The 72,089-nt window shown below is 39.5% G+C and overlaps 1 protein-coding gene across 2 annotated transcripts; it reads left to right on the forward strand.

The window, feature by feature from the left end:
• The first annotated feature begins 4,636 nt into the window (after positions 1-4,636).
• Positions 4,637-30,318, forward strand: FOSL2 (FOS like 2, AP-1 transcription factor subunit). Of its 2 annotated transcripts, none has more exons than XM_032216748.1 (4): positions 4,637-5,575; positions 23,942-24,196; positions 27,210-27,317; positions 28,659-30,318. In XM_032216748.1, the coding sequence occupies exons 1-4, from the start codon at positions 5,477-5,479 to the stop codon at positions 29,166-29,168; spliced, it is 972 nt and encodes a 323-aa protein (XP_032072639.1). In that variant the 5' UTR covers positions 4,637-5,476; the 3' UTR covers positions 29,169-30,318. The 2 variants fall into 2 exon arrangements, with proteins under 2 accessions (XP_032072639.1, XP_032072640.1); XM_032216749.1 differs by lacking the exon at positions 4,637-5,575 and adding an exon at positions 6,010-6,276.
• The last annotated feature ends 41,771 nt before the right edge of the window (positions 30,319-72,089 follow it).

Below are 72,089 nucleotides of genomic sequence, written 5' to 3' on the forward strand. Positions count from 1 at the left end.
GCACCAAAGCTATGGTGACTGAGTGTAGTTCCTGTCTCTCAGCTTGTGCTTCTTGATCCTAGAGCTATTATTTTTGGAAGACCAAGTGACCTGTATGTGCAAGAGCACTGTAGGTGAGTGCAGGTGAGAATATTCTCCTCTTGGAGGTTAGCTAACCCTAACTGTATTTTAAACAAATCATTGTAAGGCTAGGCTAACCACAATGAACACATTGAGATGCGAGAGATGAGAAAACCTCCAAATGATTGTAAGGGCCAAGAGATTTATGGGAACCTGCCTTATTCTGAGTCTGGCACTAAGCTAATGATTAGAATGGTAGGTCTTTTGAGCAACTTGAGGTATGGCTTTCATACTCCCAATTGTTTTAAGAATAAAGTATCACACCTGACCCCTATCAGGCTACTGAAATAAAGAAAGACAAGGTTACAAAATGAGGTTGTCTGGATCAGATCAAATTCTGTCTAGTTCTGCATTCTGATTGCACATGGGCCAAATATTTGCCAGCCCCCACAATTTCTCTCCAGGGGCATTTTGTCCTAGAAATTGAAATCAATCCAGGGCAATCTTGATTAGCAGCCACTGAACAAGAAAGGCTTTGTTTTTTGTGAATGTTTCCGGTAATCAGGAATGGACTTTGTGTTCAGTTATGGCAATTGAGACAAATCCCCAGGTTCAAAAGTCCAAAGGATACTGGATGATTTAAGGGTTTGTGTTTTTAATAATGAAAACACAATAAATAGAAGTCACCAGCCCCAGCTCTGCCTGACCTTCCTATTCAGTGTCTGGCAACAGTTCTCTTGGGGTTTAACCAGGACCCTTTTCTAGATCTACCTGGAGATGATAGGAATAAATCTTGGGAACTTCAGTATGTAAACAATGAATCATAGCTGTATCAGGAACTACAGTAATTGATATGGCTATGCATTGCTTCATTGAGTGCTGTTGCCTTAATTGTTTTATCTCAGCTTTCTATACTGAGATGATTGATAAAGCCTATCAGCCAAAGCTCTATGAAACGACTTGTAATTATTACAGGCATGTTAGTCATGTAGACTTCACACTGACTATAGTTCCCATAGTTTCGTTTTTAAGCCCCAGTTGCATTTATATCACAGACCTATAAATACATAACAAGCTGTGCTTTATGATGGTGCTATCATTATAACCTCTCACCTACATTGGCCATACAGCAGTATCCAGGAAATAGCTACTGGTGGAATTCGAAACTTGAGGGACTTATGACTGAAGTCTTCAACTTGAACAACTATTGAGTACAGGTAGTCCTCAACTTATGACCACAATTGAGCCCAGGATTTATGTTGCTAAGTGAGAAATTTGTTAAGTGAGCTTTGCCTCATTTTACTACTTTTCTTGCCACAGTTGTTAAGTGAATCTGCCTTCCCCGTGGACTTTGATTGTCAGATTGCAAAAGGTGATCACATGACCCCGGGACATTGCATCCATCATAAATATGAACCAGTTGTCAAACATCTGAATGTAAATCACATGACCATGGGGATGCTGCAGAGGTCATGTGAAAAATGGTCATGTCACTTTTTTCAGTCCGTTATAACTTTGAATAGTCACTAAATGAATTATTGTAAGTCAAGGACTACCTGCAGGTACTTCTGTAGTACAGCAAATTTGGAGGACGTTGCCCAGGTATTCTGGGAATTGTAGTCCCAACACCTCAATAAGACGCAACTTTGCATATTATTATTTTACATTGCAGAAATGATAACCTCTCCAACCTCCGTGACCCGACAAAAGCGCAAACGTCATAAGTGCGCCGACAAAACCGCGGCGCTAAAACCGTGATGTCAACAGCGCGCCGACAACAGCGCGCCGACAGAAGCGCGATTTAAGTTAAGGTAAGGTTTAGGGTTAGGTTTAGGTTTTGGGTTAGGTTACAGCGCGCTTCTGTCGGCGCGCTTCAGGGCTCCTTCGTCGTGCGGTTTTGTCCGCGCAGTTTAGTGAGGCGCGCTTTTGTCGTTCACGCATTTGTGGTGGAACCTCCAACCTCATGTATTGCTGTCATATTCCTGACTCAAGAAGTGTATTGACAATTCCCCATCTCTCCAACACAGAGAATTCTTTACACAAAGTATTTGTTCTGGATATTTCTTGCTCTTTATGCCTTTTCCAAGATGTCCAGTTGAACTATGCAGTGACCTAGCAGGGGTTGGGAGGAGGGTCTCTAAATGCAGTTTAAGTGACTTATCAGCAGGACCCACGTCGTTTCCTCACATATAATTTATGCCATCTAAAAGCCTAATCGGGCAAATCAGCCTTCAAAACGGAAGAATATATAAGTGTATATTTTTTAAGGCGACACGCGAGTTGCTTTTGGCTAGGATTTCAATTGCCGGTTACTTTGCCACGACGGCAGTCTTTTTAGACAAAAGCAGGCGGCCCATTGCTTTTGCGGGCACTACGGGACCCACCTTGTCCGAGGACTCCCTCTTCCTCTCCTTTTTAATTATTTTGAATGGCTGATTTGGCGGCGTTGTTGTTTCTTTCTTATGCAAAACCCAAGTTTCCCTACAGGCGGGGAAGGGGGGGGGGAGCCGTGCGCACCTAATTTCCTGGAGAGCTGCTTTTTTCGAAAAAGGGGGGGAAAAAAGCAACGTCCGGGCAGACGTAATTCTCAGCGGGAAATTCCATCTTCCCGCCGCCCCCTCCCTCCTTTTCCCGCAACTCCGGTCTGGGTTGGGCAGAATCTTTGCCCCCGTTACGTTTCCGGCCCGCTGCCTCCCGTCCTGGCGGCGTCACCGCTTCGCTTTCTCCTCCGCGGCGCTGCAAGGTTGCATCAAAGGCCGCCCAAATTCCCCAGAAACTCCTTGATCTCTGGGGACCAGCCAGCAGCCACGTCACTTTACTGGAAGACAACCGACCCAAGTAACTCCGTCGGTGCGTGCAAAGCAGCAGCAGAGCCGCTCCGCCTACAGGCTAGCCGGCCCTTTACTGGAAGAGGCGTGGCTGTTGCAGCGAAGAACGGGGAGGCTTTCTGGTCCGGCTCCAGACGAGGTTGGCCCAGGCCAAGCGCCCGATCGGAGCCGAAGGGAACATAAAGTCCCGTTCCCCCCCCCCCCTTCCACTCTCCTCCTTGCATCTTGTTTATAGTTTATACGGTAGGCCGTCGGCCAGGATCATAGGAATATGGGTAGTAGTCTCGAAGCTCCGGCCCGGCTTTCCTCCTCCTTAAATGGCGGTGGTGGCTACGAAGAAATGCTGTAGCTCCGCGCCGAAAGGGCTGCAAAAGAGGGCGCCGGTCATTTCCCCAGATGCTCTTCTTGCTGGTGCGATTTTGTTTTTTCGTGCAAATTCCAAGTCGATGCTGCGCCTCTTGCTTTACTTCCAAAGAAGAGCCAATTCGGAGCTGCGTGGAGTCCACGTGCCGCAGCCTTAACAGGGCGCCATTCCCAACGCCTTTACTGGGAAATCGGGCTCCCTGGGTTCAACAGGCGGGGGGGGGGGCTGCTTTGCATAACAATGACGCGGGCGTAACTCTTCAGTTGGAGCTTTTTGCTCTTTCGGACGAACGCAAAGGGCGAGTAAACGCCAGCGGCCGTCAGTCAGCCGGTTTTCCCATAACTTCTGAAGAGCTGACAGTAGCCATAACGTATAGTATAGAAACGAATCAGGTCTGGACAAGGAACTGCTCCGGATTGTAGAGTTCAGATTCTAGGATTCCGGGTTGTAAATATAGAGCAGACGAGCTCAGGAAAGCAACTATGAGATCCGATGATCAGGAAACCAACTCTGAGATCTGATGAGATCGGAAGCCTCGGATATTAGGTCATAGGGCAAGATCAATAACAATGCATCGATTTTAATGGGATTCTACGCGGTATGAAGCTCCAGCAGAACCTCCTGGGATCTGGCCCGTGTTTCTTTTCTCGAATTCGCCACCCTTGTCGGATTTTTTCGTTGTTACTATATTGACTGGAAACCCACCCCACCTCACCTTTTAACATCCCATCTAAATCCAATATTTGAGTAAAGCTTCGCAGCCTCCGAAATGCAACTCCCCCATCTCCCAACTCTTCCCCGCCTGTCCTGCTTCCGAGTAGCCCTCGAGTTTTATGCCTTTATATTTCTCACTCAGGACGATCTGCCCCCCGAGAAAGAACCGGGGGGCAATCAGAGAGGCCTTCTTTGAAAGCCGCTCCCTCCGCATTTTCCATTAAGATTAGTCCCTTCGTTTGAGGTTTGATCTGTGGCGGGGCGAGCAGGGAATCCCTCTCTGAGCGCATCACTCTAACCAAGGAAACCCGCGCTCACGTAGTACAACGCAAATGACCATCTTTGGCAACCGCGACCTGCGACAATGGAACAGACTAAACCGAGACGTGGGGCGGGGGGGGCGATAGGGGGAGGGAAACACCATTCCGGACCAGGCAACGGACTGTCCGGTCGGGCGGCATGGCGAGTGGGCGTGAGAACGTCTGCCTTGAATTGCCTGCCTATCCCCCTTCCAATCGTCTGCATTCAGTAAACTGGGTCGGGTTGAATGGGCCGACCGATTTAACCCTCCTCCTGTTTCCTCCTCCTCCCCCCCCCACCAGTGGGAGGCTCCGCGTTGCGAGTGGGGGCGTGGCCAAGTTGCAAGTTTGACGCTGGAAGTCCACATGGTACAGATCTTAAGAAGAGGAGATGCAATGAGGCTCGGGATTTGAACTAATGCCATCGCCCTGACTCATCCAGGGAGAGTAAAGGAGCTCAGAAAACAAGGATACTAAACTAGAGAGGCGCTTACTCCAAGGGAAAGAGAAAGGGAGGGGGGGTACGTGTAAGCAGGGGGGGACGACAGAAGAGTTCGCTTTCATGGCCGAGAAGAGCCAAATCCAGAGCTAGATCGATAATTCAGCCGAATCTTTTCAACAATAAGTAAATAAAGCGCCTCAAATCCCGGGCTGAGTCATCGAGTCCAGTTCGAGCAGAAAGACGGCACTTTTCTGAAGGGCTTAATTATACAGGAGGCAACGATCCTCCTTAAAACTACGGAGAGATCAAGACTTTGATATCAGTAGGCAGGCAAAGGGGAAGGAAGGGGAAACGACACGTCCAATTTTCTTTAGAAATAAAGGCGCGTTTGGAAAGAGAACTCGCTTCTTTTTTTTCTTTTTCTTTTAAAAAGCCTTTTCATAGTTATGCTGACGTTCTTAAGAGACTCGATATTTTTGCTCTGCAAGCAGTGAATTTTGCATTTTTATACGTGGGAGGTTTGGGTGATTCTTTTTTTTTTTTTAATCCCACGGTCCTGTTTCGAGAGAGAGAAAATCAGGACTTGCTTTAAAATAGAATCAAAATCCAAACTGCCAGCTGCATCCGTCTCCACCTGAGCGCGCTTGAAATCTAAAGCATCAAATTATACGATTGGAAACCAAGACAGGAAGGGACTGAGTAAGAGGGAACAACAGCTCGAAATATTTTTTTTCTCATTATTATTCCCCTCCTGCTTGCATCTTGGACAATGTACCAGGACTTTCCGACGAATTTTGATACCTCCTCTCGGGGCAGCAGCACTTCTCCAGGGCATCCGGAAACTTACTCGAGCATCACAACTCAACAGGTAGGGGCCAGCCCGAGCACCTTGGTCGCCAAGTTGCCCAAATCCGAGTTCTGACAGCGAGGCTTTCCTTTTACCAGAACACGTGTACTTTCTCTCCTCTTCTGAATTCATACTCTCTCCCATTTGTGGCCCCGTAACAGGAATTTGTCTTTGGGCAAATAGGGGAGGGGGCGCTTTCTTTCATTTTATTTTAATGTGGCTTTGCGTGGTTCGGGTCTCTGTTTATTATGCTGATTATTATTTGCTTTTCTTCCTCCTCCTCAGCGCCTCTCCGTCGCACCCTTCTCCCCCCCCCCACCTCCCCGCGAGCGATCTGTGCCCCCCCCTCCTCCCTCCGCGGCTGGCAGCAACTCCTTAATCAAATAGTAAAGTTCGCTAACCACACCCCTGTCCACCTCCTGTGTGCGCGCCTCGACCTCTCCCTCAGTCGGAGATTAAGAGGGGAGCAGCGGGCGACGCGTCTCCTTTGGCCTCCAGTCCAATAGCCGCCTCTCAGCGCGCTCACACCTTAAAAGGAGGCGGAAACGGCCGCGGCTTTTCCAGAGTTGGGGCGGTTGCGGGCGAACGAGTCCTTGGAAGTGCAAGGCGGGAGAGAGAGAGAGAGAGAGAGAGAGAGCGAGTTGGTAGGCAGGAGGCAGCCCCTTCGGAGTGACAAGCCCAATGCGACCCTGAGCCACCGATTTGGGCGGCGCGCCGGCTAAGTAAGCGGGGTTGGGGGCGGGCGGTCCTCTCCCCTTGCCTTGTTTTCCTTTTCTTCCTAGGAAAAAGAGAGCTTCACGGTTGTCCGTGCGCTCGCCATCCCTTTGCCCGGACTCTTTCAGTTCAGCAGAACCCGAACCCCTGCGCCCCTTGGGCGGTCTAGCTTTCCGCAGCCAGTGCTGGTCTCTGGTGGAGCCAAAGGCGATGTAGGGAGGGTGGGGGGTTGCTTTGGTACTTTCGGCTTCTGGGGTCTTTTTGGGGAAAGGTTGTATCAGGGGAGATCAGTGTGTCTTGAGGTTCTCTAACGAGGAATCGGAGGGAAGGGGGAGCCTTTCTGGGCAAGAGTCTAAAAATCCAGGGCGAAGGGAAAGCCTGAGCGGCAATCTCCATGTACAGAGCCGTGAGCGCCAGGTCAAAGGGGTGGCTGGGAATGGCGGTTGGCGGGCGTGTTTTTCTCGGAATAAAATGTCTAATTGGGAACAAAAGAGAGGAAATAATGAGTAGCCTTCTGGAACTGTTAACACAGGTTTCCACTGGCTGTAAATAGTATAAAAGTGGGCTACGTGGGCCGCTCTCTTCAATGGTTGCCATTGGGAAAGAATGCCAAAATGTCTGGTACCTCAGCTGAAGGTGAGCCAAAGGAAGAACTTGGTTTCTTTTGTGGACTTTTAAGAGTGGAAAGGAGGAGATGAACCAACTGGGTCTTCAGGTCTATTCAGTAGAAACCCCTCCCTAATTGAGCAGTTTGCAAACAGCAGGCTAAATGTAGGGCTGGCCATCTATAACGTTTCTTTGGCTTGAATTTTTCCCTTATGGTATTTCCAAACGTTCAGCTATTGTGGTTGTGGGGGAAAGATTCTACAGAGTAGAAAATAATCGGCTCTGGGGAAGGACCATAAGCCAGGAATCCCCAACCCTTTTAAGCATTGGGCACATTTTAAGAGAAAGTTATATGTGTTCTTAATAATTTGGAGAGGGCAGTAGGACTTGCACATTTACAAATGCCCACCAAGATAGTTAGGGCAAGTCACAAAACTCCTCTATTCTACAAAACAGAAATTGTAGGCTACCTATGAACTTTACCTATGAAGACAAGAAGGAATTCTGGACCTCCAATCACAAAATTTCTGCTTTGAGCTCATAGACTTCTACTCCAGTACCCATTTCACAGAGGGCAAATTGAGGAGACTTAGGCTGAGAGATAAATAACTTTGCCAAATGAATACAATGCAGAGGTGTGGTCTGAATGTCAAGTGCCAAAACACGTATCTGCCTGCACAAAGCACAACAAAATACTTTTTTCCCCACATAATGCAAACAGGTTATGTTTAAAGAAACACACAGATCATTATACTCCCACATAGAAGAAAATCTCAGACAAAAAGTACACCACACCAAAACATACAAATGAGCTAACATGCATCACATGATTATGTTGGAAATGGTGCTTTGCTTTGCAGCAATCTATTTCCCAACAGAAAACTAATGTTAAGTATAAAAAAAAGTAAAAAATGATTTTAAAATTAGAAGGGGCAATGAAATGAGCCTTAATGCTTCCAAGGGACACATCTGTGAGCCCAGTGGTACCCACATTAAAGGCCTATATAATCCCAGGCTAGTTGAGGCTCACCTGGACCCTTGTGAGACTTAATCAGGGTAAAAGGTCACTTAAATGACAGAAACAGGGAATTAAGTCAGTTGAAATGCATGTGACTTTATGGAAAGATATATTTTCTTTATATGGGTTGATCATTCCTCTATTTTTTATCTCTAAGTTTCTTATTTAAGAAATATAATTTTAAGGAGAGAAAGGAAATTGTGAAAGGTACTAGTTCTTGGGAACAGTCCAGGTCTATTCCCAGGAGAAGCCACAATGGGAATCTCCTTTGAACTGCATCAGTTCCAAAGTTCCTTCAACTCAAATGAATTAAGTTTATGAAATAATCATTTTTAGGGTTTGGAAAAAATAAAACAAAAATAGAGATGTCTTCAGGGAATATGGCGCCAGCTCACATAACTGTCAGGACAGAATTAAGGATTTGGAATGTGACTGTAATGCATTTGTAATACCATTGTGTGAATCTAGAAAAATGGAATCTACAATGGCCTCTAGAAAATTATTTCAAAGTTCCAAAGAAAGATAGGTTATTTTCATTATGTAGCAGTTGGCCTATAAGAAGGAGCCTAGCAAATTGTATGTGGGCAAAATTCTGTTACACTTCGGCAGTTCACAAAATTAGATATTTTTATGAACATTTAATGTGCTGATTTTAGTGTTAAAAATTGGCAATAATGTGTCTCTATTTTTTTGTGTTTATTAGTGTCTGAACTGATTTTGTATCCTGGATGAAAAATATGAATCAATAGTCGTAAGAAACGGGAAAATATTGGTTGTTTAGTGAAGGTGGGTTTACAGAGATAATATGCTTCTGCCTCACTATTTGGAAATAAGAAATTTTCCCCTCTCTTTTCAAATAATTATCTTAAATTTTCCAATATATTTTTAAAATGCAAAATGTTTCCTTAATATTTGTAATGGTTAGCATTTTTTACTATGGCACCCACCCCATTTATTTGTGCTTTATTTGGTAGTAGTAGATTTGCAGTGGACCGAATTTGCAGGGTTATGGAAATAACTTCTTCAAATTTCTAAAGAACCACATATCTCTTTCTGTTAATCTTCAAATAAATTGATTTCTGATTCAAAGATTTCCTTTTTCTCCTACTGTACAAACAGAATTTCCATGTCATTTTTAGGATTTCAAGGAGGCTGCAATACTTTGTATTTGAAAAGGTAGAAATTACAACTCTGACCAGAATAAGCTTGATTGAAATAATTACCTTTACTTTCCAAAATGGGTTTAATGTTAGTATCATTAGCTTGATTTATAACTTAATTTAACCCAGGTTGTCGAACTAGATACTATACACGCCAAGCAAAATGGTGTTTTCCATTGAAAACATAGAATTTATATTCGAAATCTGATGTAGGATTACATATTTGTTTTTTAAATTTCAGTATGTTAACGATGGCAGACGTTTTATATGTTTTTGTAAATGCAGTTCAGCACTTTCTTTTTAATCCCATCTAATAAATGGCCAGACTACAGACCCAATTTACTGGGGGAAAAAACATTTTTACAATGGATTGTAAATCATTTGTTACATTGAAAAAACGTAAAGCAAGAGATATTTTTTTCTAGATTAGACAGAGTGTATTACTGTCTTTGTTGCTCTATTGCAAATTAGTGGAATCTGCAAGATGAATTTTACTTTTTAAATTATGGATTTTCTTTCTTTCTTTTTTGCAGCTCTTTTCTTTTATTCTAGCTGGAATCATTTTCCCTTCCATTAACTCTAATTCTGTTTCATGAAGCATTTTGGTCTGTGCTGAAAATGCTGTTTAAATGATACAGTAATTTCCATAGGCAAAATGCAACACCCCCCCTCCTATCCTTTCAAAGGAGTGGATTCAATTTGGTTTCTACATTTTTTAAACAGTTTTTCCCAGAAGGAATTGGAATGTCCTTTTTTTGGTATCTGCTTTATCTTCAGGCAAACAAGAGAGGGCAATTACTGTTTGGTATTCAGACATTCCTTAGCTTGTTGGTATTTATTGTTGATTGGATTTTGACCTTCAGAATGCAAGTTCTTACAGGATCTGAGCACCCTGACTACATTTTTGGGATATTTTTTTTTTGGTCAGTGTCTGGTCTTGAATGATGTCGGAACTTAAAGAATGAGGAATATTTCCTGTTGGAACTGAAGTCTGATGGCCGGTTTGTTCCCCGCCTTTTTTCCTCTCAATTTGCATCTCTCTCTCTCTATTTCTCTTCCCGCCACCCCCAGCTGCCTTTTCATCATAGGCAAAAATTATGGCTTCTCTGAAAGGCATTGCACAATCTCCTCTGTTACACAAACTTATGATATTTCATAACATGTTTACATCGGTTGTCTTTGCTTCCCCCCCCCTTTCTTATTACTTTTGCAGTAAAACAGCAACATGGGGAATAAAACATTATTTTTACTATAAACTATAGGCGCTTCCCCCCCATAATTGCTCTGTGTTAAACTTTGCTAGTAATTCCAGTCTGCAAGATTCCATACACTAAAGAATCCCCCCCCCTTTTTTTTACCAGAAATGACTCTCTCTGCCCAGCTCCATAGCAAAGACATCTCTTTGGTGCCCTCTTTTGGCTAATCCAGATAGATTTCCAAAGATTATAGATAATGGGAAGGAGAAATTAACAAAAAGTGCCTGGAATGGGGCGATTTGTTTGCTTCAAATATACAGCATATTAAAAAATACCCGTGTGGTTCAAATTATTGCTTTCTCAGTATTTTTGGTTCATTTTTGTCTCAAAGTTTTATCCCTTCTGAAAAAACTTCACCTATATCTAAACTCATTCCTGCACACTTTTGTAAACTTTACTCTCTAGGACTGGAATTGTTTCAGGTCCCTTTACCTTACTGGTTTGTGAAGATCAGGATTGTGCTGTTCAAATGACTGGTCAAGTTGCCAACTAACTCTGGCCTTCTCATATGCCCACTATCTGTTAGTAGTCTTTTCAATCTTTTGGATGTAACGTAAGAAGCCCAATCGGCTTCAGGCTTTGATATCATATATATATGACAATACTTCTGGTCATATATATATATATGACCGTACCAGTATTTCTTATAAAATTTCAGTTGTAGAGTCAACAACTTTACAGGTAATCTTCGACTTACAACAGCTTATTTAGTGAAAGTTCAACGTTACAACAGCATTGAAAAAAGTGATTTACAACCGTTTTTCACAGTTATGACCTTTCCAAATCCCCATGATCATGTAATCAAAATTCAGATGCTTGGCAACTTGTTCATATTTATGACCATTGCTGTGTCCCAAGATCATGTGATCGTCTTTTGTGACATTCTGACAAGCAAAGTCAATGAGGAAGCCAGATTCACTTAACAACCAGGTTACTAACTTATCAACTGATTCACTTAACAACAGAGGCAAGAAAGGTTGTAAAATGGGGCATAATTCACTTTAAAAATGATTCACTTAGCAATAGCAATAGCAATAGCAGTTAGACTTATATACTGCTTCATAGGGCTATCAGCCCTCTCTAAGCGGTTTTACAGAGTCAGCATATTGCCCCCAACAACAATCCGGGTCCTCATTTTACTCACCTCGGAAGGATGGAAGGCTGAGTCAACCCTGAGCCGGTGAGATCTGAACAGCCGAACTGCAGAACTGCAGTCAACTGAAGTAGCCTGCAGTGCTGCATTTAACCACTGCGCCACCTCGGCTCACTTAATAACAGAAATTTGGGGCTCAATTGTGGGCGTAGGTCGAAGACTACCTGTATTCACTACAGCAGTATATGCTGCCCTTAATCTTTGTCAAAAGACCAAAAAGTTAAATCCTTTGCACAGAGGTCCTGAAATTCAATCTTGTTTCATGCCTTCAGTGTTTGTTGACAGTTTGTGATAATAGTAGTTCCATTCTAAATGTGTATGTTTTAATAGTTATGGAAATGCAATAAAAAAATGAAGAACATCTTGGTCCGAAAGGGGTGTGGTGTATACACCCCAAGACATTGCTGTTATGTTCCAGATTAAATAAAGACATGCCAATCATGTCCTAAAACATGCATGTATGGTTTATGTCTGACAGTTCAAAGAGATTATGAGCGTTTCTGCAATATCTTTTGCTTTGATTCTTACTGATGTTGCAGATTAAGCATAAATCTGAACTTCAACTCAAGAATGAATGTTTCATAAACTTCTTATTTTATGTCAGCTGCCTGACAAGAGAAAAATGTATCGAATTCACTCTCTCTTATCTATCCACAACCTTCTCCACCCCCCCCCCCCACTCTTTCTTAATTCAGAGTGAGGGATCTTGTCTTTGGGAACTTACTGCCTTTAAATTGCTGCACTCTTAAAGCAGTATATTATTTATGAAAACTATGCTGTTATCACAAATTCACAGTATAGCTAACTTTGCACATAATGGATATATTTTGGTATTTTACCCTGGAACCTGTCTTGAAAATAACCTGCAATGTTAAGGATCTGAACCAGAAGTAGAATACTGAATCGTAATAATTCAGATCAGATAATCTTTCAGTTTTATCTTTCAATTTATGAAACAGTAAAAAAAGATGAGATGCTGTAAGCCATCATCGTAGTTGATGGTAGGCTGATCTTTTCAGTAAAAAATAAATAAATCTCAAATGTTGTGAAGCAGTGAGAAGAATGCAGCAGATCAATTTCACCACGAGGCTGATGGGTGACCTCAACAAGTCATTCATCTACTGCTGAGTATCCTCATGGAGTTATAGTGATGGTATATAATATTAAGAAGAGTAGCAGATTTGTTCAATAAGGATGTGCAGGTTCTTCTTATCTTGCCATTGGTTATATCTCTTATTAGGAAGAATGATCTCAAACATAAATGGTTACTTATCATGGTTGTTATTTCCAAAATCAGAAGATATTGCCTAAAAAGCCAACACAGTTCTAGGCTACGTAAACAGGGATAGAATCAAGATCACGTGAAGTGTTAATACCACTTTTTAATGCCTTGGTAAGGCCACACTTGGAATACTGCATTCAGTTTTGATCGCCACGACGTAGAAAAGGTGTGGACACTCTAGAAAGAGTGCAGAGAAGAGCAACAAAGATGATAGAGGACTTGAGGCTAAAACATATGAAGAATGGTTGCAGGAACTGGGTATGTCTAGTTTAATAGAAAGAATGACTAAGGGAGACATGATAGCAGTGTTCCAATATCTCAGGGGTTGCCACAAAGAAGAGGGAGTCAAACTATTCTCCAAGGCACCTGAGGGTAGAACAAGAAGCAATGGGTGGAAACTAATCAAGGAGCGAAGCAACTTAGAACTGAGGAGAAATTTCCTGACGGTTAGAACAATTAATCAGTGGAACAGCTTACCTCCAGAAGTTGTGAATGCCCCAACACTGGAAGTCTTTAAGAAGATGCTGGGTAGCCATTTGTCTGGAATGGTATAGGGTTTCCTGCCTAGGCAGGGGGTTGGACTAGAAGACCTCCAAGGTCCCTTCCAACTCTGCTATTGTATTGTATAGAATACTACATCACTTACTATGGGTGTTTAGGCGTCTGCTGTAAGACATAATATAGGATAAGGCAAATCTTATGGGAAATCCAGAACTATTTTTCTTAAACCCACAAATGCACAATGGCTCTTCTTTGCTTTGAATGATGGACGTCCACAGTAACTTTCCATTTTTATTCTGGTCTGATAGCTCTGAATGAAAAAGGTTAGCAGCTTGATGTTTAATAATTAAAGTAGTTAACTTTTCTATCCTGCAAAAGTTTACTCAAGAATATCCATTTGAGCCTGAAGTGTGCTTCATCGAAAAGGGGGGGGGGGAAATCCTACTAAAATGTAAAAGAAAAATAGTATTAGAAAGATTGTTTCTTTTCCTGTAGCCAGATATGTTGGAAATTAGCATGTCTGAGCATGTACACAGAGAGGTGCACATAACCAGTTTCAGATTAGTTAAGCAAACAAACTAACCCTCGAATAAATCCTGACTCAAAATCCTTCTGCTTGGTTGTCAGTTGTCTTGTCTCTAGGGCTATTCCTATTTGCAAAAGAATGAGGCCATGACCGTAGTTGCCAAGAATATTGTATCTGAGCCACTTTGCTTATTTTTATTCCACGGTTTTTTAGGAGATGTTTTTTTCTGTGTACTCATATAAATAATTTAGATGACCTATATGATAGGAACCCCTCCCTTAACATCTGACATCATATAACATAATACAGGTAGTCCTCGAGTTACAACAGTTCACTTAGTGACATTCAAAGTTACAATGGCACTGAAACAAATGACTAAAAGTGGGTACTTTTAGCGACCACATACACTGTGACAATCTTTCCTAATTTGTTTTTTTAGGTCTTTGAATTGCGTACCCAACAACATTGCAACTGAGCCGTCCGCCTTATTACGGATTGTCCTCTTTTTCTTTCCTTCTACCTTTCCCAGCATTACAACCCTCTGTAGGGAGTCAGGTTCTCACATAATAGTTTAGAGAGAGCCTTGAATGAAAACTTTGGTTTGATTTATTTGATTGGGTTGTTTTTCTTGATTATCCATGGCATTCTCAGCAGTCTCAAGTCCCAAGCCACTGGAGTTCTGGTATATATGGACAACAGCAGGTTTTGTCGGGTTGCTTATTTCATTGTCTAAAGCACACATATCAAGATGCTAAAACAGCTTGTCTAGATTACTGTGTGTCAAAAATGTGCATGTTCTAGTATGCCTTTTTGGCTCATGTGACATCAGCCATGATTTTATAATGTAACACTGAAGAATAGCATTTAACTCTTAAATGTGCTCATTGGGAGGTTCTGAGGAGTAGCTTCCTTGTTGATTACAGAGGGATGTTAGTTCAGAGAATAGCAAGACTGAGTATTTTAAGTTGAAAGCCATTGTTAATGCAGACTTCTGCTTTACATTGGGCTTTTTCTTTCCTTTGTAAGTCCTACCCCCGCCCCGCCTTTAACTACTATTCTAGAAGGTTAACTTTCCCAAGCAGGTTGTGAGGATGAGGACATGCAGTGTATCACCACTGACTTCTCCCCTTGTTCCTTGGCTCCCTTGTTTATGTTGCATCATTCTGGAAAATAAATATGTGTTTTTCTCATCACATACCTTCACAGTTAAGACTACTACCATCTTCGCGGATTATCCTCAAATTCTGAATCAGTAGTTGACCTTAGTTTGGATTCTGCAGGACAGATCTCCTGTTTTTGTTTAGTTCACTAGTTTATTTTACTTTCTTAATGTCATTTCATCAATCAAAACAGTGGGGATCATTGTCTTATACTGCAAATACTTTTCGTTAATGGGTTTAAAAACCCCATGCTAGGGCTTGATAGCCTGTAAACCTAATCCAACAATTGTTGTCTCCTTGTTACAGAAACACATTCCTTTTCTTTACTTTTTTTTCCTCCTTCAGAGTCTCTCAGTTGTTTTATTTTTCCTCCATTGCCCCAGCTTTTGGTGCCAGCAAAAGTTCCAGATTTACTATGAAAACAAAACAAGGTAGACTAGTATGCCTTTAAATTTTTTATATATGCACACAAATACTTACACATTTTTGAAATAAATTATTATCTAGTGTCTTTCTAAAAGCTCCTTCTTTGTTTTGTCTAGACAGAGGGGAAAAAAATTCAGGGAATTTTTTCTGATCTGAATCCCAAAACACTTTTTATGCAGTATTATTAAAGTATAGGCACATAAATCTGCTTCAACTGGAGGCATCTTTATATTCTGCTTTTAAAACCGTCTCCAGATCAGACATATAGAACAGAAGTATTTTAACTGGTACCAGGGCTTAAAATTCTATGCCATATTGATGGAACAGGGTCTCCGAAACAGTTTTTTTGTTTTTATATTCATTTGCTATGTTTCCGTATCTTTTTTCATTTTCCATTAGCTTGGAACATACCAGAACAACAAGTTCAGTTATTGACATTTTAACTGATAAAACAATAAGTAGGAAAAAATAGGAGTATTGGAATAATCTAAAATTCTCTTAGGGTATCTTTTAAAAATACTATAATGTTATATTGCAAATATTGTTGATATTGTTAAGCTTTTTTAGAAGAAAAGAAAGATGTGACTGTAGGAAATGGAACCATTCAATTTTCACAGAAAAAGTATGGAAACTTTTGCTATAGTTTTCTTTCTTGATGTTTTTGGACTTCCCAGTCCAGCCTACAAACTTATGATTTTCCAGTAGTTTCCTCCCTCAGTAGGCTTAATTGACAAGCTCAATGTCATTCAGATTCCTCCAGTAACACACAAACTTTTTAGTTTTAAATATGAAATGGTTTGCTTAAGATCAGCCTACTTTTCGCCTTTTAAAGAGCCAGGGATATATTCTTCATCTCATGCCAGTGTTTCCTGAAAGGCTGCTGAAGCTTTGTCATTCTATGAGTCAGTCTTGTCTTTTGAGTTACTATTTGGTATTCTTGGAGCATAAACAATTGAGTAGAATATGACTGAGTTGCACGCTGGTATTCTCTGGGATGACTGGTTAGAAAACAAAACTTTTTCCTCATCTACTCCTCCATATTTCATGCATGATGACACAGGTCACAGAGTAAAGTTGTAATGAAGAAGGAAAAAGGACTCCCGGGGATTTAGATAAGAAAGAGTTAATAAAGCAGTCAATCCAGAATAGTGTTTCTTAACCTTGTCAAGTTTAGAATGGGTGTATTTCAACCTCAGATTTCTGACAGTTGAAATCTATAAACTTGCCATGGTTGAGAAACATTGACCTAGACTGTGGACAGAACCCATCAAAATCCAGGAAACCCAATCTCTAAGCCAGTGATGGCTAACCTTTTTCAGACCGAGTGCCCAAAGTGTGTGCACCCAAACCCACAAAATGCAATGCTCTCATGGCCCCCACACATGTGTCCCCCTCACATGCCCCCATACATGTGCTTATGGCCCCCTGCATTCCCCCCTACATATGTGCAGCAGAGACCCGAAGACCAGCTGGTGGGTGGCATGCGCATGTGTGGCTGAGCTGAACTGGGGCGACGGCATGTGTGCCCACGGAGAGGCTGCTGGGTGCCACCTCTGTCATGCATGCCATAGGTTTGCTGTCATGGCTCTAAGCAATCAACCAAGAACAATTCCCACCCTCTCTCAGATCAGCTTCTGAAAAGGCAGGAGCCCAACTCCATATATCCCTACTTTTTTTCATCTTATATCAAGAGGAGATGGAATCTCTCACAGCTGGTTTCTGCAGGCCCAGCTTTGAAATGAGAATTGAGAAATAGCCATCTATGGAAATGTGGAGCTAAAAGCAGATTAAAAGATATGGATGTGAATGAATTGATGTATGTGAATTGTTCAGAGCTGTTTGTTCATTTGTATCCTTAGTTGTATTTTGTTGTGTATGCCTGTGTCTGAATCAGTGGTGGGTTCCTACCGGTTTGGACCAGTTCGGACGAATCGGTAGTGGTTTGACGGCCTGGGTTGCTGGAACTGGCAGCCACACTCCCGAACCAGTTCTCTGGGCGGTGCTGTAGGGCCACAATCTTATTTTTAGCTTCTGCGCATGCACAGAACAATTTTAATCCCACTGCAGTAGTGCCTGCCGGAACTGGTCTGAATGTATATTCATGCCTGGAAGAGACTGAGTTTAAACTATGAGATTTTCAATTTGATTTCTCATATTGTCTTCAATTCTTAATTAGTTCCTAAATCTTACTCTATGCAATAAACAATTTATCCATTCTTCCTGAATCTGTAATCTTATTCTGAGAGGGAATTTAGCCTACCAAGCATCCTAGCCCCTTTAACTACGGAAGCCCAGCGTAGGTGCAGATCTTAGTTGCTTCTTCCTACTGAAAACATAGAAAAAATTTCTTTGTAAAGAATGGGAATGTGACTATATATTTCCCACTTCCCCAAATCTGTGCGAAGGACTCCAGTAGATCATATCCCTTGCATAGATGTGGTTATAAAAGTGGGAGACCAAAATGGAAGAATTTTTTTTCTTTTATTGCTTTAGATCGGGGTGTGGACCTTCTGGGTTGTTGTTGTTTTTTAAACCATCTTAAAAAACCTGCATGCAGGAATGTAAAAAATGGCAACATTGGCATTTATGGACTTAATAATGTCCTGTAGCAACACCCAGATTTTCTGCCTGAAGACTGCATTGACATTAGAGATTTATATTGCTATCCTTCCTATATTTACCTAGGATTAAATGCCATTGAATTCATTTAATGATTTTGCCATGTTTAATATGGATTTGCAAAGCTCCATCATTCCACTTTAGCAATAGCACTTAGACATATATGCCGCTTCATAGTGCTTTACAGCTCTCCCTAAGCGGTTTACAGAGTCAGCATATTGCCTCCAACAATCTTGGTCCTCATTTTACCAATCTTGGGCCTCTTTTTAGTGAAGGATAGAAGGATGAGTCAACCTTGAGCTGATCAGAATCGAACTCCTGTGTGAGCGGTGAGCTAGCCTGCAATATTGCATTCTAACCACTGAGCCACCACGACTTTACTAAGGTAATCCATTTTGTCATAGCAAAAACGGTATTTCTGCCTTGATTGCCCTTCTGGGGTGGTGCTCTGTCATGCAAAAGACTCACTTGTCAGTCATAGCAAAACCATACAATATAGCAGTCATGGGATATGAAAGCAATATCTTTATTTTTTAAATATTTAAAAAGTCAAATCCAAAGAATGATGCAATGATATTATTTTGTGGGGTAATAACAAAACTTTGCCTTTTAATAATACAGCTGTCTCAGTTTGTTCATTTAAAGCAGGGGTGTCAAACTGGTGGCCCGTGGGCTGCCATGTGCAGGCCATGCCCACCCCAGCTCCGCGAAGGAAAAAAAATGTCACTATCTGCTACTAATAACACAGATGTCATCAAACTGCCACAATAATATACACAATATACTTGAGTAATCCACTATTCAGAAGTAATTGAATCCCTGCGTCTCACTGATTTATTTTACTTGTTTCCTCCAATGCTTAATAGTTTCTTTTTGTGTAATCACTCTTCACCACATGTTTTCAGTAGTTTTAAAAAATTCTAATGTGTTTGTTTGGTTGCAACATTTTACTGCATTTTCAATATTTCTGATGCTGCCTGTTTTCAGAAAGCTACAGTTAGTACTCTAGCAAGTTGTAGATCTTCCCTATTTCTGTGTTAAACCATATTATCACTAGTATTCCTACTGGAAGACTTTTGCACTTTCCCATTACTTGAGCAGGTTTTCACCAATCATTTTCCTTAACTTCCAAAAGTGAATGTATTTGCTTTTCTGCAATATTATTTTGGTTTTTCTCTTCTCAATTGTTTGGCATACTTTTTTAACTTTAAATGTCTGTGAAAATTTAGGCTGTTGATTTGCCAAATGACTAATCTGATTTAACTGTTACTTTTTAAACGTCCTTTTAATGCATTACCCTTTCTAATGTGCCACTTGGGTATAATAAGATTTAAAATAGTAAGTAGAATACCTCCCTTTTCTTGGACATTACTAAAATTATTTTGAACTAAACTTAAGCAAACCCTACTTCCAATCCAGCAGCAATAGCGTCCGCTGAAATAGAAATGGTTTTATCAACATTATAATTAGCAATTTAGTGAAATATAAAAAACTCTGCAGATGTCTTATCGTGTATATCTAACCACTGAAACTCCATTTCTTGCACTAAGTTATAAAACTGGTCATATGTGCTATGAATTTGAATAAATGTGTAATCATCCTATTCTTTCAAATGAACTAATTTGTTCATTATTTGATTTTTCCACATTTACTGCAGGATTAACCTGTTTGTTCGGCAACTTGTGCTATTGCACCCAGCCTTTTCATCCGTTTGAGTTCTCCTTGGCTTTTAACATAAACATGTCTTCCTACAAACACAAATAACCTATGGATTTCATTTAGTAGACTAGTAACCTGTAAACAACCCTGTACTTGAAATGCAGTTCATTTCTAACATCATCTTCACATCTAAAATCTCATTTGCAAGACAAATTGTTAGCTGTAAAGGCCAGTGCTATTTTTTTTATCTCTTCATTTGCAAATAATCTCACATCTTTCCAGATACCTAATTCCAGCTCAAAGTAAATAAGCAATCGTGCATTTGATTTTCTCCCAGAGATTTACTTTACAATTTAATTTACAAGATTGTAGAAACATTTATAAGCAAGACATTGTGTATCTAAATAGTATCTCTTTTAAAGCTTATCACTTTACAACAATGATTTATGTTCAGTGAAACTATTCTGTCCAAATCATTTGAAATGAAAGTTGTAGTTCCCGAATATAGTTGTCTTCCTAGTAATCTTTTTTATAGTCCACAACGTACAATTTTCTTTTATTTGCAACTTGTTACTCTTTATATTTTTTACTAATTTGCAACTTCTTACTCCTAGTTTTGCGCTAAATGCTGTGTAGTGTCTCTAGGGTGTTGGATAAGGAGCAGAGAGGCAAAGCTTCTACTTTATCCTTAGCTACAAGGAGGATAGAATATTATTTATATTGACTTGAGTTCCTGATTTAAAAACCAGATACCTAATAAATAAATAAAAATGATTAAGCTCCCATATTTTCTACAATCTTCTTCCATATTCCCAGCAAGCCTGAATATAGCAGTAAATATCAGAGTGCTGAAAATATAGTGGCATTTGAAGTTATTTAGTTTTTAGTTTGTTTCACTAACTTAACATCTGTAGTATTAAGTTGTTTTTGTATAGCTAAGAGTATATGTACTATTTTTTTTTTCTGCGCAGAAATATCTATTGTTTGTTTGCTTGTTTTTCTTTCCAGAGTTAAGTCTCGCTCTCTGAGTAACTGGCTTGTGCTTTATTATCCTGTTTCCACAAACAAAATTCACAAATATGTACAAATAACTTTTCAAACAAATGTTCCAAGATTGATTTTTTCCCCTTCCTCTTGATGAAACCACTTGAAATATGTATGCATTCCATAAATAATCTACTTTTTAAAAAAAGTCAATAATGTGCTTCAAATGTAAGGATAAACATTTGCAACTTTCATTTACCCAATCCCTTGCCAAACTGGAAACGCTCAGTGGGTTTTTTCCCAGCAATGCATAGAAACGTTTGAACTTTTCAGTCTTCTTATCTGTACTAACCACACACACACATCTTTGCTTTCATGTTTTCCAGTTTTCTGCAACACTTATCTTCAAACGCCAAGTTACCTGGAGGCTCCAGCCAATCCAATCAGTGCAGTCTATCCCCACGATTTCTGTCTTCGTATTATGCTAAAAAGTCAGGTCTGAGTAATACGAAAAGATTTCTTTAAATTGGCAGCAAAAGCTTATTTAATAACAAAGCCATATTTATTCCTGCTATGAGAATTCTGCTGTTAGTGACACAAGTGTGATCAATTTGCTAAAATAATTTATACATTATGCTTAATATTGCTCAAAAGTAATCCAATCATTATGGGGGAGGGGAGCGTTTGCTTCATCTAAGCACTTTGAAGAGGTTGGTCAAGGCAAGGCTTCCCTTATGTGTAGGTTTCTGCTTTGAGTGTGAAGGAAGTTAGCACCCCTCTACTAAAAAAATGAAATATCCTAGGAAATATTTAAAAGGCAGAATATTATATTTCCCTGGATGAGAAAAGGAGAAGCATGTTTTAAAGACAGCAGCTTCCTGCAGCTCTCTGCCCCCCTTCAGCTCCAGGGTGATGGGATTAAGGTATGGCCCTCAGGACATGATAGGATTAGCCCTCTACCCATCTAGCAACAGAACTCACCACATGGCACCTGGGGAGATTGCATCATCCAGCAAGGCTCAGTCAAGCCTGGGGCACAGTCAGCCTACAAAGTTAGCTAAGACCTTCCACTCCCTGGGAGTTGACAGCCAATGGGATAAATTTCTTGTACAGGAACAGGAACCTCTAAGGCAGGGCACAAGAGGCGGCATAAAACCCAGGACTCTCCACATCTCTCCTTTTTTCTTTCTTCAAGATCTTCAATGCATGTGATCCTCCTTTTTCCCCCAGGACCTCAAACCATGTGGTCCTGTCCATCATTAATAAACCTTCTTTCCAAGCAACTTCCATGAATCCAGTGTCTTTTTCCCACTTGGAACTGAATCCAGAAGGATATTTCTTCCAACAAGTGAATCGGTTTAATACAATTCAACTTTGTCCCTTTAATTGTTTTTTACATAGTACATTTAAGCTGAAATCCAAGAAGATCAATAGTGCATTTATTTCATATAGATTGTTGGCTAGTCATCTGCAAATTACAATGTATTCTGCCCAATGCTAAAGAGGAACCAAAGGCGTTTTTCAGTTTAACAGTCTGCTCTCACTTCTGTATTGTTTTAACAAATCATTGGCTGCTCCAATGTATAGAATGAGAAATAGAAATGTCTAGTATTCAATGGGTTTAGAGATTTATTCTATATTGTTTGCCTTGCAAATAAATATTGAAGGTTTGTATATTTAAAAAGATTCATACAAAATAACATCCTACCAAAGATGCTGATTTATAGTAATAGAAAATAAATTACATGTATTCATATCCTACCTAGTATTTAAATCAATACTGGGACCATAAAAAGCTTGCTCCAGTATACAGGTCAGTTCTTCTCAATGAACCACAACAATTTTTGGAAAGATGAATTGCATATTCTCCAATTATTAATATATTACTCCTATATAACAATTCAGAATACAGTTTCTTTCAATATCTTTAATAATTTCCATATTTGTATATGTAATACAAATATGTATTTATACTCTATATATTTCTATCATATCTGAAGCTATAAAATTATGTGTTAACATTACATTAAAAAACAACTTTCAAAGAATAATTCCTCTTTGAACATTTCTAGCTTGACTGTTTGAAGCATCAAAAAGTATGTCATGTATGAGTTAAAGTAGAAGATGGAAAAAGATAAAATTGTACTGTATTTAAAAATGGGAAGCAAATTCATTTACAGGTAGCCCTTGAACCTACAACCATTATTGAAACAGGAATTTCAGTCACTAACTGATATAGTTTTTAAATGGGTCAAACACATGATCAGATCTGATTTTATTATCATTTTTACCATACTCATTAAGTGAATGACCTGTTTAAGTGAATCCAGGTTTCCCAATTGACTTTGCGTGTTGGAAGATGGCTGGGAATTGCAATCATGTGATCTCTTGAGATTGCACCCATTGTAAATGCAAGCCAAGTGCTAAACTCCCAAATTGCAATCACATGACCCAAGAAGATGAAACAGTGGTTGTAAGCTTGAGAATGGGTCTTAAGTCACTTTTCCAAGAACACTGTAACTTCAAGCGAAGATTGCATGAAATATTATTAGGCTTTTCCAGATAATATTCTTGTTCACACAGTCTAGAAACTGTATTTGTCTGGATAAGAATGTGCTGAAGAAAAATTAGGCCTACTTATATGAGAAAGTATTGCTTAAATTAGCAAGCATTAAGTTGAAAACTGAGCTCAGAACATTTCAATTAATTAATATAAAACAAAATCTCACAATTATGCTGAAATCATGCAGCAATATGGAAGTGTCTGCTATCTGATAGAAATCTTACCATATTTATTGTAATATTGTTGATCCTTAAGAATGGTTTGCTAAGTATTCTTCTAGTTGTACAAAGCATTTTCTTTGGATGTTAATAACAATAGCACTTGACTTTTATATGACTTCATAGTGCTTTACAGCCCTCTCTGAACGGTTTACAGAGTCAGCATATTGCTCCTAACAATCTGGGTCCTCCGAAGGATGGAAGGCTGAGTCAACCTTGAGCTGGTGACACTCGAACTGTCAAACGGTTGGCAGCTGGCAGTCAGCAGAAGCAGCTTGCAGTACAGCATTCTAACCATTGCGTCACCACGGCTCTTAAAGTCCTGAATTAATCCTTGGCATCTCCAGTTAAAAGTATTTTTTAGAGTCCTTTATTCCAAGTCATGTATAAACTGCTTTCAGCAAGGATGCTCAGATGAATTAGATGCACATCATTTTCATTTGGTGGGAAAGCAAGCAATGCATGTATTTTTCCCTGGAGTTCTTTGGCATCCTATGTTTTCATCTAAATAGGTTGCTGAATTCTCTCTCTGTGTCTTCTAGAAATTCCGGGTCGATATGCCAGGATCGAGCAACACATTTATTCCTACTCTCAACGCAATAACCACCAGCCAAGATCTACAGTGGATGGTTCAGCCCACCGTGATAACCTCCATGCCAAGTGCCTACTCTCGCTCGCATCCCTACAGCCACGCATTGCCCAATCTGTCTTCAGTTACTGGACACACAGCCCTACAAAGGCCTGGTGTTATTAAAACCATTGGGACCACCGTGGGCAGGAGGAGAAGAGATGAACAGGTAGCTCCACTATTTAAAACAACTAGCGGAATGGACTTGATATTGGACATAACATTTTAAGTATGTGCTTCAAATGTTGGTGGCAACTGACAATAGATTTGTGCATTACCTGAATCTAGCTTGAAGGAACACTGACCAGTATAAGAAGGTCTCTACCAACCATAGTTGAACTAGTTTACATTGGTGTGAGACCTTGCATTGGTCCCAGGATTTTCCAGTGAAGGAATCTTGGATTACAAAACTGGAAAGATTTGTAGTGTTAAGGTAGAATCCAATCAGAACTGTCAGCTTTCAGTAAGCTAAATTATTAGCCGAATCTGATGTGATACCGCTGCTTAAGTTTTCATTTGCATTAATGTTTTCATTGTGTCTCCTTCAGAGATAGTTTTAGTGGAACGTATGGTTTCCAAAAGCATTGGAAAGATTCATTATCTCATTTTCATTGCGACTATATTGTTGGTTGTAACTCACGTGTAAGGCTTAATATAATACAAAATGCCATTCTTTGTTGTCTGGTGGACATCTACGGAGTAACTTCTCAAGTAAAGGGAATCCAAGAATCTTAATTTGCTGAATAATTATCAGGAATTCTGAGCAAAATGTAAGCTTGAAAATGGCTAAATAGATTACTAAAGCCCGGCTTATTGGTGCATGTCAATATTCACCCAATATTGTTAAATATTATTGAGCTACTATTTAACTTTTAAAAAACTTTTTGTATTTGGGGATTTACATAACTACTGTAAGAACTAAAAATCTAGGGAGATGAAAATATAATATGAGCTTGCTACGTAAGGCAGCACCCCTGTATTTCTCTCTAATGGATAGTTCTGTCCTAAGAACATAAGGACTGTTCCCCTGGACATGCCCAGAGCATGCCAAGCAGTCCTTCCCACAGTAGCCAACTGTAGTCCTCTGGATAATCCATAAGTAGGCAAGAGGTAATAGCAAGCTCATGTTCTTCCTGAGCAACTAATTTAGAGATAAATATATATCTGAACTTGAAGGTAACACATTAGTTATTATATTATGGCATAATGTGGTTTCTGTGCCTCTGGTTTAGTGTGCAAACCCACCCATTATGGCATAAGGATATGTACAGAAACCAGGCCACAATAGCAAATTTAAACAATGTTTGAAATAAAGCCAGGCTTAGCATGATGGGCGAGTGTTGTCCTAACTGTTACAGCTAGTCATTATCGAGAGCCAATGTGGTGCAGCGATGAAGTTGTTGGACTAGATGTAAGGCAGTTCATATTCTAGTCAACCCTCAGTCACATAAGCTTATGTACTTAATTTGAGCCAGTTGCTCCCTCTCAGCCCAGCCTATTTCATAAACAGTCTGCTGTGAGGAAAATAGGAGAAAACACTGTATCACCTTGAGCTCTTGAATGAAAAGTAAGATAGAAATCAAATAAAAAATGGTGGTATTCTTCATTGGTAGAGTCCCATTCTAAAGCCATCAAGGCTCAGGATTAGTGCAATTTCACATAATTTTCAGTACAGTTGATGGCTCTGAATGCTGTGATTCAAAGAATCTGGGACACGAGTAGATGGGTGCAGTGTCACAATCAAAACTCCACCCCTTTGATTGCGACACCACATCCATCTTCATATCTTGATTTCTCTTCTCACCACCGCTGATTTGCAGTGGATCTGGCTGGACCTTACCTTGGCTATTCAGGCATAAGGAGAAGGATCAGAGAGTTAACAATGTAGCTGAGAATAAAACCTCGTCCCTGGGCATGGGTGCCATTCAAGTATTTTGCATTGGGGCCACATTTCTTATTTCCAGTTTGTCATTAGATTCAACAAAGAAGTTGTTTAGGATTAGATGCTTAATTAGAATTAGAAAACTTTTGGGTGGCTTAATTCCTTTTTCATTGTAACAGATGGTTAATTATAGTTGGGATGCTGAACTTGTTTTAAGATAACTGTTATCTCTGCTACATGTACAGGTGGTAGGAGAGGGCAGAGAAGTTACTAGAAATTTGCGTTTATCTACAGTCCCCCTCAAAAAGCATTAATTCTCTTCTCTAGGCTGTGTGTGGCCTTATTGAAACACACTATACACCCTCCATGACATTTATCTCCTTTTGCTTAAGAGCTGCCTGATGATGCAGGAAATGTAGGGTCTTATCTTAAAAAATCAGAGGTAGGAGAGGAAAAAATTGAAAGGCATCTCTTTTGATTTGATTAGGGTCATTCCAGTTTGTTCAGCCCCCTGGACCTTGGCTTCTGACCTTCCAGTTAATGACTGTTGTCCCAGGAGAAGAAGCACACAGATTTTTTTCCTAAGAAAGAAAAACTTGCAACATTTTCCTATACTCTTACCTCACAAACCACCCACATTGCAAAACCACTTCTATCTTTGCTTTCAGCCTTAATTGCAGATTCATTGTTTTCTTGCCCAATCTTCCTGTGGTTTCCCCACTCCTGTGCTCTTCCCCCACCTCGCTATCATTTTTTTCTTTCTCCCCAGTGGCTCCAGTGCTATATTATATCAAAGCCTGATAGTAGAAAGAATGTTTTCTCAGAACCCCTGGATCCATATGAGGGAGCCTCAGGTGTGACACCCAGAATTGCATTATTCAGCTAGTAATATGATAGCTTTTGAAGTAATTGGCTTATCTTCACCAGTCTTCAGACCCTAATTGCTATCACCTTCCAGGATAGTATAGTGTTTGAGGTTAAGAGGTTGGACAAGAACTTGGAAAGATCGAGGTTCACATTCACCTTGAATCATGGAAGCTCACTGGGTGACTTTGGGCCAATCACACATTCTCCACTCAAATCACCTTTCAAAGTAGTTATTGTGGGAAAAATTGAGGAGGGAGGGTTGTGGATATATTGCCTTGAGCTCCTGAAGGGAAAGCGGAATATAAATCAGTTGAACAATATGTGAAAGGTGAAAATGAAACCATGAGTTCATCAGTTGAATGACATTTCTCATTGATTCATCCCTCAAACTACCAGCTTGAACTAAATGTTTTGTTCATTTGCTTATCTACAGTTATCACCTGAAGAAGAAGAGAAGCGAAGAATTAGAAGAGAAAGGAACAAGCTAGCAGCAGCAAAATGCCGTAACAGACGCCGAGAGCTGACTGAGAAACTCCAGGCAGTATGTATTTGGCACAAATCTCCTCCTTTCTTGTTATGTCCTTTGTTTTTTGCAACATAAAATGAAGACTTGTTGAATTGAGCTCCACACACAGTGACTTCATGGACAAACTCTATCATTTTCTTGAAAACAATATTGATGTAGTCAATCCCATTGACGTCTTTTGTTTTTGACTTTCCCTTCTAACCTATAGTCTTGGGATTTCTGAATAGCCTCCTGTCCAAAGTGCTAAAATAGGCTGGCCTCTGCACATGAAGCTGGATAACTTTGTAAATGGGGAATATAATATCCTGATTTTTTTGTGGCTATGTGATACAAGATGATCTAAAGTTTTACTGATTTTTGTTTGATATCATGACATTTCTAAAACTCTAAAGGCTTGCTGAACCACTGCTGATGTTGAGAGCGGCCCCATGGAGATTCTTGTGATGGTTGGATGGTTTTTGGTACATGTTGGAAATTTGGGGTGAAAATAAAACTTTATTACAGAGCTAAACGGTTCTTCAGAAGTTACAAATCCGATGCCTTCATTAGGGAATAGGGAAAATGTTGGAATTGGTTAACAAAAGGAGAAGAGTAAAATAATAAAGGTGAATATGTATGAATAGTGATCTACCCACTTTCCCTCATTCTGCTTATACCAGATAATCATACAAATATGGTGGAGAAAACATTTAAAGGTGTTAAAAATGGCCTAACATTAAAAAAAAGCAAATGCCTATAGAGTATTTCTTTATGCTTTTCTTCATGACCTGCAAAAGAACTATAATTATCTCAAACCTGTTTTGCACACATATCTTTTTGGAGATCATATTTTTGCTGCAAGAATGCATCTATTCTTAGTTACAGGTAAATTGTGGTTGCACCTTTACTTGTAAGGCAAATGAGAGCACTAATCTTACAATCATTCCAATTTTTTACCTATTAAATTGATTCAAATTTATCAAAACAGCCAGTAGGTGTACATAGACAACATCCAGTCCTTGATAGATTCTTATGGTGACAAGTATTTTATTATAAATAAATGAAGTAAATTTTGGGAAGGAGCTTAAAGTTCAAATATGAATCTCAGTGTAGTGAATTTTTGTCAGAAAAGGTTTTGTGTTTTGGTTTTTCAAACCTGCTTTCAGATCTCTATCTAGCCTTTAAATGGCCAGCCATCAGTCCTTATGAAGTTAAACAGACTCATTCAGAGGACCTAGTTTTTCCCCCTTACTGAGGCAAGTACATATTTTGCTACAGTTGCTAAAACTGAAGTAAAGCCTGCTTATCTTGAAACCCCTTCTTGGAATGCTAGTTGCTGTTCTTCTTGCTGACCACCTCTTTATCTTGGATCTACAGGAAACAGAGGAGCTGGAGGAGGAGAAATCAGTGCTGCAAAAGGAGATTGCTGAACTAGAGAAAGAGAAAGAGAAGCTGAAATTCATGTTAATGGCGCATAGCCCCATGTGCAAGATCACTCCCGAAGGGCATCAAACCCCTCCACCTCATAACCTCCAGGCCCTGAGGACTGGAATGAGTGGCCATGTGGTGGTGAAGCAAGAGCCTGTGGAGGAAGAGATCCCCTCTTCCTCTTTAGATCCTGAAAAAGGGCAGAGATCTGTCATTAAGCCCATCAGCATTGTTGGGGGGTTTTATGGAGAAGAGCCACTCAACACACCTATTGTGGTGACTTCAACTCCTGCTGTTACCCCTGGAACATCCAACTTGGTCTTCACCTATCCCAGCGTGCTGGACCAGGATTCACCACTCTCTCCATCAGAATCCTGTTCCAAAGCTCACCGGAGGAGCAGCAGCAGTGGGGATCAGTCATCTGATTCCTTGAACTCTCCAACTCTACTGGCGCTGTAACTCTTTAGCCACCACTCCACCCAGTTACTGTTGGTGGGGGAAAGCTCCACCTCAAGATCAGAGACAGCACAATGGCATTTGAGCACAAGGCCAACAAGAGCCAGGAAAGGAAATGATGTTGCTCCAGATATTTCCTTAGACAGGAAGACTAGAACAAATGAAAGCTATATCAGTCTGGAGTTGGTAAGCAGCAGTCACCATCCCAGGACCCAACTGTGAGGGGTTTTCTCTCCTTCACCAGTTACTGCAGTGGATGTGACCATCCATAAATTGCTAGCCGTTTTCCTGTTAGGCTGATGAATGGACTGTCTGACCTGGCTCCTTCTCCTGCGCTAAGTAGTACATTCCAGTTAGTTGATCTCATTTGGGCCTTAACATTTTCTTGATTTTTGTTGGATACCATGACATTTCGAAAACTCTAAAGGCTTGCTGAACCACTGCTGATATTGAGAGCTGCCTCGTGGGAATGTTTGCCATATTGGGTGGCTTTTGGCACAGGGTGGAAGTTTTGGGGGAGAAGGGAAATTTATTACAGGTCCAAATGGTTCTTCAAAAGTTACACATCCAGTGTCTTCATTAGGCAATGGGGAAAGTGACGGGGAAACTGGTTGACAAAAAGAGAAGCGTCTCCCTGAAGACAATAGAGAACAGTGCACTGTCTACAAAGGCTGTATCTGCAACATACCTTCGTCAGTGGGCTAGGAGTGGTGCCAAGAGGGCTGGGGAAATGCCAGAGTGGGTTTCCACTAAGCCTTTGTTTCTGGCATGATGTCTTCTGTAATTAGTGTTTGTCAAATCTGTTGCAGGACCCTGTGTTTTCTTTCCTTTTGGCTGCCAGCCAGCCACTTTGGGTGTGATGCAGCTTCCTGTGAAGTATGCCTGAATCACATGCTGGTGTTGTTTCTCAAACAAAGCTACCAGCTTCCAGATTACGGATGGTTGTCTTTGCCCAGTGCTACCATTCTTCTTGTGGCTGACCAGGAAAGGGGATTAATTTGAGGGAGAACGTGCAAGAAGCTCCCTTGGAGAAATTTTCCCCTTTGGCTAAATTTCAATCATTGGGACCTGGCCAGGGTTATGCACATTGGCACCTGATGGTATCAGGCCAAATCAGTCCTTAATTGTCCTTTTTCTGGTCCTAGAGACCACTGACGAAAAATGGATTCTGCACTTTGCCTCCTGCTGCATTTGGTGTTTCCAACTCTTAACTAAATATGGCTGATAAAATCTGTGCTCACTACTGAAAAAGGCAGCATGTTTCACTTATGTACATCTCCTGTAGTGCCAAGCATTGATGCAACTGTACTTAAATAATTTGCAGATTTCAGCAGGGATGCCCACAGATAAATTGGAGAGAGGTTAGCTTTATCTTCATCTGGAAGCAGACAGTTTTACTCTAAAACTTGTTCTTTATAAAACACACAATATAGCTCAAGTTAATGGTAAACATAATAATGACTGGGTCTTTTTCTTTTATGTGATCTGTGGGTGAGCAAGGCAAGGGAGCTGATAGATTTTTTACCCCATTGTGCTCTTCAGAGATCAGGTTCTTGAGTTTGGGCAGGATCTTCTTCAAGCCATGTTAACTCCTGTGGTGAGCATCATCGCCTCTCTTCAAGCTTTGCCTTAAAAGCTGGGAAACTGCCATCTTGATTCAAAGTTAATTTTCATTGATATCAGTAATCACATTCCTGTTTATTTTTAATGCGTCTGGATCACAGCCATAGTTCGGAATATAATGCTAGGCTATTTGATCAGAGTTTCTAGTTAATGAAGTTTTTAGAATGATCTAGATCAGTGTTTTTAAACCACTGTGCCACGGCACACTAGTGTGCCGTGACATAGTGTAAGGTGTGCCGTGGGAAAAACACTTTATATATAGTCAATATAGGCACAGAGTTAAATTTTTTTAACATTTTCTAATGGTGGTGTGCCTCGTGATTTTTTTCATGAAAAAAGTGTGCCTTTGCACAAAAAAGATTGAAAAACACTGATCTAGATTATGGGTTTTTATTTCCTAATAAGAAAAGTCAGATTCAGTGGCATGAATGAAATCCAGGGAATTTGAGTACTGTAAAGGTGGTGTTTGATTCAAGTGGAGCTCAGTTCTTGGTCATTTCATGGACATGTTTATGTCATTTTTTTGGACAACAATGGCAACTTGCCTTCTTCAAGGATATTTTTGACCAAAGTCTAATTTGCAATCTGGGATTCCCTAGAGGATTGAATCTAGAATCTTGAATCTAGAATTGACTAGATTCAAAACAAACTCCGCTTAGCTTCTAAACCCAGAAATGACTGATGAAGTTTCATTATCTATTTTTGCCTATGCTGGCCATAGGAGGAGGGGGAAAAATTCTGGCTCCTGGAAGAACATCTGACCACTAAACATGCCCTAGGTATTACTGAACACTATCAAGTTTCTATTTATAGCAATAAATGCCAAATATTTGTTTTATAGGAAAAAAGGGTGTACAAACTGATTTTTCTGTTATTTCCTATTGCAAATTCTATGTTTATTGAACTAATTTAAATCAGCCGTCCCAATTTATGCTCTACGTGCAACACCATAGTCTGAGCCAAAAATCATGTGGTGAACAAGAGTTTTTCTGTAAAAATGTTGAGCTGTATCATGTTGAGGAAAGCTGGTGTAAAACCAGAATGAAAAGTTGTCTAGAATGTTGTATTGCTCAAGGTTCAGACTTCAGCATCTCATGTTTGATATTTTAAGGAGGATTCTGATCTTAATGGGAAAGGAAGGCCAGCATTTTCTTGTCACTAGAATCAATAGGAACTGCTCAATATACTTATGTCAGAAGTAAGGGACCAATGCTTCCCTGCCTTAATTCTGCCTTCAGAATTAAAATTGCCATAGTTCATTTAGTACAAATTCCATCTCCTTAGGAATTAATGGAAAACTAAAGGATAAATAAAATAAAATAATTTGATCTACAATCTTGGAAGTTAAATGATTATTGGCAGGAGAGGACAATATTCTGTGCAAATTTCCATTCTATTAATGTTGTGCCAGTAGTTAGGTATTCAGTTCCACGTTGAATCTATGACCTTGCCATCATTCCGCAGATAAACTTGCAGCTAATATGTGCTTTTTCAAGAAGTGTTGCTCCAGAAAACTGGGAGAATTGAAGAAAGTACCTGAGTAGTGATCCTTTTGTTCTAATTCCATGAAGCAGGACATGATGGTGCTGAGATCAATCCAATAGAAAGTAGAAAAATGTTTCAGGCTTGGCGAAGGAACAGCAATCTTAAGGGATGCTTCTAGACATCTAGAGTTCTGTACTTGGTTCTGGTTGTAGTGTCAGATCTCTCCAGATAATTTGAGCTTGCTTCTCATTTTATTTTTATACCAGTGTGTTTGTGTGTGCCAGTTGGATGATGGTTCCTGGAACCTAGCAAAAGTAGATTTATATTTGGTTCATCCAATCTTGTTACTTCAAGCAGGTTGAAGTAAATGAGGCCATTATGCTCTACCAGTAAGCGGTTGTCTTTGTGGCTAATACATTTTGGTCAACTTTGTATAATTGGTTCATTAATGTGTTCAGATTGAACACTGCCATATTTTGGGTAGTTGAATCCAGCTTTTTATTCCAGTTTTGGCTTTTCTTTGGCATCTTTTTAAATATGCACATTTATACCTTGAAATGGCATATTTGCATTTTCCCTTCTGCCTCGCAGGTGTAAATGCTGTAAAATGTTCGCATGGCACAACCTCTTCTGTTTTGGCTTTATCTTCCACAAGCTTCTGACAGAGACCTATGTTTTATCATTCTCCCAACTCGCTGAAGATGACGTAGTAGTAGGAATTAGTTAGCCTCTTGAGAGCAATATAGGATGGCATCTTACACATGGCTAGTGGTGATAAGTAACATCTCAGATCTAGTTTTCTGTGGTACAGTTCTGTAACACGCGTGTGCGTGAAGACCTAATAACAGCTTTTGTGCAATAAAGCAAACTTGAGAAGTTTTGTAGAATACGTTGTATCCAAATCTTTTACAATCTGTAGAATTTATAAGTCTCTGATCTGACAATGTTTTGCCCAGCTACATTAAGACTTATATGCATGCCTTGATAGAAAGCAATTCTTGTTCTTGCAGTATTTGCGGGGGGGGGGGGGAGCATCTTTTCCAGAGAAAAAGTCTATTTGTCTCCCAACACTAATGCATTTTATCTCTCTTTATCTCTCTGCTTCCTACCCATTCTTGGTTCTAATGTTTATACTTGACTTTTTATTTCCATTAGAAAACAATCCAGCAAACTCTTTGCTTTGCAGCTTCTGTTAATTTCAACCTGTTTTGACCTGATGACACAGCTAGAGGTGGTGTAGTCACTGGGTTTAATGAATTTTGCTTAGAAAACTGGCTGAAGAATTGTGATATAACAGGACCTGAGGTGGTCATATCAGTATCAAAGGATTTTTTAACAAAACTGTCCTTATTATATTGTTTTATTTAATTCATTCACTAGGTTCATTTGAACTTAGCAGTATGCTGCTTCTGTATTCCACCCAATCACTCATTATTTCTTATTTATTGGCAAGCAAACATTTTTTGTGTCGACTACAATGAATCTGCCCACTATTAATTAAACTTTTTTATGCCAAAATGAAATTAATCAGAGAGGGTCAAATATTTTAAAAGAGAATGCAAATGATAGCATATCTTTCTTGTTTTTTTTTTTTTTTTACATAGACATATAATGTTTACATCTTTATTTTGCCGCAGATCTGGATTTGAAAAAATATTTTTCCCTACTGGTTTTTAAAATCTTGATTTTTTTTCTTTTTTAAATAAAAATAGTTAGCAATAGCAATAGCAATAGCAGTAGACTTATATACCGCTTCATAGGCCTTTCAGGCCTCTCTAAGCGGTTTACAGAGAGTCAGCATATTGCCCCCAACAATCTGGGTCCTCATTTTACCCACCTCGGAAGGATGGAAGGCTGAGTCAACCCTGAGCCGGTGAGATTTGAACCGCTGACCTGCTGATCTAGCAGTAGCCTGCAGTGCTGCATTTAACCACTGCGCCACCTTGGCTCTTGTCTTGGTTAGACATGGTAAGGGTTAATAATTTCTCTCCTTCCCTTTGTATAATTTTTCAATGAATTTTCTTGGTGCTTCATTTTGGTTCTAATTGTTGTTCTGTTCAAAACTGCATGAATATCTGTTTAGAAATGGTTTAGTAGTTTCAGTTTCATGTTCTTTTCATTCACGAGAATTATTCTTTTCTGGGGGGAAGGGGTTTCATTAAGCCATAAGTATCTATCTGTGCAATAAACACTAGGCAAGAGCTTTCAAAAAAGGTTGGTATCTTGGTCATAATGTGCTTTGTAGACAAAATTTTCCAGGGCTTTTCTAAGTAGGGCTGCCTCAATTGCTGAATGAAACAGACTTATCTATAATTCACTTTCTGTTTCTTCCAAAAAGTGGTTCCTGTGATCACGTTCAACATTCCATTTAGGTGGCATTTTTGCATATCCGTATAATCCTAATGTGTGTTTTATTCCAATTTATTAAAAATCCATTCTGCAGGCAGAAAGATCTAAAATGGGCAAGCAGAATATGATTTAATTCCCATAGCAAGAGTAAAAATGATGCCCTTCCATTATATCAATTGGTTTGCGTGTAAATTGGTGTTTTTTTTAATAAAAAAAATGGCAACAAAGAATGCTGATTTGATTCCATATCCAGGCTGATGGAATAGATTGTCTAGCGCTGTTTTTGGCGTACACAAAAGGAAAGAATATCATGGCAAAAAAAAAAAAAACCAAAACGGAAAATCTGCAAGAACACCAAATTGTACACGTATATGCATATTTTCCAATTATAAGCCAGAAGAACTGAAGGAAGTAAACTTTTTTATGTCTTTCTCTGCAAATCTCATGAGATTAATAAGAACCATAAAGATTAGGAAAAATTGGGAAGAGGTGGGAGAAGCTCCAAAACTTACCTATCTATCTATCAAAGGGGAGGGAATTCTCTTATATAAAAAGTACAGAGAAATGGTTTCTAAAAATGAACTTTCAATCTTCTTCAAATTATAAGAAGGGAACAAGAGAATTTTCTCTCAGTAAAATACTATTTTTCTGTCCTAAAAATGGTTCTGCTTCCTTTCCATCTTGAATTTTAATACTGTTCTGATTCTTTTGTGGCTGTTTTGATGTAGGATAACCAGAATTATATGTTGAAAATAGACATTTGGTCTGTCTCAGTGAGCAGATAAATGTTGTGCATGTGTATAGATTCTACTGTGTAGTCCCAATAAATATTGGTAAGAAAAAGTGCATCTTCATTAGCACAGTAAATTGATGGCATAAAATGAAAGAATGCTTTAGGATCAAAGGGCCCGATTCTCTCTTTGTTTATATGACTGTGATCTTAAATGCATTCACCTTAGATGTACGTACACCAGTGTTAAAATCAGTAGAAAAAATTGTTTCAGTGGTTTTATTTTTTCCCATCATATATACAAATCCATAAAGATCTTTATTTTTTATTTCCACACATTCAAAAGGTTTGCATTTCTTTTTCACCAACAAGGGGTGAAATAAGTTTGGATAGCCGTGATTTAAATTGGGAGCCCTTTTCTGAATGTCTGTGTAAGATCTCTCATTGGCAGAGAAACTTGCCGGGGAGGTCATCTTATTCCTTTTCTTGTAATGCAGGCCTACAATATTTGCACTAAAATTAACAAAAATAATGGTATGGAGGTGGTTTAAAGAAAGGTTGCTGCTATGAGAGAAAGAACTTAAAAGAATGGCCGTGCTTTCACAGATTTTAATGTACCATTTTGTAAAATGAAATCAGTCTAGATGGAAAAGAATGAAGGTTTTATATGTATGTGTGTGTATAAAATTATAATTATTATTTTTTACTTTCTCTTGCTGTTCATTTCCACATTCCACTTGATTCTATTCTGTGTTCTTTCATTGCTACTTTTGTGATTGTGTTCATTAGCCCCATCCCCAAGTTTAAACACTTGTAAATGATGCTTTCATGGCACTGCAGACACCTTTTTTTGTTTGTACAGTGAGATCTAACTGGAGTTCTTCTCTCTCTTCAGTTGAATTCATTAAAAAAATTTCTTTGTTATGACCAAGTGAATGTTTACATTTTCCTTCTCTCAAGAATGGCGAATGTTGCCAGTTGCTTCTTGGCGTGATGATTCAGAGGACAGTTTTCGTCAAAAAAAAAAAAGGAGTCTCTGAAATTCAGGACTTGGGACGATTTGGGAGATGCTGGGTGCACACCAGAGGTGGTATTTATCAGGTTCTGACCAGTTCTGGAGAACCAGTAGTGGAAATTTTGAGTAGTTCAGAGAACCAGTAAATACCACCTCTGACTGCCCCCCCCAACCTATTCTCTGCCTCCCAAGTCCCAGCTGATCGGGAGGAAATGGGGATTTTGCAGTAACCTTCCCCTGGAGTGAGGAGGGAATGGAGATTTTACAGTATTCTTCCCCTGTTACACCCAACAAGCCACGCCCACAGAACCGGTAATAAAACATTTTGAATCCCACCACACTCTTATATATGGCAACTTCTCACCAATATTTCTCTCTCTCTGTGCAAAACAAAGACTATTAAAAAAAGATACTGGTCTCATAAAAAATAATAATAGTTCCTATCAATTGCAGGCTTAAACACCTATGTTCACTCATACATACACACGTCCATGACAATTGGAAAAATGCAGGATTATTATTTTTTTAAAAAGCTTGGACAGCTGAATAATGACTCAGGAAATTCACTTTTGATTCTAAGTGCTGCTGCTGTGCTTGGCATGTGACATTAGAAACAGGAGCAGCCGGCCACAGAACACAGTGTTGCTACTAAAGTTTTAAAATGCAATAAGCACTTTGGTCTCTATTAAAAATGCTTCTCAAAACTTCTTCAGAGGATGTCTGGGTGCCATGTACATGCTATATTCTGTTCTGACCTCATTCCAGATGAAGTAGAAATGGATGCCATTTCTAGTCCAACTGTTTTTGACTATTTTGGTAATACAGGAAACAACTTTCTATATACTTAGCGGGTTACTTGATACCAAATCAAGCAAGCTATTTATTTAATATTGTCTAGCAGGAAGATGTGCAACTTTTACTTGCTCTTTTTAAAAAAAAAAACACACCAGTTAATACAGTGAAAGAAATCACCAAACTTAGTCATACATCCCTTGTCAAATGCAGCATTCTCAACTAAGGATGTATTGGTTAGATTTGGGACACCTTTTAAGTATACCTTTTAAGTTGCCTATTCAAGGTAAGCTAGGACTTCTAATCTAAAGACTACTTTGTTGCTTATATATACCAACTAGAAAGCATATGCAATTTATAGCCCCATGGAATTTAGGGAATAAACGCTATCAGTTATTCCGGGATTCACTGATGTATATAACCAAGTGCTGCACTTAGAAATCGTGTTTATCCACAATATTCTTTTCAAATAGTGTCAAATTCTTCTTCTTTAAAGATTATAAAATTTATCTGCACAATTCTTACCTAAGTTGTTTTTCAGCTTCAACACATAGCCTCACACACAAACTGGCATCTCGATGCAATTGCTATAATTTGAATCTGAAGGTTGAAATTATGTGACAGTGCAAACCTCATGATGAGTTCAACTCCCTTTCTCTGAGAAACTGAGTTAATCCACCTCACTTTTCCTTCTCACAGGAATTTTATTATTTTGGTGCCTTCTTTTCATCCTCTTTTTAATACCCAAATAAATACGATAAAAAGCTTTCTCTTTAGCAGTTTGCTTTCGGAAACTGCTTATATTTATAATATTCATGAGGGATGACCACATTAAAGATAACGTGAATCTATAGTTCCTGTTTGATGATTTTCAGAGTCTAGAGCTAACTGACTTAAGAGTTTGGGAAAAGACACATTTGAATGTTTTTTAAACTATTCACACAAAACATAATTTTTTGAAGGAGAATTGTAGCTTAAAACCTGTTATAGAAGATAAAAATAGGGCCAACAAAAGTGTATCATGCATCCTACAACATTTCAAGATGTTTTGAATTTTAGGGTTTAGATTTTTGTCTTAAAGATGAATATTCAGTATACAATTTTAATTTTTTTTAAAAGGTAACACATTGGACGAACATTTTTCTGATGATCTTATTACTGTATATACTCGAGTATAAGCCTAGTTTTTCAGCCCACTTTTTGGGCTGAAAAAAGCCGCCTCGGCTTATACTCGAGTCAGTGAAAAATTTGCCCGAAATGGAGGAGAAAAAGGGGCGGGGCCATGCCGCTGGGTGACACTCGTGAATGGCCCAGTGCCCCTGTGAGTTTCCCCTCCCTCTGTGTCAGTTTGCCGCGCAGCGCGCACCGCACCATCCCCCCTCCTCACGTTCTAATGTAATGCAGGGCTGTCTTACGATTCCCCTTCCTCCCCCTCCTGCCGCTCTGCAACGATGTCCCACCTCCTCCTTGTTATGGCAAGCAGCCACATAGCGATGTCCCACCTCCTCTGGTACAGTGATCCAATGATAGGAATCACTGTGCCGTGTGTCATAGGAGGCAGGACATCGCTCCCGCGGCTGCACGGGACATCATCATCACAGCGGGACATCAGCATCATGAGGTGAGTGAAGTATTTCATTGAATACACCGCTAGTTTACTGTTTTTCTTTGAAATAAATATTCAAAAACATTATTGGTATCTATTTTTATTTTTGAAATTTACCGGTAGCTGCTGCATTTCCCACCCTAGGCTTATACTCGAGTCAATAACTTTTCCAGTTTTTTGTGGTAAAATTAGGTGCCTCGGCTTATATTCGGGTCGGCCTATACTCGAGTATATACGGTACCTTATTTCTACAATTGAATGTTTGAATAATTCCTTGGATGATGCCAGCTCCTGTTTCTGTGATGCAGCTTCTCAATTATTATAGCTAACAGGATTAGGATTAGGATTAGGATTAATTTCATTTATATGCCGCCCTTTTCCCCAAAGGGGACTCAGGGCGGCTCACAACTCAGTCAAGGGAAAGGAGGTACAAACAGGGGATAAAAGACAAACGAACAATACACAATTTAAAAACACACAACAACCATACCATTCGAGAAGGGGGGGCAGAAGCTCTTTAGCCCCAGGCCTGCCGGAATAGCCAGGTTTTGAGGGCTTTGCGGAAGGCCTGGAGGGTGGTGAGGGTTCGAATCTCCACGGGGAGTTCGTTCCAGAAGGTCGGAGCAGCCACAGAGAAGACTCTCCTCCGGGTAGTCGCCAGTCGGCATTGGCCAGCGGATGGAATTCGGAGGAGGCCTAATCTGTGGGATCTAATCGGTCTATTGGAGGTAATTGGCAGCAGGCGGTCTCTCAAGTACCCAGGTCCAATACCATGAAGCGCTTTATAAGTGACGACTAGCGCCTTGAAGCGTATCCGAAGACCAATAGGCAGCCAGTGCAGCTCGCGGAGGATAGGTGTTACGTGGGTGAACCGAGGTGCACCCACGATCACTCGCGCGGCTGCATTCTGGACAAGCTGAAGTCTCCGAATGCTCTTCAAGGGCTGCCCCATGTAGAGCACGTTGCAGTAGTCCAGTCTAGAGGTCACAAGGGCACGAGTGACTGTTGTGAGGGCCTCCCGGTTCAGGTAGGGACGCAACTGGCGCACCAGGCGAACCTGGGCAAATGCCCCCCTGGTCACAGCCGACAGATGGTGTTCAAAAGTCAGCTATGGGTCCAGGAGGACTCCCAAATTGCGAACCCTGTCTGAGGGGCGTACTGTTTGACCCCCCAGCCTGAGAGATGGAAAACTTGGCCAATTAGTAGGAGGAAACACACCAGCCACTCGGTCTTATCCGGATTGAGTACAAGCTTGTTAACCCCCATCCAGACCCTAACAGCCTCGAGGCACTGGCACATCACATCAACCGCTTCACTGAGTTGGCACGGGGCGGACAGATACAACTGTGTATCGTCCGCATATTGATGGTATTTTATCCCGTGCCGTCGAATGATCTCACCCAGCGGCTTCATGTAGATATTAAAAAGTAGGGGGGAGAGGACCAAACCCTGCGGCACCCCGTAGTTCAGGGGCCTAGGGGTCGATCTCTGCCCTCCAACCAACACCGACTGCGACCTGTCCGAGAGGTAAGAGGAGAACCACCGTAGAACAGTGCCTCCCACCCCCACCTCCCGCAGTCGTCGCAGAAGGATACCATGGTCAATGGTATCGAAGGCCGCTGAGAGGTCAAGGAGCACTAGGACGGAGGCATGACCTCCATTCCTGGCTCTCCAGAGATCATCGATCAGCGCGACCAAAGTGGTTTCCGTGCTGTAGCCAGGCCTAAATCCCGACTGGAAGGGATCTAGATAATTGGTTTCCTCCAAGGACCGCCGGAGCTGAAAGGCCACCACTTTCTCAACAACCTTCCCCATGAAGGGGAGGTTGGAGACTGGATGATAGTTGTTTAAAACGGCTGGATCCAAAGATGGCTTCTTCAGGAGGGGTCTCACTACCGCCGCCTTTAAAGTGGGGGGAAAGAACCCCTCCCGAAGAGAGGCAGTAACAACCGCCTGGATCCAGCCCCGTGTCACCTCCCTGCTGTTAGCAACCAGCCAGGAGGGGCACGGGTCCAGCACACATGTGGAGGCACAGATGTTACTATAATTAATTGTCTCAATTAGAAAGGCTTGATACAATTCTAATATAAATAGTAAAAATGGTCTTCATTTTGGGGTGATGGAGTAATTGTGGGCCATTTCCCAATCATTTTTCTGAATATTAAAAATCCAGTAAACAATTGAGAAAACTGTCTCAAAACTTGCTTTCAACACCTATATAATTTATCACACCAATTGGTTACTAGTGAATCAAATATTTGAGATCATTTTGAACATTGATTGGCAATGTTCACCAGCAGTTCACTATGTCAGCTGCTCCCTCAATTAACTAGTTTAGCCCTTGCAAAGGATAATGGATGAGGAGTCAGATAACAAGGATTAGGTGATTTCTTAATTTGGCTTTAAAGGACACTGAAGCAATCAAGGTGCTCACCACTGCCATTGGAGTTAGAAACCCAACCTCCATTTTCTTTCTGCCCATTTTCCATAATTCAAATAGAAAGTTTAAAAAAAAATAGATAAAGATGGAATGCCTTGAAAAGTAAATTTCCAGGGTTTTTCCAGTGTGGTGTTTCTGTTTTGAGAGTAAGAGGAGAGAGCTAATAACCCATCCAACCCTGTTTTGACAAAACAGTTGTTCAACAAATTAAGAAAGAGTTTCAAGGTAAAGCACTATTTAGCCCCTGAGATATCGAATAAGTATTGTGGGGAAATGCACGTAAGCCAAGCTGAAATCTCTCAGTTTCTTGTTCTTTAGCTTTTGGTGACTAAAACCGATCTATGACAAGTCACTGGCATTAACTGGCTGGTTTATGGAGCTTATACACTAATGCCCTGCTCCAGTTAAGAGTGTCCTGTAAACAGGTCACTGTCAACATTAGTAATTGCTACAAAACACTACATAGGGACAACATTCTAGAGCACAGAGTTAAAAAAAGAAAAACAAAGGAGGTGCTTGTCAGCAGGATCACTCCATCTGTAGTTTTCACTCTTGAAAATAGGGCAACAGCCATGGAAGCGCCACACCCATTTGGCCTGATTTCCTGTTTTGGAAGGTATATCCAAGTCTCCTCCCTCAAAGTGGAGTTATTAAAAAACCTATAATAGATGCCTTCTCTCTCTTGCAATCCTTTCATAACAAGTCAGGGAAAATTAACGTGGAAACACAATATAGTCTGATCATTTCTTTGCTCAACTATGAGTGTAATATGTGTGCGTGTGTGTGTGTATGTGTGTGTATATGTGTGTGTGTGTGTGTGTGTGTGTTGATTTGTGCTGATAAATAAAGGTAGTTTATTTAGTATGCACAAATACAACACAAATGTAACAAAGGCAACAGTAAAAATATTGGGTGTCTGTCTGGATGGTCTCTTGTGACTAGCCGATAGACAGAGAATGGAAGTGTGACCTTCCTCCCATATTTGGGCATACCAGGGGTTGTGACACCAAATAAATAAATAAATAAATAAATAAATAAATAAATAAATAAATAAATACATACATACATACATACATACATACATACATACATACGTAAGATAGACAGACAGACAGACAGACAGACAGATAGAGAGATATCTGCTGATACTCAGTAGATGCAGTAACTCAGCAGTTAGTCCTTGACTTACAAGCACAATTGACCTCAAAACTTCTGTTGCTAAGCGAGACGTTAAGTGAGTTTTATAAACTTGCCACTAATTGTTAAGTTAGTGAAGCGGTTAAGTAAATCTGCCCCACCCTCCTTAAATTTGCTTGTCAGATGGTTGCAAAAGGTGATCACGACCCCAGGACACTATGACCTTCATAAATAAATGTTAATTGCCGAGTGCCCAAATTTTGATCATGTGACCCCAGAGACACTGCAGTGGTAGCAAGTCACTTTTTTTCAGTGCCGTTGTAACTTTGATGGTCACTAAATGAATAGTTGTGAGTCAAGGACTACCTGTATGTTATCTGGATGAAGTCACCAGGCTGTACTCGAGTGGCTACTGTTTGGCTTTATCTCTCTGTAGGACTTGCAGAAATACCTTGATTAAATTTAAGCGAAAATACAATTCAGATTAAGGTGTTAATGTTAGTTGAAGCAGCCTCAATGCTTGTGAATGAATGGAGTCGGATGGAAAACGTGTATTGGAAATTCCAGACTCTCATTGCGAAATCATACAATAGTTTATTATGACAACATCTTCCATAATTCAAAGAATAAATCAGAGAACAAGCATGTTGATGATGCAAGGTTTGAATTTGATAGTTACTCTGTGGAGACAAATCTAAATAACAGATAATTATGTTACCATGATGTTACCATTATTACTAAAACTAAAATTACATTAAAATTTTGCTTCTATTCCAGTAACTTTAGGGTAATATCATTTAATCAAAATTCTTCAACTTATTTAGAATGAGAGGGACTTCCTTAATTTGCTGTATGACCTCCCACATTGAATTTTGATCACAGCAATCTCACTGTGAACATGCAATTTTGTAAGTACTACTCTCATCATATAGGCATTAACACCACACAAATAAGGCATATATTAAAAGAGAAAGTCAAAGCATAAGGCAGACCCTGACGAAAATGGAAAGACAACATCAAAGACATGCAATAGGAGCATCAAATAACAATAGTTGAGGCCATGAGAAGTTCAAGAACCAAAACTTTGTATTTCCCTCGACACACAAAGTGGTAAAAGAGGAGGAGGGTGAGAAAACAAGGAAAGGGGGGGGAGGAGGAAAAGGAAGGAGAAGAACACGCACCTTATTCAACCAAGACATTTTTGGAACAGTTAAGTCCTAACCCATGATTTACAAATGACAGTGTCACCTATGAGGTTATGCCAAATTCAAACAAACAGCATTGGGCCATAGCAAGATGTTTAAACACTTGCACTGTAGAAGAACAAATGGCACTCCAAAAATGTTACAAAGCAATCCAAACTGAGATAAATGAATGCAATCCCCAAACAATCAGCTTTTGGAGTCCATTCTATGACATTTCTATTGGTTGATCTTCTCTAAACAGATGTCCTCAAGGTATGTAGCACTACAACTCCAAGAATTTCCAGCTTCAGGACATGCTTGCTGGGGTTTGGAGGGTGTGATGTGGGTCACTGAAGGGAAGATCAAAAAAGTCAAAATGGCAATCTCAATTATGGATATGAAGTTCCACATAAAAAGGGTTAGGGCTTCAGACACAGGATGATGACTGTCCTCTTGACTGTTTGAAATGCTCCTAGACAATCCTGAATGTGTGCCAACACCAGGTTAGGGTGGGTTGTTTTAGATGTACCTTCCTGGACTGGAATGTTCCATACCTATCAATAGTTAAGAATTAGAAACAGTAATGTAGAAAAACAGAAATAGGGACATGATTGCCTCAGTATCTTATAAACCACAGTACATAAAACTTTGCTCTTCATTTTCCCTTCCCCTCACCACATGTTCTGTCTCTTGAGCTTAAAAAGAATAGTTTTCATACAATTCCAATCAAACAAAAATTCAAACTGTGTGTGTGTTTGTGTGTTTGTGTATTTTATTGTATGCATACTGAGGATTGTTTGTTTGGTTTAAAACATTTATATAGCCACCCATCTTATAATCAACCCCTAGATAGCTCCCAATCACAAGTTAAAACAACATACAAAGCCACATTAAAACTATAAAACTAAACACATTAAAAACAAGGTTAAGAAACTTGCTACAGCTGACTTATGGGAAAGGTTTTGGGGGCCAAATTTCAATTTCAATGAGGAAGCCAGAAAGACAGTTCTAAAATAATTAAGACCATCAGTTCTCCTTGTATACCTATTCGGTTGTAAGAGCATCTGCTAAGAAAACATGCTTCTCTATACACCGATTAGGAAATGAATGTACCTAGATTCAGGGAACATATTCTCATATTTGTATTTACAATACTGTAGCCTTCTTAAAGGGAATTATACAAACAACATGCCAGAGAAATAATACAATAGCTTTGTCCTTTTTTCTGGACCAATATAGAACCATCTCTGGATCACGTTCCTCTAGAATTATCTGATAAATCATTCATTGCTCAGTTGTATGTATATACATTCAGATGTCAACTCAGCTACATTCAATCTATCTATATAATACGCTACTAAAACTCTCATGTTTGTAACCTTCAGTTAGCCAAAACGGTGCATCATAGGACAAGATTTTTTGAATCAAAGTACCCCAAATGCACTTACTTAAAGAATTCATACAAAGAAGCAGGACTCATTAGTCCCACAGAATTGAATTCCAAGGAGCTTTGGACCAGTTGTATTCACAAATTTGTGGCCTCTGCAGTGCCATCACGCTCAGCTATGGCCATGTGGTTGTGATTTCCAACACTCAGTGCCAATGGGAAAACCAGCAGGAAGTCAGAAGTCACTCCCACTTCCATTGGTTTTTTTTTTCCTGCCTATGGTCATTCTATTTCTATGTTTAGGTAAGACATAGAGATATATCTCAAATGATGACCCAATGGGGTATGGGTCATTTAGTGTGACTTAGTGTCAGATAAAAAGTTAAACAGTACTAAAAAAGACCAAGCAAAATCAGAAGTACTGACTTCTGATGGCAATGGTTTCTGAAAAAGGACCATTATTCCTTCACCTCCATTCCTCCTTTTTGATCATTATGTTATTATAATTTATGAGGATAAAATAATTAGGAAAAACATATTTATAATTCATGCCTCATCAGAACTGTAAGATTTAACTCTAAAACCACTCATACATTTCTTTGCTCTGCCATTGTTTAAGCAAATATTAAATTCCCAGATGTAAAAAGAATAGCAGCTCTAGATTACAGAGGGGAAATAATTGGTTAAAGATGAAAATGCACTGTTATTGGGCTCTTTGCTCTGATCTGGCTTCAAAAAGAATATGCCTCCAGCAACAAAAGGAATACACTCTAGTAATAAAGTGGGCATCAAATGAACTTGGATTTGAAAAAGCTTCCTACAGGAAAAAAAAAATGCTTCAAAATATGGGTAAAATAGCAAGAAACATTTCTGAAATTAATGATTTTTAGAATCTAGAGTTTTCTGGAACATTATTCTCTTATGGGATTGCAATTTAAAAAACATAATGGTCCTTCAGGAACATCCACAGGGAGGGGGAAAATAAAAATATGAGGATTGACCATTACGATGTGATCAAAGCCAACTCCCAGTCTATTTGTATCACAAGCACATTTAAAAATGGGTGGCGCTTCATTCACATGACATCCTGACATTTTAACACACACCCTTGTGGATGCTCTGGAATTGTTTAAGTTTGTTGGGATGAGATGTTCCTCTTCCATCCCATCATTCCACAGTCTGGAGCTAAGTAGGTAATAGCATGTTACTTAAGCAACAGAAGGAAGAACAAACTCTCCCTTCTGACCTTTATCTGTTCATCTGTTGCATCGCAGTTCGAAGACCAGGACAGGTTGGGCTGACAGCTGCTCAGACTTGCATGAGCCTTTACTGACATGTGCCTAATTGCAGCAACAAAATTCCCCACAACCTCTTTTTTCCTGCCAGGTACCCACACCTTTATCTGATCCCCAGCCCACAGCTGAAGCAGTCCTAGGTCACCTTTACATAGGCTCTACTCTGAAACAAACTGATGCTCTTTACCAAACATTTTGCCAGTGGGATAGTTGGGTGACCACTCTAGGGGATCACTCAACTACCTATGGGTACTATAGGTTAGTATGGGGACCCCCCTCTCTGTCCATGCCTGGACCTGTCTTTCAAGGCAATTCTGCTTTCGGCCAGTTACAGCCAGGTTGATACCCCCCAATACTTATTAGATCTCTAAACAATTCTCCAGCTAAAGGACCTGAGTCAACAATAATAGCAACTGACACAGAGGTGTGGGAGAAAGGGAGTGAGGAGGAATTAGAAGGCTGCAGAATGGGGCAGAAGAGAGACATACCCCGAGAGGAAGACATTTGTTCTCTGTACTGCAATTTGATGTGTTCCTCTTTTTGTCAATCTAATGTTCAGACTACTCTTGAACAGTGCTGAACATGTCCAAAAGGAAGCTTGTTATCAGCTCTTAAAAGATCAGATTTTGGATACCAATGTAGCACTCTTTCAGAAGTGATTGTTGACTTACTTGTGAAAAGCCATAGTGAGTTTTGATAGCTGGCTAACCCTGCCAGATTAGCTATCTGATAAAACTCGCACCCTGCCAAGCGCAGCTCCATTCCACTTTAAAGAAAATGATTCATAGATATTTCCCCACCAGGTGATGACATTTGGTAGCAGGGAAAGGAAACAGAGTCCCTCTTCTTAGTTAGCCCTATACATTAAAAATAAGTGGCATCATTTATTGGCATCACACCTTTAGCATGATAGGCAGCACCAAATTTCCCTGCTAAAGCGATACAATTAACCATTCAATGTTGCATTGTATAAGGGAAATCACATTTTAAACATTTCCTTCTAATAAAATCTCCTTTATGTGACACATAATTGTAAAAAGTAAGTTCGGAGGGGGAAAAAATCTTTCTCCATGGTGTACTAAATTAGGAGAAGAATATCTGCAGTCTCCTGAAGATTAGGAAAGGCTTGTGAAAGACTCCTGGTCTCTTGCAAGTGGATATATGTAAGGCCTTAAACCAGAGTCTCCAAACTTGGCAACTTTAAGAGTTGAGGACTTCATCTCTGAGAATTCCTCAACCAGCCATATTATTCCTGGTTCACTGACAAAACCGCGAAGCCCTTATCTGCGCCGACATAAGTGCGGAGGGCAAATCCGCGCCGTCCAAAGCGCTAAGGAAAAAGGCGACCCTAGGGCAACGACATAACCGCGGAGGGCAAATCCGTGCCTTCCGAAGCACTCAGTACCCTAACCCTAAACCTAACCCTAAACCTAACCCTAAACCTAACCCTAAACCTAACCCTAAACCTAACCCTAACCCTAACCTAACCCTAACCCTAACCCAAACCTAACCCTAACCTAAACCTAAACCTAAACCTAAACCTAAACCTAAACCTAACCCTAAACCAAATCCCTAAACCTAATCCTAACCCTTACCTTAATTTAAATCGACTTTCTGCTGCCGCGCTGTTTTAAAGCGCCCTTCTGTTGCCACGCTGTTGTCGCCATGGTGATGACGTCGCGGTGATGATGTCGCGGCTCTAGCAACGTGGTTTTGTCACTGCTATTTTGACGAGCGCGGTTTTGTCGGGCCACGATTATTCCCCATGCTGACTAGGGAATTCTGAGAGTTGAAGTCCACCACTTTTAAAATTGCCAAGTTTGGAGACCCCTGCTTAAAAAAATCCTTCATGTTTTGTGACTGAGTTTGAGATTAGTCCAATCAAAATGAAAAACATAATTGCTATTGTAGTAATTAAAAGCAGGAAAAGAAGTTCAATGACCAAGGGATACTTAATTCTACTAAAGACACATAGCAATAGCAATAGCAGTTAGACTTAAATACCGTTTCATAGGGCTTTCAGCCCTCTCTTAAGTGGTTTACAGAGTCAGCATATCGCCCCCACAGTCTGGGTCCTCATTTCACCCACCTCGGAAGGATGGAAGGCTGAGTCAACCTTGAGCCAGTGAGATTAGAACCGCTGAACTGCAGATAACAGTCAGCTGAAGTGGCCTGTAGTACTGCACCCTAACCACTCTGCCACCTTGGCTTTTTCTCCCCCCACTTTCTTCTGAATTATTAATTCATTCTCACAGTACAAAAAGGGCTTATAGATAAATAAAACTTTCTCTCGGGGGAGGGGATCCCTCACCATTTAGAGGTACTGATTGTGTTCTATGGTGCTGGATTTTCAGTTGTTTTTATATTACCACTTTTGTTTACACATCCTATAGAAAGTGTACCGATATTGCAGGTAATCCATTTTGTCTCATCGTGCAACCATAATATGGAGGTTAAAAAAATTAATTCAAAGGAAACTTCTATCACCACCTGGAAGAGGAGGGCAATCTTTTGTAACCCACAATGTCATTGTAGCTGCTTTTCCTGCCTGGTAGGATCTTCTGAAAAGCCAGTTTGGTGTAGTGATTAAGGCACCAGGCTAGAAATCAGAAGACTGTAAGTTCTAGCCATGCCTTAGACACAAAGCCAATAGGGTGACCTTGGGCTTTTCACTCCCTCAGCCCTAGGAAGGAGCCAATGGCAAACAACTTCTGAAAACCTTGCCAAGAAAACTGCAGGGACTTGTTCTGGCACCTACCAGGAGTAAAAAAGAATCACAAAGGAATAATAATAAAAAAGGATCTTCTGTGTATCTTCAGCTTGTCCTGTCATGATTGACTATATAGGAACTCCAAAGATTAAAAAATGTCCTGTCAGCAAGGAAATGATGTTGGCTCATATGTAAAATTTGATCTGAAAAGTCCTGTAAAGAGAAACTCTCATGCCACTTAATATAAGTTGTGTTCTGAGCGTTTGTGTCTGTAATGATTGAATTGAGGTTATTATGACAATGACATTTTAATTTAGATTATTTGATGTCTGTTTTAGCAGAACAAATATAATTATCTTCATCTAACAATCTGAAATAATCACCCACTGAATGCTCTAGTGTGTGTGGAAAGGGGACAAGGAAATCATACAGAATGTCCCAGAGAAAAATTTACTTCAGATGTTCTTTCTGATATTGATCTTATGTGGGCAAGGATTTTATTTCTTTATCAAGCTAGGATGGAACATCATTTATTTATGAAAAATGCTTGCAATAAGCAAGTTTGACAGCTGACTGACAGTTGAATAAACTCAGACAATGATTATCAGGATAGGCTGGATGGTTTTTAGCTGGGTTAACAACAAACAATCCTCATACGTAGAATTTGGATTAAGGACATATTTTGAGATAGTTCTCTTCCTCAGCTTTTTTTTTAAAGAAGGGAATCTTTCAACACTTGCAAAGGTCACTGGGAGTATAACTATTGTATCTGTACTTCTTAACTTTTTCTCCATTCATCCTTTCTATTGTTTTGTGAATGAGTATAACATTGTCTTTCTTCATTCTGAGTCCTTATAGAATTTTCTGCACAGCACATCAATGGTGTCTGATGTATTTGACATGCAAAGTAAATAAAAAAGGCAGAGCTTTGAATGCACAGTCCCGGTTGTCTTCTTGACTTTTTCTCCACTTTAAGGTACCGGTTGTACATCGCTCTGGCCATGTCCCTTCAGCCTGATAGAGCAACACTACGGTATGTATACACGTCAGGCAGCTGCCTTACTTTGAAGTAGACTATTGGCCTATCTAATTCAGAATTGTCACTATTGTGATTAGAATCAATTTTATAGCTACTATCAGCCTTGTCTGAAGATACCAGAGACTAAATCAAGACCCTTTGGAATGCAAAAGCTACATTCTATTTTAGCTTGCAATCCTTCCTGTCTTCTTCCTTCCCAAAGTAGAGCAAGAATTATTTCTCTTCCCTTTCATCATACACACACAAAAGGGAAAACAAAATCCAGTTACCTTTTGAAAAAGCACCTTTGGGATAAACATGATCTGGATGACTAGAATAGACAAGTAACATCTTCGCTTCAAAATTTGATACTGTTGTCATGAAGACTAAGTCTAGTAAATTGTAGTAGCAGACATCCTTATATACACATAACTTCTCTATCAATACAGGCAGCTAGCAGACTTCCTTGTGGCTTTGGTCAGTCCATGTTATCTATTCTAAGGTTACTTTTGATAGTTTGAGGTTGTTCAATAATAAGAGGAGAGCTTTTTGTTCTTACAGTCTCATTACCTGTCATCCTCCACAATTGTATAAATATTTCAGCTATGTCCATACAATTTTCAGGAATAATACAGAAGGGGTTTATGATTGCCTCCTTCAGAGTTTGATTCTGAATTATTTCTCCTAAATGGCTTGGATTTCTACTTGGCTACAGAACTCCACTAGCCCTCAACCATTTTTGGATTGCCTTTAATTTTACTCTTTCCCTTACAAATTTACTGCAAAGAGCTGCCTAATAAAGAGTATGCGTTCCCACCAACATTACTATCAAGGTAATTAAAACTACCCTGTGTTTCCCAAAATAAGACTTCCCTGGATAATAAGCCCAATTGGGCTTTTGATCGCATGCACTAAAATAAGCCATCCCCCCAAAATAAGCCCTCCTCAAAAATATTACAACACAGCAGCAGCCATGAGGTGACAATGCTCGCTGCCACCTGCACCTCAAACATAATAAAACCTTCCAAACATAGGGCCAAGTGCTTATTTCAGGGTTCAAAATGAAATAAGACCCTGTCCTATTTTCGGGAAAACATGGTACTGAATTCCACTATGTTTTCGGAGAATCCATCTAATTAGAAATTTGCCAACAAAAATAGGAAAGGGTAGGGAAAAGTGAGGAGGGACTTTGCATTTGCTTTTTTGAGAACAGACTGGGGTTTTGCACAGACTAGAAGTGATAATACTAGGAACTTATCACTAACTCTTCTTAATGCCTGTATTATAACACCTGCTGAGCTTGTATATTTGCAAATAAAGAGATTATTGGTATTGAAACTGATTTTATTGCTCTTGTCTCTACGGTGTCAATTCATTTAAGCCTTGAACCATCAAAATTCTAATGTAAACTGCACAATGAAAAGACTTCATAAATTTTCAGTGTTTTGTTCCTCAAAGGAAACTGGTCTAGAAAGGCAGTCCTGAATTGTCCACTACTCAGGAAGAGGAAAACAATATTCTTTGGAAAATAAATGCTTATAAAAATAGGAGATGTGGTGTTAAATCTGACTCCTGTCTGAACTAAGATGACCTGCAATCTTCCTTATTTACTTTGTATGCTCAAAGCAGATCTTTAGAAACAAAGTCTAAGTCCAACATTGGTGGAAAACCTTGGATCACAGCAGCAAAGAATCTCACACCACTTTAGAGATCCAGAGCCTGTTATTTGTTATTCACAATGCTGTCTGAATAGCCCCAGTTTTAATCTCTGTTCTCTTGAGGCTGGTCTGGTCTTGTTCCCAGGCCATGAATTACGCCAACTCATCCTGCTTTTTTTGGTTCCACAAAACATCTGAAGGCAGCAAAACACAAGGTAGAAAAGAGCAGCCAGGACAAGACATTAGCTCTTTCAGCTGACACAACAAGGCTGGATTGGACTAAGGGCTGCTGGTGAGGAACAGCTCCTATGAGGTGGTTGTGGAATAAACTTTCTTACCACAACAAATCTGCTCGTCTCTGCAATGACAAAAGATCCTTTTGTAACCTCATTTTCTCCAAAAAATTTCTGTGTTATGCTATCATAATCTTAAAACAGAGTTGCTCACTCTGTCACCCACATGCTTCTAAAATTAAATAGGAAGGAGCCAGAGCATTTTGCAATTGTGATTTTTGATTGGAAAAAATGCATTTGTACAGCCACTAGAATTGGCATGGTATGTAATAGGGGAACCCTGTACTGTCAGCCTAAACACATACTTCCTCATTTTTGAAATTTAACAATGAAATTCATTTTCCATCCTATCTCGCTCTATTACCAGCTTACATTGATTCTTAGGTTTGCCAAAGGGCAGTGAATTTCCAGCTCTACAAGGAAATCCTTAAATTTAAAAACAATCAAAAACAGTATTCCCATAACGTTTGCCTACAAGCCAGTACAAAGTACTCAGCAGTTTAATTTTTTTTTAAAGGATGTCCCTCCTCTCTGCAAGTTCTCCTCCACTAAAACCTGCATTGCACAAACAACAGGGTGTGCTTAAACGCACACAGAACAAAGCTGGGGATGAGGATGTAATAAGCACAGCACCGGAACAACAGGAAGTGTTGCAATTTGGGACGAAATAGGATAAATGAGCTGCTCACTGCAATGCAAAGGGAAGGTGAGGCAGCTGTAGCCGCTGATGTTGAAATTCAGGGGTGAGGTTTCTTGTTCAAGTATTGCAGGCTTTGGGAAGGAAAAAAAAAAAGAACCGTACATTTTTCTTGGCAAAGAGCAAGAGCTGAGTTGCCTGCATCTGTACCTGAATCAGCAGGCTCTGACCAGTTCTGGAGAACCGGTAATGGAGAAATTCAGAGAACTGGTAAATACCTCCTCTGACTGGCCCTGCCCCCATCATTCTCTGCCTCCCGAGTTTCAGCTGATCAGGAGGAAATGGGGATTTTACAGTATCCTTCCCCTGGAGTGGGGAGGAAATGGGGATTTTACACTATCCTTCCCCTGCCATGCCTACCAAACCATGCCATGCCCACCAACTCACGCCTACAGAATCGGTAGTAAAAAATTTTGAATCCCACCACTGACATGAATGCATACAAATTTTCAAAGGCAGATGTTGGGGATGAAGAGGACAATTAAGGTGGCCCAATGGCCAAATTTTGCCCTCTTGGAATTATAAGATGCAGAACTATAAGATACAGAGCTAAAGGACTTTCCAGCCGATCTGGTTCCTCTTGTTAGTGCACATGCACTCGGCTGATTTGTCATAGGCCAGGCACGTACATAAATATGTCATAAGGGAAAAGGAGAGGCAAGATGTTTGCTACATTACATATGCTTGTTTACTATTTTCCAGACAGGTCATCTAAGCTTCCTCCTCAGTGGTAGGAAAATATTTTTCCATAGTCTTTCCCAAATAGACCCGACCAGGTGTTTTAAATTATAGCCGCCAGAAGTGGCCATTTTGCTGAGGTGATGGCAACTAAAGCACAGAACTATACAGCTGTGGGTACCACGTGTGTAGACCTGTTCAATGTAGTCCCATGGGATTTATCTATGTTGACAAGGCACAACTTCTGGTCTGTGGTTACTTCGTACTTTAAGAGCGCTTTGAGGCAGAGGATTCATGGTACTTCCTGGTCAGAAGATCCTGAACATATTTTCTTTTGGTTCTGTGTATATGCATGAGAAAGAAGAAAGAAATTAAGAAAAAAGATTGAAGAAACCAGGGTAAAACAAAGTATTACAACTGGATGTCTCAACCCGAGGCAAAAAATTATGAATTAAGGCATGAATTAATATGAACTAAATATTGTCCTGAAGTACATGAAGACGGAAGAAAAACACTGCCCTGTTTCTGGTTTGATCATCACAGCTATAATTAAAGCTGGTGACTCGACTGTACCTTCGCTATCTTACTAAAAAGCATTATATGTAAATCCTTGATTGTCTAAAGTCTTGATGGGTGGTGCAGATCTATATCTATAGGCTTATCCTGTGAAACTAGTTTTAGATGTATTTCCTTTCCTTTTTCTCATCTAAAGACCTTACATGTCTTTAGTTTATTATGTCCTACTCCTTTTCTGCCTTGTTGAAAACACTGGTTATCCCCAAAAGGAACAAAATGGTTGGGTAGCTTTGCATCTCCCTATCACAATTTGCACAATCTGTGAGTGAGTGAGTGAGTGAGTCGAGAGTGAGCAAAGCAGTGTGTGATAGGAATTCACTCCCACAAGTATATGGGCCCAGTCAAAGAAGAGAAAAGAGCTGAGGCAAAAACTAAATTTGATTTAATTACTTTCTTATATATTAACATGTATACCATACTGTAATATAAAATAGCATATTATCTTACAGTCTACATCGGGGCGTCAAACTCACGGCATCATGTGACATATCGGGACTTTTTTCCCCTTTGCTAAACCGGGGACAGGCATGGCCAGAGTGTGATACATGTGGCCTGCAGGTTTACTCATAGCACTCAGTGATGAAAGTTTTATAATTTTTTATTAGTAATTCTCATTTTCAGTTTTTTTTCTTGAGCTTTTTATATATTTATATTACACTATATTACATTATAATACACTGTAGTTTACTTTTAATATTCACATATATATTTTAATAGGGTGGTGATATTACATATTTTACATATTAGGTGCTCTATTGCTGAAGATTTCCTTCCTTCCTCTCTTTCTTTTTTTCTTTCTTTTCCTTTTTTCAGCTAAAATACAAAATATGACAAAAGGATAGAGAGAGACTGGATCAAACAGGGAAAATGTTAAAAAGTGACATGAAAAAATAGCTCTCCTGACTTTTTAAAATATAGATACAAATATATAATAATTTCGAAGTTAAAACAAAAACATAGAAACATCATATAAAAATATACAAATTAAATAATCAAACTAACATTAGAATTGTATAACAAAATGACCTCTAACTCTAAGTTTAAAGATAAACATAAAATAATATATAGCTTACATGCCTAATAATCACAGTAAATATTTCTATAAACGTAGCAGATCTAATAATAAAATCAAAAACCCATTTTAAAAATTTTTTTAGGACAACAACAAAAATATCACAATTTCAGAATTTATTAAGATACATGATGATAGCTAAGGGGGATAAACTGAGCACAAATTTGGAAATTAGATTTATTACTGAAAATATCAATTTAAACTTGGATAATACGTAGCAATGGGAAAATTAGCAGCATATATTCACAATAGCCACTTGACCAAATCTAAGCAAGAATGGCTCCCATACATATCATATATTATGCAGCAAAGCAACTTTAGGCTATGATTTTTTAAAGTGAAAAAGAATTGATTTAAAAAAACCTAAAGCTAGAAATATATGAAAAATCTAAACATTTATAAATATTGTATATCAGTCAGAATGCAACAAAGTGGGAGTTAAAAATTAAATGTTTACTCAATGTTTTTAGCAGGTTTCTCTTCTTTTTTCTGTTGTGATTTATCTTTAAATAACAAAACTGAAGATATTGGCTTGACGTTCATCTCAGAGATTTTAACAAACTTTTAAAATCCTTTCCTTTTTATTTTAAAACAATGTATTCTGATTGATTGATTGATTACATTTATATGCCGCCCTTTTCCCCCGAAGGGGACTCAGGGCGGCTCACAATTCAATCAGGGAAGGAGGTACAGACAGGGGGATAAAAAGACGAGACATAACAATACAAAATTTAAAAACACACAACAATCATACCATTCGAGAAGGGGGGCAAAAACTCTTTAGCCCCAGGCCTGTCGGAACAGCCAGGTTTTAAGGGCTTTGCGGAAGGCCTGGAGGGTTCTGCTTTTATATAGTTAATTCTTCATCTACAATATACTGATTACAAACTCGATAACTTTGGCAATTTTTCTGTCCACTTACAGATATTATATTTTTGCATTTTTTTAACTTTTGCTTGTTTCTTTTATTTTTTTAAAAAAGATTTATAAAAAATGAATTTTAATTCCAACAATATTAAATTAATGAGAGTTTTTGAAATTGTGCCCTCTAGTTGTTTCAAGTGGGAGCTTCATAATAGTCCTTGATTGGGATAATGTAGCCACTGCTTGGTATGTAGCAGCCAACCAGAAATCTGTATGTTTATCATGGGGAAAGTATTACTATGCCACCACTATTTCTACTGCCAGTTGATGACTGAGAGATCTTTGTTAAAAAGTCAAGCTACTACCTTTTTATGTGCATGAAAGAATTGGAGCTTCGATCAAATGGTGGTGGGCATCATCTTGACGCTTCTGATTCCTCCTGCCCTTGTACCTGAAGACAATAGGCCGCCATCATGAATATTGACACCATTATCCATTATCCTTTTAATTCAGATAATCTACTGACTGTCATTATTGCTTACAGCAGAGGTGTCAAACTCAAGGCCCGAGTGCTTAGATCTGGCCCACAGGGCCACTCTGGAAACAGTGAAAGACCAGCCTGCGGTACCTTTGCCAGCAAAAATGGAGCTCAAGAGGCTGGTGTGTGGCTGTCCTGAGCTCAGTTTTTGCTGGCAGAGGGCTGCAAAGAGCCGAGGTGGCGCAATGGTTAGAGTGCAGTACTTCAGCTGACTGTTAGCTGCAGTTCAGCGGTTCAAATCTCACCGGCTCAGGGTTGACTCAGCCTTCCATCCTTCCGAGGTGGGTGAAATGAGGACCCAGATTGTGGGGGCGATATGCTGACTCTGTAAACCGCTTAGAGAGGGCTGAAAGCCCTATGAAGCGGTATATAAGTCTAACTGCTATTGCAAGAGGCTGCCCTCCCTAACCCCAACATGAGTGAACATCAAGCTGCCATGACCCCCCCCCCAAGGTGAAGCACAACCCTGATGTGGTCCTCAATGAAATCAAGTTTGATACCACTGGCTTAGATAAATAAACTATATGCCATAGAAGTTTGACACCACTGGCTTAGATAAATAAACTATATACCATAGAAATATATACCTGCTTTGAACAGGTTTGAAATCCTTTTGATTAGTTTCAATGAATGATTCCAGATTTTAGCTGGGATGGGGCAAAAAAGTCTCTCTTACCTTCCCCCCCACCATATCATGCTTAATTTTGTGAGTCTTAAACAAAGGAAGGATTGTTTCCAAAATGGGCATGCTTAACAATGTGTCTCCTTCTAATATGAATGGTTGAGAGATGGAAGTGGCCCTTCTTTCACATATGTGTTCCTGGGGGGTGGGGAATGCCATTGTACATGCTTAGGGAACCATCCATAAACATGTGCAGTACATTGTAGACATGCTCAAATTTATTTAGGTCCCGTGATGAAGTAAAATAAATATTCATTTTAGCTATTTGTGTATCAGCTTTCAAGATCCAGTAGCTGAAATTCAATAGTCTTTCATCTGAATTACATTCCAGATTTGAAACGACAACAAAGACAGCATTAATCTTATCATGCCATAATTTTTGTATCAATTTACAGTAAGTGCATTTTCCTGTTTCTGAAGTCTCCAGCAGTAATTTCCTTGCACTTGATGAATTGTGTGTTGCTTGTTTTCTAGCCCACATTGGCCACCTGTTTGTGGTGAGCGGGTATCATGACTCATCTACCAGAAGCAGAAGCTAAATTTTGCATCCCACCACAAGATTCTTCAATGTGGGTTGGTTGATGGCTTGCAAAATATCAGTTTCTTCACAAAGCAAATGGATTAAACAATGTCTGGGACAGGACCCGGAACTAAAAGCTGGCCAATCTGGATGCACAATCACACTCCAAGGGAAATTTCTGGGGATGCAGCTCAGAGTTTCTTTTTTATGAGCTCTATAATTTCATTTCATCTATTTTACTTTGCTTCCCAAAGATGAAATGTAAAATACCTGCAGAAGTGAACTGTAGGTAGAAAAATGGGAACACAAAGCAGACCCATTGCTCTGAAGATGAAATTGAGGAATGAGGTAGAGCCAGATATGAATTTAAATTTGAATTAGTCACCGGTGTCAATATTCTAATAACAAACAAGTTAACCACATGTTCATTGATTGTATTGTTTCACTCTGGCTTGGCCAGAGCAACTTTTAGAAGATCTCCATATTTAGAAAATGTTTAAACTTTTGCAGCTGCTTGCTTTTACATCCTATGCTATACTGGTTAAAGAGTTAGAGCAGAGCTGGAGGAGGTCCAGTCAGTTCCTTGATAACCCAGATTTTTATGGGTGGGTGATAAATGATGGTTCTGAGAAACCATCTTTATGTGCTCATCAGGGGATATAGGGTTGCAATCTGAACTGCTCATCTGGGCTGTGACCCGGAAGAGGAGCTGTCCAGGGGGCATGAGCGCATCAGAAAATAAACTTCCGGTTTCCGCGTCGTGCATGTGTGCTGGTCAGGTTACTGCCACACATGCACACATGCCAATCTGCTAACCGTTGTGCGTGATCACACCATAAAACGGAAGACCAGCTTTCCCAGTTTCTGGCACTGCCGCAAGCACAAAGGCCAGCTGACCATCACATGCACATGTGCACCAGAAAACCCGGATGAGGAATGGGCAACACCACGTGTGCCAGGTGACAAGGCTCCGCATACTGCTTCAGGCACATGTGCCATAGGTTCGGCATCACGGATATAGATATTTGTCTTACTTATTCCGTCAATATTTTTAACAGTTTCATTTAAAAAAGGCCTCTCAAGCACCACAGGTATCCAACATTAAAGCACAGATCACAAGATCCAGGTTAAAAGTCATTAGACAATGCTAATCCTGTGCCTTTTTTTAAACTGAGAAAGTAATCGCTCAAAGAGTGTGGAAGCTTACATATAAATAAATATACAATGTTCATTTGCTCAGATGAGTACTCAAGGGGGCTAAAAACATGAAAAGCTCTATTAATACTGAGATGAATTAAAATTAAAAGACTGACAAGAGTTGTATTTTGGTGGTTCTAAAGGCAGATGTGACGATGTCCTTAAAACATTGGTCTACATGAAACAGTATATTAACTGCACACAGTAGGGGGGAATGGGGACAGAAGTAGCAAGGAAATTGTTAATTCCTCCATCATAATAAAGGTCCAACTTGGAATGGGGACTGACAGTACTAAGATACAACAGAAAGTGAAATGGTGGAATTCAACAATTGAATTGATGCTAGACTGGGTCCCTCGTGATGGACTTCAGAAAGGTAGCGAAGACCATCTTGTAGTGGTCCTTTAGGGACTGACTGAACATTGACTGGAACTGGATTTTATTCAGTAATGTAATCATTCTGGGTTTTCTTTAAGGTAGTTTATTTTGATTTGCTGATATTGCAGTGGTTTTTATTTATTGAATTGTAAGCTGCCATGAGTTGACCACAGTTTGGTAGCATATATGTTGAACAAATAAATAAATCAAAAAGATGCAAGTTTTTGAAAAAAGGGGGAAAAGGCTTTAATGAATCTCCTTGCACTCTTGAGGCTATATACAAATCTGTAGAGAAGAGAAAGTAAATATTATTTCACACCTGAACCTCTAATTGCAAAGATAGTCAGAATTTTATTGGGAGGCCTCTTCATCTCTTGCCTCTTGCCTATTCTTGAAATGTGATATGGACAAATATGTCCCCAGAGTTAATGAATGGAAGCTGACTTATTCTTTAGTCATCCTATATTGTAGTAATGCCAGAAGTCTCTATTCTCCAGTGGTGTGGTTTTAAGGAAACCCATCATGGGTAAAGAATGCCTTGGAATTTTTGCTAAATTTGTATGAAAAAGATTGTAACGCTATACTGCAATAACATTGTCAAATCTCTGATTGTTGGTTATGAGGCATTAACTGTGCCATTCCCATCTGGGAAGGAGGAAGTGGTGAAACCCAAATAACAAACTTCTGTATGGGAACAAATAACCTTAGAGGAGGGATGACTTTTCAGTGGAGTGTTTGTTTGCATGTTCAGTGGGTTCAAAAGCTTCATTGCAGAAATAAAATGAACAAATGTGATGTGAAGGAGTGAGGGAGGTAAGATGGAGAGGTGAAAGTGGGTAAGAATGAGGAAATTGAGTGGAAGAGTGAACCAAACCCCATTCAGCAATATTGTATCCCAAATGCTACCTATGTATGTGCCATTAACCCAAGAAAAAGTTCCCATATTGCCCAGGAAGAGAAAGTGGCAAGTTTTGGAATGAATCAATCCATAGATTCTCCAAGGGCCATGGAAACAAAACAAAACAAAACAAAAAAAAAAACCAAGAAAAAACCAGATATAGAAGATCCATAAGCTAAAGAAATTCAGTATTTGTTTTGTATTTTCTTACATGAATCACCTTTGCTTGGCCAATTTGTATTTTTCTTCAAGAAATGTATAGAGAAAAAATTCATATAATAAAATTTTCCTTGGAATTACAAGTTATGTCATTTACTTGAGAATTAAAATCAGATTAATCTTATGTTTGATGGCAACCTCTCATGTACCATATTAATTGTCCAGCTGTTCTAAAATGCACGGAAACACATACCTTACCTCCATACTCCATGTTCCTGTTCAGCAAGGATATAATTCAGGGTGTGTATCCCCAACAGAATGCCACACCTAGGGCGTAATTATGAAGACAGGTATAATTATTAACCACAACAACTGACCCAAGCATTGCACAATAAAGTCAAGCCTCCTTTCAGAAGTGCGTTTTTCTTGTACACTTTGAAATGCAAGGACAAAATAAAACCTGTTTTAAAGGATACATCAAACACATTGTCTCATTGAAATATGTACCCTTGTGACCTTTATTAAACATTGTAATATTCACATACCCGCCGTAGGATAGACAGTGTGGAAGTTTATTCTAGGTCCATTGATTTCATTACCTTTATTGTTGGAGTCACTGTTATCACCCAGAGACTGTTGTCCTTCTCCTACTTCATAGGAGCTGCCATACAGTTCAGAATCTTTGCTTTGGACAGGGATGAGGAACTGTTAGATTGCCTAATAAAAGGTTCAAGTCATAATTTAAAACCAGTCTTTTACTACATGTACTTGCATTATTGTATACAGGCAGCCGGAAAAATTAACAATAACAAACAGCATTGTAAAACCACAGTACTCTTCTATTCTCCTTGTCCATAAATCAAAAGTAGATTGGTTGGTTGACTGGTTGGCTGATTGGTGGGTGGGTGGGTGGGTGGATAGATGGAAGGGTGGGTGGGTAGATTATCCCTAAATAATTTCAGATGTGGGTGTCCACAACTGGAGGATGTTTAAGAAGATATTGGACATCATTAAGATGTTTCATCTTTAAGAAGAGATTGGAGATTGATATTCTGCTTGAACAGGGAAATGGACAAAAAGACCTCCAAGATCCCTTCCAACTCTGTTATTCTGATGTTGTAAAGTAAGCTTTGCCTTTTATGTATTTGTATGCAACACCACAAATTGCAGTAGGTTCAGATTTTTCCTCATGATCCATGTTTAATCATTTCCTACCCCCCTGGTTCCCCAATCTCAAAATCAGACAGGCCCTAGATGGGCCATTAACCTAGGACAAATCTCTGGTAATTGGGCACCATAAGAAAAAAATCTGCACATTACCAACTGAGCACAATAGGAGATATCATTGCACTGATTTTTTTCATCCTTCAGAAATCTTTTCCAACTGCCTTTCTTACTGGAAGTATATAAGATATCTACTAGGAGCTTTAATACATTTATTGTATCCTGACTTTCAAAGTGACTGACACTTTTGCAATCTATAGTCTTTGTGATATCAGGGTTATAACTTTTCTATTTTCCCTAATACTGGGAGAGATATGTCAACACAATCAGCTGGATAATTTTCGTCTTTTATTGTATATTAACCGGCAGTTTTATAAAGGGTATTATTCATCTTTCTGGATTCAAGCAAATGAAGGGCTGTTTAGAAATATTGTACACAGAATGTAGGTTTTCATGAACACAATTCATAGGTGACATTACTTCCATGTTATTCAGCATGAGATAATCAAATTGTGCTAATTTTATTAACCATAATGTTGGATCAAAGTAGAGATTGGTTATGATTCATCACTCTATTTCTTTGCCACAGCTGTATCTTCTACAATTAAGTGAACTATTCAAAAGAAATGCAGAATTGAGTCCCAAATGTGTGGGTTTTTTGTAAGGCAACTGGACTTTCTTGTTTTTCCTTGAAGATGTTTCAGTTCTCATCCAAGAAGCTTCTTCAAAGTCTGAACTGAAGTTTTTTTGGATGAGAAGCGAAATGTCTTCAAGGGGAAACAAAAGTCTAGATGCCTTTTAAAAAAGCACCTTTGGGACAACCATGACCTAGATGACTGAGAATCTCCACAGACATGCAGAATTGAGGTACTCAATACATCATCAGCCTTAAAAGTTTGAAGACACAGAAGTACATTAAAACCATATCCAGATCAACTTCTGGTAATGTTGAATAGTATTCATCAGATATATATATATTGGGGCTTACCAGGGGTTGTGACACTAATATATACCTTCTTCCCTGGCTTCAGCTGATAAGGAGGAGACCTGTGGCTTGATGGCTAAGACGTTTGCCTAAGATGCAATACAGCACAGGTTCGAATCCCAGTAAGGGTATGGCTAGCTGATGAGAGCTAAATAGCTTGAAATAGATCTATACTAGTCTCCCTTTATTTATTTATCAGCACAAATAAAAAAAACACACAAATATAACAAAAAAGGCAACAGTAAAAATATTGGGTTTCTGTCGTGATGGACTCTTGTGACGAGCCGATTGACAGATGTTGGAAGCAGTTAGCTTCCTCCCATAATTGGGGCTTACCAGGGGTTGTGACACTAATATATACCTTCTTCCCTGGCTTCAGCTGATAAGGAGGAGACCTGTGGCTTGATGGCGAAGACGTTTGCCTAAGATGCAATACAGCACAGGTTCGAATCCCAGTAAGGGTATGGCTAGCTGATGAGAGCTAAATAGCTTGAAATAGATCTATACTAGTCTCCATTTATTTATCAGCACAAATAACACACACACACACACACACACACACACACACACACACACACACACACACACATATATATATATATATATATATATATATATATATATATATATATATATATATATATTGTTCGGGTTTTCTCCCGCGTAGAATTGGAGATGTCTTGGTGACGTTTCGACAAAGTCTCATTCGTCATCTTCAGGCTGCTTCAGGCTACTTCAGGCTTGGTGTTTCCAGGAGTGGAAACTTTATATATATATATATATATATATATATATATATATATATATATATATATATATATATATATATATATATATATATATATATATATATATATATATATATAAAGTAACTTATTGGCCTGACAGTTTAACACCTTTCTGCATGATTACTTGTAGGAGTTATACAAGGCTCAAAGTTGCAAATGGGCTGCTTTTTAATAATCAAAATAGAAGTGATAACAGAATGTTCATTAGTTTCTCAAAACTGATAAATTAAACAATCATAAGGATCTAGGTAATATATTACTGCAATGTTTCCTCCAAGCAGAGTGGGAAATGAAATTCAAACATATATTTTGTATCATCTTATATCACAATCTCATAAATCTCTTACTCTACTGCATTCACTTGGGTCATTCTCTTACTAGCAGAAAGAATGCTTTCCCCTGCACTCTACTGATAACTGATAATAGGGACTTTGGTCACCACTGTGATGAGGGGATCCATCCATAACGTGGTTGGCTGGTCCAACAGAAAGCATTTTATAAATAGCCACTCATTTCTGGAGCAGGCATTTTTCTTATTTGCCTAGAACTCTGATGCCATGACTAATGTTGAATGACCTATCTGCCAATTAATCTACTTTTGCACAGGGAATGGGAGGAAACAATCTCTCATCTTTTGCTCGTAATGCGGATCTTATAGAGGGCATAGTACGTATGTGCAATTCAGTCATCTCACGGGGATGGTTTAGTGACCTACATATGACTGAACTGGCTGTCTTCTTGCCCCTGAGGAGTGTTGAGGTTGTTGAGTGATGGTGGCTAGTATGGTGATGCTTTGGGAGTAATTAATATGTCAAAGTAAAATAGTAATTGTTTCTGCATCAATTGCTCATATTTCTAGGGACACCTAAAATAGCTATCAGTAGCATACTGGCTGCCTTGGATATTAGGTAGCAGTTCCTGAGAACTTCTTTGCCTGTCAAAACCTAAAAGGGCCCTCTTTTTACTTCTCAATTGATCATGACTGTTGGCAGGGCAAAATATTAATCTATAGGCATGGTCAAAAGGCATCTTGGAACGGCTTGGAAAGGCTTGAAACTCAACATTAAGAAAACTAAGATCATGGCATCTGGCCCTCTCAATTCTTGGCAAATAGATGGGAAAGAAATGGAGGTAGTGACATATTTTATTTTCCTGGGCTCCAAGATCACCACAAATGGGGACTGCAGCCAAGAAATTAAAAGATGCTTGTTCCTGGGGAAGAAAGCTATGGCAAATCTAGACAGCATACTAAAAAGCAGAGACATCACCCTGCCAACAAAAGTGTGTATAGTCAAGGCTATGGTTTTCCCAGTTGCAATGTATGGCTGTGAAAGTTGGACCATAAGAAAGGCTGAGTGCCAAAGAATTGAGGGCTTTGAACTATGGTGCTGGAGAAGACTCCTGTGAGTCCCCTGGACTGCAAGACAATCAAACCGGAAATCAAGAGGAAATCAAACCTGACTGCTCTTTAGAAGGCCACATCCTGAAGATAAAACTCAAATTATTTGGCCACCTAATGAGAAGGAAGGACTCACCGGGGAAGACCCTAATGCTGGGAAAGATTGAGGGCAAAAAAAGAAGGGGACAATAGAGAATGAGGTGGCTGGATGGACTCACCGAAGCAATAGGCATGAGCTTAAGTGGACTCCGGAGGATGGTAGAGGCCTGAAAGGCGTGGAGGAACGTTGTCCATGGGGTCCCGATGGGTTGGACACAACTTCGCAACTAACAACAAATGGTCAAAAGAATTGCAAGGGCTTTGGGGTAATGAGAAGAATGGAGGTATATTGTTCTCTCTCCCCTGTTCAACTTTTAAGCAGTACTGTCTGTCTCTTCCATGAACCCTGATCTGAGTGCAAGTGAACTTATTCACCCTCCTCAGAGCAGACTTCCAGTGACGTAAACAGAAGGCATTAGTCATTCCTTTGCATCACTTAGCTTTCCAGAAGTATGAGCAAGAAGGGTATCAGGATTCCACCAAGAAAGGGAAGTATCCAGAGGCAGGGCTAGAGGCGTAGATCTCTTTATTAATGCTGTTTCTGCTGCAGATATTGCAATCTGGTGCTCTCTGCACATTCATACACAGGGAAGTTGTTTAACTCTGCTTAAACAATTGGTCTCTGCCCAGGGGCAAGGAGTTGCTCCTCTGTTCTCAAGAAGGGAAGAAGATGTCTGATGTACAAAAGGTTCACAGCTAAGGGTCAGCGTCCCATTTTGCAGGGCATGAATATTTTAGACAAGCCTGTGATAAATAAGAGGCAAATCTCATCTCTCTCTTCCCTCCCCCCTACCCACACACACATTGACACAGATACAAAACACCACTGTGTGTAGTCTCATTACTAACCTCTCTCTCACTCAGACCAAAGAACCAGATAAGATGTGGTGTGAAAAATCTGTGGGAAAATATGAAGCAATTTTGGTGGGGAGGGGATTGGGGAACCTCTGATCCAGAAACTGCAATCAAGAAAATACTCTTGGGCAAACACTCACTACAGCATCATATCTTATCTGAACCTTGGAAACAGGCCTTAGATAGTGTCTCTGCTTAGTGTGCATTGCTAAAGGTTGGCCTTGTCAAGCACTGATTATTTACTTCACAGACTGTGACAGATTGTACTCCAGGCATTGATCTCAGCCCTAATGAGATACTAGAGTGATACTAAGGATGTGTGCGTGAAGGGGAATGGGATAACTTCACAGTTGCTCTTCAGCAAATCTCACTGATCCCTATCAGTGATAGAAATTCAATCATGTCCTTTTTGAGACTCAAAATATTCCCTTTTATGGTGTTCCTCAGATAATAGTTAAGGTTGAGTAGAAATCATAAAGAGTTGGAAAGGAGCATTTAACCATTAGGTGCAAAATTCTGATCAGTGAAATAACCTAAACATATCTGACAGAGACAAACATATCTGTCTGACTTTTACTCAGACACCAATAATGATCTCTTTACTCGGATAATTGACTCCACTTTCCAGTAGCCCTTACTGTTGAAATGATTTTCTAACATTTCATTAGAATTCATACTTTTATTCATTATTCTGAATCCCATATTCTGAAATAGTTAACAAACATCACCCTATTCTTTTATCTTTAAATGTGTAACTTCCTTTCAGATATTTGAAGATTTCTACCCCCACCACACCATACCACACCCTGCTTCTCTCTTTGATAATAAAATATTGTCAATTTCTTCAACTTTTCTTCAGCGCAATATTTCAAGAACTTTTTCACAAGTAGCAAATATCTTCTATTTATGTGTCTGCCTGTTTGTTTTGTTTCTGCCTCCTAAATGAAGAACTTTGCACTTGTCTATGTTAAGTTTAAACTGACTGTTAAGTTTCATTGTCTTGTTTTCAATCTTGTCTTGTTTCTTTAGAGTATCAAGTTAGGTGAAAATTAGATTCTGTCTTTTAGGAAATTAGCTACAAAGATCATTTTGAATTTTATTTTGAGGACATCACTATGCTATCCCATCCAATTTTGTGTCATCTGCAAATCCAATAAGCATTGGCCCCAGTTCTTCACTCTGAGAATCAATAAATGTACTGAAATATATAAATCTCACAACTGTGCTTTGTAACACACTACTTGTATTTGACTCTGGTAAAAGACCTCTAGTTTTTTGGTATGGCATAAAGTGCCCACAAAGCTTCTGAAAAATTGTTTTCATGGTAAGAAGCCCGACTAAACAGAATTCTGTTTGTTTTCTGTTTTCTAGGAAGAAAATGTTCTGCCCTGCAATCCTATTTATTCAGTGATACAACTGATGGTGGTATGAGAGTGAATGAACCTCTATCGTTTCACTATGGATCCTTAGGAAAAGAGGTGTAAAGAATAAAGCAACAGGGAGCCTGCCCAAGAATCTGGTTTTCAATTATCTTTCTACATTATATGAAATTGAACTCAATGTTGTAAAGAAGAAGAGAGAAATGAGTAAAGACTTGTCTGTTAGGAGGCCTCCAAGGATCCCTCTCCGACTTTACTCTCTGCATGGAACCCTGAGCATGTGCTAAAATCCAAAATTATATTTAGGGAGGAAATAGATCATTAGCCAAAGAGGTTAAGGAGAATGATTTTATTGGAATTCTGTATGTGCTTGCTACCTTACTTCCTTTTTTATATTTTGGGTTTTTTTCCCCAATTAACTCCTTAGCTCTGGCAATTTGGCTTAATAAGGAGATTCCTGATTAAGCTTACTCTACTGCCAGCCATCCTCTCTCAGTCAAACTACTTCACAGGGTGGTTGTGGAGAGAAACAAATCTTGTACTGTGCTTGTATGTAAATGCCAAAAGTACCCTCTCCAACCCTAAATAATAGATTAGTATCAGATTAGGACAGCTAATCCTCCTGTTCCTTCCTCTAGTTTCTGAAGGAAAAAATTACCAGCAAAGCAAGGCAGGAAGGACAGAATTTATCTTCTAAAAATGGGATGATTGGATTACCCCCCAATACTACTTCTTCCTTCCTCTCTGAAAATCTGCAGCTTGCTTTTGGAAAACACCTCCATATCTCCTTGACTGGGATAGGCAATAATACACATCCTTAATAGGATTAATTTATCTGTATTCACCTTAAAATGTGCATTCCTATATTGCTAACTGAATTCCTATTGCAGGTATAGACACTTAACAGAGTATTATGATTAAATATAAACTTTTGTTAGACCAAATGTGTGAATGTGTAAGCATTTCCCTCCAACTGTTGGAATAAATGCATTTGCACTGAATACGAGTCCATATTTATGTCCAATTGATTTTAGCAGGTTTAATGCTGAAACATGTGCTGAAAGGCTTCACTGTGATGTGCATATATGCCTAATTGCTTTGCTGGATGGCAACCTCGACAAATGTCAGACAAATTACAATCTTCTCTTCTCCAGGGCATGGTGACTCCCCAGTTTTTTAAAATAGATGAAGTAAGAAACAAGAAAATATGCCACCCATCCCATTCTTGAACACGAACTGCGGTTTTAATGTGAATAGACACACTTCTCACACATCCAATGATCTTTTGATTTCATGTGAAACCTAAATCATTCTCTGGAATGTAGTTCAAACAGCATCTTCTGTATCTACATTCCAACTTGGGTACCATGCGTGAGGTTACATCTGCTTGACCATCCGTGATCTGACAGTATAGTGTCAGGCTGTCATTTTGTGTCATGTCAGATTAATAACAGGCTCTCAACAATTATGCAGCCATGTGAAGGATTCCCCCCTCCCACTACAGAGATGTGAAAGCTAATTTGAGACCAAAAGATGCTTTTAGCATCCCACACTAAGTGAAACTGGCACAGCATCTTGGGATAACATGAAAGACAACTGCCAGAGTGCAAGAGAAGAGCATTCTACTTTACCTGACTCTCTTTGCTAATTTTTTCATATTGTTTCCCATTTGCTCTCCATGACCTAACTTCACGTAAAGTTGGAAAGATTATTTTTTTAAAAAACATGTTAACATTCCTGTTTCAGAGGGGAAGGCACGTTAGCCTTTTGCAATAAAGCAGTCCTCTAGCACTTTAGAAAACAAGTCATCCAACCAAAATTAATGTGGATTGCATTTGTGTCTTTCTTACAAAAAAAAAATGCTCTTTAGAAATTCCCTTCAATTTTAATTCAAATATTTCTATCTCCACATGGAAGTAGCTGAAATGGAAAAGAAAATGGTTATGAACATACTTGAGATAACTTTTGTGGGCCAAACCCACCAAGAAAACTTAAAGAAAATGGTAGGGGCAAAGCTATCACGTAACTAAACTTTCTTCATGATTATCTGACCTCAACTTGATCCTTCCAACAGTACCCTCATTACCACTGTAACAGTGTTCATCCACCTTGCTGCTGGTTGTCCTCTTCTTCACTTTCTTTCTATCTTTCCCAGCATTACAACCTTCTCTGTTTTTGCATAATGTGTCCAAATCCTTTGCATAATGGGTCCAAAATAGAATAATTTGAGCCTGGTCATTTATGGCTTGAGTGAGAATTCTGGCTTGTATATAAAAATCTAGTCTAGCCAAGGTGGCGCAGTGGTTAAATGCAGCACTGCAGGCTACTTCAGCTGACTGCAGTTCGGCTGTTCAAATCTCACCGGCTCAGGGTTGACTCAGCCTTCCATCCTTCCGAGGTGGGTAAAATGAGGACCTGGATTGTTGGGGGAGATATGCTGACTCTGTAAACCGCTTAGAGAAGGCTGAAAGCCCTATGAAGCGGTATATAAGTCTAACTGCTATTGCTATTGCTACAATAGCAAAATGAGAAAATTAAACTACAATAAGGAAACTCTCCTCAAAGCAGCCCAAGGAAGAAAGAATGTGTTCAGTAACTATGGAATATGGACCAAGAAAACTATATTTTGCTGAATGCTCCACACAGCAATATTTTGCGATGGGCATCAAGGTATTTCAAAGTTCCTTCCTTTGTAAAGAAGAAAAGCAACAATTTAATCAAGAAAGAGGATTCGGAGACCAACCTAAGATTAGGGATAGCCATATCAAAATCATTACATGCTTTTAGGTAAAGTAATACTTACTGATTTTATAACTGAATTCTGAAAATATTCACCAAGTATTCTATTTGCTTATTACTAAGCTATGCCTTTCTATCTTGCTTGTATGTTGCTTTTTGAGGAGGAAATGATAATTATATAGAAATAATTAAACAAATTGCCTCAAGTTTGTTTCATGAAAATCAATGGTCTTGAACATGGGAAAAGCTCCAGGAAGGTACCAGAAGATCACAAGGCCAAGTTGTGTCAAACTCATTCTGAATGTTTGCAAAAAATATTGTTGAATAACTTGATTCCCTTCAATGTAGCAGACTATTGTGGTGTACAAATCAAGCTTGCAGTCTCAGGTCGCTTTGTCAAAATCCTGGATTTTCTGGTAAATGAAGCATGCAGAGAAGAGAGAACAGCCTTCAAAGAAACAATATAATTATAGATTAAGTTTTAGTAGGGAGCAGCAAGACTTCCCAATAGCTACAAACTTACAAACTTGACAGAAACTGAAACAACCTGATTATTATTATCCCTTCTTTTATCTCTGTGATGAAGAGATATTAACCTTTTACTTTCTGCCTGTCAACAATCATGACATTTACGTGTGCTTTCTAAAGATTCATCCACATACTGTACTTTGGCTCTGGGTGTTCCAGAGATGTACCGGAAGAGTGAACACAAAGGGCAAGACAAGAGTGACCTGCTGAACAGGTATCTTTGAGTGACTCAATAAACAGACGGAAAATTAGAAGTAATTGTAGAAAAAAATTAATGGGAATTCATTCATGAAGTGCATCAAATTTAAGTTCAGAAAAAAATAATTACCAGTGCCATTGAGTATGTCCAAACAGCAAAAATTCTGCACTAACTTTGAAGAATCAATCTAACTCTTTCAGTGTAGGCATGAGAGCCAGTTTGGTGTAGTTGGTAAAGTGCTAGCCTAGAATCCAGGAGATTGTGAGTTCTAGCCCACTCTTAGGCATGAAAGATGGCTGATTGACTTTCTCTCAGCCCAACCCACCTCAAAGGACTATTGCGTGAAAAATACGAGAAGGAAGGAGAATTGTGTACGTTTGCCTCCTTCAGTTATGTATAAAGTTAGAAAGGATAAATATAAAGAGATAAAGAGAAATTTAAATAAATAATACATAAAAGACCTTGAGTTCATGATCATGCTAAGAATCAAACCATGTTTCAAAGTCCAACTATATGTGGAGCTTTCCCCCACTTCACCTTTTTGGCCCAAGAGGCACATTTGAAATTTGACAGCATACTGTCAGTGGTGGGATTCAACCAGTGTAACAACCGGTTTGCTGAGCAGGCACAGTGCATTTGAAAACAGCTCAAAAACTTATCTTCTACTGCAGCCCTGGTGAATAAAACAGCTGAGGCACAGCAATCTGCTCTGCCACGCCTATCACCTGGGCTTTAAACAAAGGAAATATAGGTCAGTATAGCACAGAGGTGGGCAGGCCCACCTGATTGTCAGAGTAAACCGGTTCACTCTCAGCTGATTGTCGGAGCTACCAGTTCACCTGAGCCGGTCTGAACCGGCTGAATCCTACCCCTGCATACTGTGGATAGCCTGGCAAAGCAGTTGCCTTATGAGCCACAAAGTCACCACTGTGACTTTGGGGAAATAAGCAATCTTGCTTACTGCCATCCCAAGGTTGCCCTTGTCATTTTCCGCATAGGGTGAAGCCAGACAAAATGCAGGACTGCAGCTACCCAGCATTCTAATTTTTAAAGAATGCCTAGATGCATTATTAGAAATAAAGGTAATTCTATCCGGTGGAAATCTGTTCCTCAGCTTATTATAGTGGCTTCTCAGAGTTACTCAAATGCAGCTCAATAGACTTTTGGCTGACATTGCACTGGATTCTGCTTCCATGTGTCACAGATAAAGAGGTTTGCCAATTTTTTCAGAAGGAGGGAAATATATCACTTTCAAAACTACTGAACTTTAATGTGTGTATTTAATTTGCCAATCTTGGCTCAGGATCTAGAATACATTGTGTTTCCCACTCATGTTTAGAGATAACCAAAGGTCCTGTTAATGATATATGCATTTGCAATATCAGAATTTTCTGCAGTTAACAGTAGATTATTTTGATAACTCTGGAGGCACAATTCCACCTTGTTTTTTCTTCTGAACCAGTTTTGATGTAGCAGAGTGACAAGTTTTCTGACTGCAGGGCATGGCTGCAAGAGTATCTCAGAAAGAGCTCTCCTTGATTTAGCCTGTTCTGTCTGAAAGGCTACGTCAGATTCCTGGTACTTATTTTGCAAGATTCGGTGTAATTCAGACATTTATGTAATGGCTCCCTTAATTCTGGAAATGGCATAACAGCATACCTTCAATCATTCTGATAAAATGACGAGAGCCTGACTAAATGGATTCAGAATCTGTCCTTCTCTCAAAAGCTCTCCTATGTAATCCCATT

The sequence above is a fragment of the Thamnophis elegans genome, chromosome 4 (genome assembly GCF_009769535.1).
Source record: "Thamnophis elegans isolate rThaEle1 chromosome 4, rThaEle1.pri, whole genome shotgun sequence".
Taxonomy (NCBI): Eukaryota; Metazoa; Chordata; class Lepidosauria; order Squamata; family Colubridae; genus Thamnophis; species Thamnophis elegans.

What these genes read in the sequence shown, in the direction of transcription:
- FOSL2 (XM_032216748.1), top strand. Translation starts at nt 5,477, where the DNA reads ATGTACCAGGACTTTCCGACGAATTTTGATACCTCCTCTCGGGGCAGC. An exon ending in GGAGGAGAAGAGATGAACAG is followed by an intron (nt 24,197 to 27,209) that starts GTAGCTCCACTA and finishes GCTTATCTACAG; the next exon opens with TTATCACCTGAAGAAGAAGA. An exon ending in TGACTGAGAAACTCCAGGCA is followed by an intron (nt 27,318 to 28,658) that starts GTATGTATTTGG and finishes TTGGATCTACAG; the next exon opens with GAAACAGAGGAGCTGGAGGA.